At 35.7% G+C, this 65,150-nt stretch overlaps 1 protein-coding gene and 1 pseudogene across 1 annotated transcript; one reads left to right on the top strand and one right to left on the bottom strand.

Moving 5' to 3' along the window:
• Window positions 1-11,122: 11,122 nt before the first annotated feature.
• LOC114082963 (histone H1.10-like) lies at window positions 11,123-11,666 on the bottom strand (annotated as a pseudogene).
• Window positions 11,667-21,901: 10,235 nt separating this feature from the next.
• On the top strand, window positions 21,902-50,887 carry LOC139704214 (zinc finger protein 420-like). Its single transcript, XM_071607265.1, is given in 9 exon segments — window positions 21,902-21,970; window positions 25,545-25,657; window positions 27,492-27,688; window positions 34,223-34,359; window positions 43,552-43,678; window positions 43,935-43,993; window positions 48,546-50,556; window positions 50,559-50,632; window positions 50,792-50,887. Coding segments are annotated over 9 exon segments (2,883 nt in total).
• Window positions 50,888-65,150: the final 14,263 nt, after the last annotated feature.

The raw sequence follows: 65,150 nt of genomic DNA, 5'->3' as shown, positions 1-65,150 counted from the left end.
TTACATTTAAACTGATTGGTCCAGGCCCTGCAATGCCTATGTGCGACCACACAGAGCCCTTATTAAACAATCCAAATAGTCAGGGGAAATATTTACTGGGCGGTTCTAAGCATTGTCTTAACAGCTACAGAAATTTCGGGTTTTGCAGGTAGCATAGAAACCTAACAATACCTCCTTTACATTTTAACTCAGACCTTGCAGCTTAGAAACTTTTACAACACCAGGTCTTTTACCCTTTAACTTTTATGCTTTAACTTCAATTTCTTTTACCCTTACAGAACCTGTTCCTATCTTTTGGTGGTCAGAAGAGAAACAGGAAAGAAGGTGGGTCCATTGGCAGCATCCAAAGCCTGTACCCCAACATTTCTGTCCAAGGCCTGGTGGCCTTGCAATGAATCTGATCTGCCAGTTGAAGCTGGCTGGACAGCCCTACCTGTCTAGAATTCTTCCTAGCCCATCCTGCCATGAAATAAGAAATTCTGCACTCAAAGAGGGGGCTGGGGCAGGCAGGATGTCCTTGGAGGTCCTTAACAGCTCTGGAAGTCTTCACACAGGGTCTCTGGAAAAATGAGAGGTGATGTTCCTGCAGAAGAACCCTTAGAAACTTCTGTGTGATGGTGACGCATACCATTTCTTCTTCCATAATCATCCATGCTATAGCCCTGGCTCAGGTCAGACAGCCTGCCATGCATGCACTTTATTTTAAAATACCTCTTGCTTTATCTATATCTGTATCTATGTATCAATCTCTCTCTATATCTATCTACCTACCTATCTACCTATCTATCTATATATCTATATATCCATACATCTATATATCTATACATCATATCTATCTATATCTATATATCTGTATATCTATATATCATCTATCTATCCCTGTGAATTCCTGAACTCCCAGTCAGAAGAAAGCACTCAATTCTGTCTTTGAGTATGCTGATGGTGATGTGATTTCTCAGACAGAACCCTCTGAGCTCTGCAGCAGAAACAAGCCCCCTCCTGATGTAATTTAAAAGAATAGCCTCCTAATTTTCTCATCTCTTTGCTGGATACACCTTATCCAAGGACAGGATAAGCCAATGTTTGGTTAAATAGTTCAGAGGTTAATTCTCAACAGATGTGAGAACTTTTTTCTTACATTCCTCCACTCTTAGAGGGAATCTGGTCAGCTCTTCTTGCTGGATTCACAAGGCTACCTTTGGCCCACATGTTCCCCACTCTTCAGGCCTTCACACCTACATTCAATCACTGAAAGATAACAGAACAAAGGACAGGAACCCTGACAGAAATGCAGGAAAGCTAAAAGAAAACCTTAGCTATAAAAAGGAGAAGAAGACCCTTCCACGGATACCACCTCTTGGGTCTCCTTCTTCCTCTGAGACGTCTTTTCTGCTGTCCTTTAATAAACTTCTACTTTCCACTCTGACCTTGTCTCAGCGTGCTTCTCTGGTGTTATACTTCAACATTGGGGAACCAAGGACTCGTCACTGGTAAACAACAACAACACTGGTGTCCGAAGAATTGAGGATTTCTGTCCTTTTTTGTATTCTAGGCTTCCTTTGTTCTCATGCCTTTTCTTCTTATTTTTCTCTTTTCTGAATCCTTGACTAGGCCCAGAAATAGGCCAAGAAATTCTTGGTGGGGTGGCCCAAAGGTGGAACACAGGTGGGCTGAAGGAGGAAGAGCAATACAGAGAGCGAAAGACAAATGAACCACCTTAAAGCTTCCTGTAAAGAGGGGGAATTCTTGGGACAGATTACCTTGGTTACAGGTGGAGGGGTGAGGTTCTTCACAGGGGTCAAAGAAGCACTCTGAGAGAGTTAAAATTCTTCCCTTATTGGACAGTCTCCAAATGGTTGGAATCATTCAAAATCGGTCTTCTTGATTTTGCCTGACTCAAGTTATCTATCTGTACTGACTGCCTGTCTAATTCTGGCTTCATGAAAACATTTGCTTTTCAATTTTCAGTATTTTCCCTATAATTTAACATTGCAAAAAACAAAGAAAAAGGAACCATTAAATCATCAAGGAAAACAATTAATGGAATGCACTTGGGCCCCTTCCCTTCAGTCTCTGGACACTCCCTCAGCATTCCTGCTTTTTTTTTCTGCCAGGGTCACAGGAAGCACCTGGGGTAACTGTGTTAAGATGATGAGAGTCACGGCCTCAAGAAAGAGTGCTTTTGTAAAGTGATCCCAAATAAATAGTGAAGGAGAGAGCAGAGTTCAAAACTAGGATCTCCTAAGCCCTCAGGCACAGAATAGGCTCAGTATTCATTTCTAGTTTGTTTTTTTTTTTTTTTTTTTAATCTTCATACAGATTTCCAGATTTGTATTAATTTGCAGATCCACTGAAAGACCCAAGCAACCTCATTCTACTTGGGACCTCATTTTGCTCTGAAACTTAACCTTTGACCTACTATAGTCCTAAAGTCAGGAAAATACCACAGAAAAGCTCTGTGGAAACAGTTCTAAAAAAGCCGCAGATGGTGATCGCTGAAGACAGGCCAAGATATTGTAATATCTGAAATTCCAGATGCTCCCATCTAGGTGTGGTGGCCAATATCTAAACTAGAAGCCCTGCAGCTGGGCTCCTGCCCCCCTTGCCACACCCTCATGGTTTAAACCAATCATTTTACTTGCATTAAACCCTTGAACTAAGAATCCTTTCCATATTCTTAATCCGCTAATCCTGTTTTAGAATTGTTGTTGGATTTTCCGCGGTGTGTGGTGATTTGCTAAGAGATGCTGTGATGGATGTGGGGTGCCTGCCTTCCCCAAAGAGTGTATAAACTGCTGCAGGCCCTGGGCTGGGGCCTCTCAGCGCCCCCAGTTGCTGTGCATGGAGGACTGAGCTAGCTCGCAATAAACACCTCTTTGCTGCTCACCTTGATCTGGGTCTCTGCGGGTCTTTTGGGGGCCGCAAATTAAACATGACAGCACCTGGGTTTTAATCCTTCCAGGTCACGATGGTTGGTGGAGAGGATTCCAGGAAGGGCATATGGATAAAAGGTCCTGATCCTGGGCTAGGGCTCAGTGACGCAGACCAGTCCGCTATCCCTGGGGTGAGGGCGGCGGAGTGCAGAGAGGAGGAAAATCTCGCTAGTACTGGCGGTGGTGGGGCCAACACGTGAGCTGCAGGCAGCAGCAGTGTTCGGTGGGGGCTGAGGAGGTTAAGGGGGGGTATTTGAGGAGGTTGAGAGCGGCAGAGACCAAGGCTGCAAGGGGAGTGGGTCGGGTGGGTGGCCCGCATCTTCGGAGGTAGCCCAACAGGCCCGAGGCTACAGCAGCACTGCCCAGCGCTGCCCAGTCCCTGCCATTTGGGGACCCAGCACAGGGCAAGGCGCCAGGTGCCGTGGGCCAGTCCCCCTGGCCATTCAATCCTTGCACTCGGGTGCAACCCTGGGGCCCGCCTCAGTTTCCCAGGGTGGCGGGGTTGGCACTGCTGGCCATGGCACTACCACTTTGCTGTGTACCAGGCACTTAACTTGTGCGTTTCCATGCTCAGGGTGCACAGAGAGGTGCAGCGCCCTGCCCAAAGTCACACTGCTGGGATGTGGTGGGATGAGCTTCCAATACCCGTGCAGGCCTGCGCCCTTCCTGGCCTCTGGTCCTTCTCCCAGCGGTGCTCACAACTGGTTCCCTCAGGTCCTGGTGGGGCTGCTGAGGGTGTTCTGGGACTTGCTCTGAAATTGGATGCAGCAGAGTGTGTGAGTTCCTTGGGACAGGCTTTTTCCATGCCTTTGTCCAATTACTGGAAGGTATTCCTGTTAGGTGCCCTCTGAATCTGGCTGCAACCAAATAAAACTGTTTCCCCATCTTCAGTGCTATCTTAGGTGCCTTGCCTTGTCCATCACTACAAAAGTATACTTCTATACACTTAAACATTGTTTATGTTTTCATGAAACGGTAAACAGATGAGATTAATTGTGTACTTCAAATAACAAAATATCACTTATTAAAATGGAATAATTTGCCTAAGTTCAGAAATTTACAAGGATTGTTTTAAAGTGTGAATAAAGAAGAAGTTAACAGATGAGAAAGAGAAATTAGAAGGTTCTAAGTATGGATTTAGTAGAAGGAAAATTTGTTTTGGGATAAGAGAGTGTATGTGATTAAGTAAATCAGAGGGTTTAAACAAGTGATAAAGAAGGTCTGTTTATGTTGGCTATATAGGATTCAGTAAGTCATAAAGAAGGTCTGTGTAAGTTGATTATATATGTAAGTTTTTTGAGCAAGTAATCTTGAAGTAATTAAGCATTATACAACTGTGGTTAAACCACAACTGTTATTTTGCAATACTGTAGTATGTTATTTCTTTAAGAGCTAAACTTGATTAATATAAAATCAACTATAGTAATTGTGGTAGTATTACTCTTTTTTGTATATCAAATGTGTTCATGTTTTCCAGGTATATAAGTCTTTAAATTAGAAGCTCGACAACAACAACAACAACAAAAAAAAACTTATATCAAGCTGGTGTTCTCCAAACTAAAGTTGCATGGTAATTTTAGACTTATAAGAATAACATATTGGAGATTTATTTATATCATTTAATTTTCTATAACTGGACCTGTTATCAATAATATAAATATGAAGTCCTATACACTGGGTAGAATTCAAATGTAACATCATATTTTGTTAGCTAGTATTCATGTAACATCAAACAAAAATATATGTAAACTTTATAAAATGATATTTAAGAAACAAAGATCAACTTCAATACTAGAACACTTTACCTAAGATTTATAAAGAGCCTTGCCTTCCCTGAGATAATGTTCTGCCTACCATCTTACTATATATCAGAATGACTCCAAAGTAGCCCTGACTTCAGCTAAAAGCCAGTACTCTTAATTTAAGGTGAAACTGACTTTTCTGGATCTTTAAGATCAAGAATTAAAGTTAAATTAAAAAGGCCAAGAAAACCAATATTTGACTCTTGCCCTCTGAGTCAGTCTGAATCTAGGGAACAGGGAACTTCTCTAAAGAGCTTTGCAACTCTGGACCACATAACCTCCTGATCAGGGAGATTAATGAGACCACTGGAGAATGAAAACCCAATCAGTGAACTTGCCGTGAATAGGAGGGTCATTTGAGACAGGAGATGCCCCTGATTCTTCCAAGGAAAGCCACATGGTCAAGCAAGATCTGGACCCATCATTGTGCAGATAGTACTAGCAGAACTAAGAGGCTGCTTTCAAGTTCTCCCACAAGTGATCCCTATGGGAACTCAGCTGACTCTTAATGATAGAAACAAAGTCAATTTTGACCAGCTTCATCTTAAACACCTACCAAAAACAGTTAAGATAAAACACAGTAATTCCTGGGAGTAATGAAGGACAGGAACAGCTAGAAAAGAGGAGACAGCAACTAGGCCAACAGAACTCCAGGGGTGGTGTTCAGTCAAGTGTGGCCTTGGCTCCTCCACCTCACAGGACCCCTATTAGTCCTCTTTATGTTTCTCCTAATAGAACTCTGTATGTTAAATTGCCTACAGAAGTTCCTGCAAGATCAGATACACAAATTCACCAACCAGCCAGGCAATCAACTACTTCTTTAAGACTACCAGCCCCTGATGCCCAAGACAGAGACCTATGACTCATGACCAACTCTTCTAGTGAAAAACCAGCCTATACCTCAGAGCAAAGCCTGTCCAAGTAAGGGACATGACCATTGTCCTTGGAAAGACCCACAGAGCACTCCTAAGCACATTCCCAACCTGCTAAGTGGTTTATCTACAAATAACAGGAGAGATCTGCTGCACCAGGTGTCCCTGACTCAGGCTAGGTGGAAACCCATAGTAACCCCCTAGCAGCCACCAATCAGCATGAGACAGGGAAATACCTGGGATGCCAGATGACCCTCCCAGTAATTACATGTTGGGAAACCATGTAATTCGCATGAAAAACCGTCTTGGCTTAAACCAATCAGTTCAAATGAATATTTGTAACCAATCACTTCTACCCAACTTGTTCCCACCAGTGAATGTGCTAATCATGTTTTAAAGTTGTTATTTGATTTTCCTGTGGTGTCTGATAATTTGCTAAGAGATGCTATGATGTATGTGGGGGGTCTCTGCCTTCTCCAAAGAATGTATAAAACTGCTGCAAATCCTGGGCTCTGGGCCTCTCAGCATCACCAGTTGCTGTGTGTGCGCAGAGGACCGAGCTAGCTCATAATAAATGCCTCTTTACTGCTTACATTGATCTTGGGTCTCTGGTGGTCTTTTTGGGGGTCCCGAATTCAAGCATAACACTAGCTCTAGAGACTCTTTCCCACCTAACACCATTCATAACCTCTTTTCCAGATATTACAACCTCTCTTTCACTTCCTAGAAATGAGATCTGCTCTCTGGCAGGTCCACTCTACTTGGTCTGTCTGCTCTACAGCATCCCCACCATGAAGCATCAAACCTAAACTCCCCACACATCAGATGAGGAGCCACCAGTCAGATGAACACTGGCAGATCAACTTCACTCACATGCCTAGGCACAAAGAGCTTCACTACCTACTTACTTTGGTTGATACATTCTCAGGTTGGATAGAAGATTTCCCTACATCCAGGGAAACTGCTGACACTGTCACCTCAATCCTCATCAAGCAGACCATTCCCATGTTAAGAATTCCCACCTCCTCCCAGTTAGACAAAGGTCCAGCCCCCACTTCTCAGGAAACAAGCAGACCAGTGCCTTCCTGCAACATTCATTACCTCAGTCCCAGCACAACCACAAACTGAATTGGACCCTCTTCAACTCAGTCTTACTTCAGGAACTACATTCTCAGTTGTTGCAACCTTGCTGGATGGGACCCCATACAGTCATATTTACTACCCCAATGGTGACCAAGCTTTTAGACATTCTCCCTGGTACCATGTCTCCCACCTGAAAAAGGCACCTGTTCCAAATATCCAGTCCTGGACTTCCACCACGCCCACTAAACTCAAAATTTCTCACCAATCCTGTTCTTCTTTTACTAATCATTAAATTTCTTTCAAGTTTCTATCCCAACCACAGATGGTGCTTTAACATCCAAGTGACATGGCATGAGGATTACACCACCCACTCTCAGTTTATGGGTCAATTGCCCTTCCACTGGCTGAAATTGGGCTGTCACCCTTAACATTACTGGATTCAACCAAGCTACCTCTGATACTTCCTAGAGTCCCTACGACAGGACCAAAGGCTGATACCAAGGATCTCCTCTGCCCAGGACTGATTTGAAGCCATCGATCACTTGTGGTTTCAAGGAAATTTTATGGGCTTTACCCCTGCCAAAATAACTGTTTATAGCCACTGGGTGTTATTTCTGGCTGCTTGGTGTTCCCAGACCTGTCCCTGAACATTCCTCCACTTTCTCCCCTAGGTCCTATGCTGCCCACCATTAAGCAGGATGTAGCCAGAGGATTTTATGATTTCCCCATGTCACTTAGAAAAACAAATGGGAGGAATGTTAGGTTCAGGACAGGCTGAACCCAGTTGTATGTAGGGCAGGCTGAACGGATGTTAGCTGCAGGATAACACATGCCCCCCCCCCCCCCCGTTCTTTATCACCTGTTTACATCAAGTCTGAACACTCGACTCCCACCCATCTGGTGCAACAGAAACCCACATCTGACCCCTGCACCATCTGCCTGAAGGCAGAAGAGGATACCCTTAGCAACTACTGTGTAATCCAATCATTGTCCACCAACAAGGCAGCTTGCAGACCAAGAGACCCCATTAGAATTTGGCTTTAAAAACTCCCTCCTGCTGGTGCCTCCATCTCTTGTTCTCTCTTTCTCAATCTCTTTCTTCACTCTCTCTTTCTCTCTCCTCCTCTTTTGCACTGCTGCAATAAAGATCTCTTGGTCACTCCGAGTGTTGTGGTCACTTTCCTTTCGCTTCTACCCCTAAACTATCATTTGGCCCTGTGTGAGAGAGCAGAGGTGGGCTTAGAGTGATCTTTGTACTCCAGAGGTGGTGTCACTCACCCAAGGAAAGTGAAATACTGGAGCCCAAGCCTTGCCTCAGGCAAAGGAACATTTAGATAACCCTTGAAGCATGGGATTCCAGTCTGGAACAGTTGGTTGTCAACCCCAGAACCAAGGTTCCTCTCCTTGGTATTGAATGTTTATCAAGCCCACTTTGCTACTGAGCAGTGAGGTTTGTACACAACAGAACCTGCCTACACACATAAGTGAAAGTCGGTGTGATACATTCACATACATGTAGAAGAGAAATAAAGGGAGGACAATATATGACATGCATTGCAGTCTCACTTATAACCAGAAACTTCAGCTGTAGTGAAAGACAGCATGCATTCGAGTGCTTGCACCTGCTGCTAGTGAAGACGTTTGAGTTGGTTAAAAAAAGAAAGAAAGAAAAAGTACTAGGATCTAGTTCAAACAAGAAAATCCAAGAGGGAGATGAAGATGGAAACTAGTGTTGGGACACTTAGTGTTGGGACAACCTTATTTAAACTAATAAAAAATAGAGGCTAGATTGAACTAGGGATGACACGCCAAGGTCAATTGCAGGCTGCCTCAGTCTACCCACAGGTTGTACTATGACCCTTCCATGGATCCCTTCAGTTGCCACTAATAACAAGTAAAATATTAGCAAGATTGTAATTTTTAGATTCATTGGGGTGATATTTATGTGCCATCTCATACTGTTAGCATATATACTAGTAGTCTATGTTTACTCACTATAATTTTAAATTTATGTTGAGTTAATGTGTAGTGTGAAAAAATGAGCACAATTTTCATAAAGTTTCCTTATTCTCCTGAAGCTCCCCTTACTACTTTGTCTTACATAATTAGAGGCAAGGGGTAGAGTTTCCTATAAAAACTTTTAAATATTGTGTCTTAAAATAATTGTCATTTAAAGTGGGCTTGATTAAACCATTTTAAGATCAAAATTCTTGTGACCAGATGAATCTTGATGATACAGATCCATCCCACCCAAGCATTGTGTGAAGCCTAGATCCTGGCACCCAAACACTAAATTGGTGTCCCTCAATATATTTGATAACTAAAAATTTTCCTTAAGGACTGTTCTGCCTCTTTGAGAATACTATTGAGAACATATCCATTACCTACTTTATTTTAACAAGAAAGTGATGACAAACAACTTCTTTCTGGGAAAATTATTTTTTCTGATGTGTCTGACATATAAAAAGGCTATGATCTTGTTTAGTGACACCTTTGTCAATTATTCTAGAATATTGGAAGGCAAGGTTATGTTTGTCTGTGTTTAATGGGAATTCACATTAGAAATGTTGACATCTAAACACTAATATCATTTTAGCAGTTTGATGTGAGAACAGAGTTGGGAAGTGACAGCCGTGTGTACGATAGTAGTTCTGAGTTGAGTAGAATATACATTCATGTCATCACTTTGGCGGGGTGGGTTACTTACTAGGGGTTGAACCCAGAGCCACTCTACCACTGAGTTCCAGCCCTTTCTCCCCTTCTTGAAATGGCAGTCTCAAACTTGGGATCTTCCAGCTTCAGCCTCCCAAATTCTTGGGATTAACAAGAAAGCAGCACCATGCCCAGCTGTAATCACTTTTAAAATAACCCTTTCTACTTACTGGTGTTCATATTAGCAAATTTGAAAAATGCAGATAGATGTACATACACCAGATCTCATGGTATGACTCATTACAAATTATCTTTTCATTTGAAACACTGCTAGTTATGATAGAGAAAAATTAAAATAGCATTTAGCTCAAGCTAGCTACAATGTAACAAAAATTTCTTCAACTTGTTTAACTTTAAAAAGGATGTTTATTTTGACTTTTTAAAAATCTTGTAAAGTGTTTGTTGCTTATTAGTATTGAAAGGTGCTGTGGAAACATGTAAGTAAAGACTTCTCGGAAGAGAATATATTTTCAATTGTGTAGAGATGTATTGAATCTCTTTGACCTGAGAAGCCAGCCAAATTGAAAATAATTACTTTTTTTTATTTTAAGCAAGAAAAATTTCCCAGAGTAAAAGAGGTCAGTACTGTTAAAAATACTGTTAAAAATCATTACTTTTTTTCATATTCACATATTCCTATGTAAACTAAATAAATAACGAGTTACAAAGATATTGAAAATGTTCCAGTTTCTAAGCATGGAGGAAATGTCATCAAATGGACAAAACATGGATGCCTTTTTGGAGTTTTACATTTGAGAGACATAAGAGTTAATTGGAAGAAAAACAAATAATTTACCATACAATTCTGTGGTTTATAATTAAGGCATTTCATTGATTTTTAAGATGCACATCTGAGATGGATGGAATCTTAAAATTGGCATGTTGTAACCACATGGAAATTTTTCTTCTGAGTTGAACATAGAATAAGAATGTTCTAAGTGTCTTAAAGGTGGTGGCATCTCAGAGAGAATGAAATAGGAAATATATAAAAATGTCAGCACATTGGTTAATTTTTAGCATCCAAAACTATTCAAAGGTGACTTGTAAAAAAAAGTTACAGATTTCTATATCCTTCTTTTTTTTTGGAGGGGGGTGAGTACCAGGGATTGAAATCAGGAGCACTCAGCCACAGAGCCATATCCCCAGCCCTACTTTATATTTTATTTAGAGACAGGGTCTCACTGAGTTGCTTAGTGCCTCACCATCCCTGAGGCTGGCTTTGAATTTGAGAGAGTCTTGTCTCAGCCTCCAGAGCTGCTGAGATTACAGGCATGTGCCACCACGTTTCACTTCTAAATCTTTCAGTCTAAACTTGAATCTTTTTTTTTTTTTTTTTGCAAAGGTCAAGAATGTTTTATTGTGGCTTGGGTGGGGAGGGGAGCGCTGCCCTACCCTGCACCCTGAGCAATTGTTGCGAGCCCAGAGGTGGCAAGAGGGAGGGGGCCAGGCCTGGAGGCTGAATCCAGCTAGCCAACCAGGGCCCTGCCCATTGGCTGCTGGGTGGGGCGGTAACCATGGCGACGGCCATTGCTAAGGGCCAGAGCCAATCAGGGCATCACCCGGGCTGTTTCAAAAATCTCCCTGAAGTGCTTGGGGGAGGGGAGGCCAGAGCTGCGCATGGGGGAGGTGAGGTCAGAGCGGCGCGTGGGGGAGGGGAGGGGAGGTCGTGGCCCAGCAGGGACGGTCCCCCTCCACGTTGTCGCGTGTGGGGCCTGGGCGCTCACTTGCAGCCCTTGGGCACGTTGGGGACACTGGGCTTGGCTGCCTTCTTCAACTTCTTGCTCCCAGCCGCTGCCTTCTTGGCCTTGCTGCTGCTGCTGCTGCTGCTGCCCTTGTCCTCGGTGGCAGCGGCCTTCCGGGGTGCGTGCTTGTTGGCTGTGGCACCCTTGGTGGGTCAGGGGTCCACGTGGCGCCGTGCTGCCTGCTTCTTGGGTTTGTGCACCGTTAGCTGGCCGTCAGCTTTTGGCAACTGAGCTTGAAGGAGCCGGTGGCGCCTGTGCCCTTGACCTGCAGTAGCAAGTCATTCTGCACCAGCGTGCACCAAGTACTTGAGGTAGGTGCAGCTGTTCTGCTGGTTGAACCCCTCCACCTTCCTGGCCTCTGCATAGATGCCCACCAGCGACAAGCTTCTGCTTGCTCAGCCTGCGGACGTCTCCACCACTAGCTGGCTGTACTTGACCGGCTGGTTCTTCTTGCCGCTGCTTCTATGTTTGGGGCCACCACGGCCCTTGTCGCTGCCCCCCCCACCTTGCCGCCCTCCCCATGGCCCCCTTGGCGCCCAGGAGCTGCAGGGCCTCCTCCAGCTCCACCAACGTGGTGGCCAGCGGGTTGGTGGCAGGCAGTGCCAGGAAGAGGAAAGTTGGGGGGGGGGGCGCTCAAGGCGCGGGTCCTGGGGCTGGGCGGCAGGGCTGGGGACAGATGGACGAGCGCCATCGGGGAGCCGGGGTGGTTGTCTGGGGCAGCTCTGGGGCTCAGGGAGGGCTCAAGCTCGGTCCGAATCTCGCGGCTGCTGTGGCGCCGCTGCTCCAAAGCTGCCCGCCTTCTGGATGTGTGTGATGCGCTCTGCTAAGCTACAATGTTTTATTCAGAAGATTCCTGTACAGATCTTTCTCCTTGTGTAAAACAAATGGAAGACCAGTGTTCATCAACATGAGGACAATTTTTTGAAAAGGGTTTGAGGGAAACAAACTTCTTGGTGCTTTTCCATGAAAGCACATGGTGGGCAGTTAATGCATTTGAGGTTAAGTTGTTCACACAACACAGGCAGAATTTATGGAATATGGATTATTTTTGTTTCTTAGCCCAATTTCTGAAAGTTTGTAGGTCCACTTATAAGTTTTTTCAAGTGAGACATCCTTAAGTTGAATTTCAATGATTCATAGTTGTTATTGTTTTTATAAGAATGTATTTGAAAACATTTATTTTCTGTGTACGGTTTATGTAGGAAACTAGCTCCATGATATCTCTTGGCTAGGAAGCCTGTATAAGGACTTTTTCCATCTGATACTGAGGACAGGTTTCATGGGAAACTCAACCATATGAAGGTTACATACCTTTTTCCCCCAGGAGGACTTCAGCTTTGCTTATCCAAGTGTGGTCCTATGTCCTGGAGCTTGTTTGAAATGCAGACTGGTGGCGTATCTGAACCTGTGGGAAGAACCAGACAAGATATGTGACTCTCAGACTTGAGGGTATTACCAGGATTGCTGGACTAGTACAAAGTTTCAGTCTGGGTGGGAGCCTGAGAATTTTAATTTTAACAAGTTATCACATGCTGCTGATGTTGCTGGTACAGGGACCATACTTGGAGAACCATTATATTAGAGTGTCCTCATTGTACATTTTTCTCCCCTTTCCAAATTTCTTACTCATTTAAATAGCTTTTTAAAAACAGATTTTCATATTCTTTAACTTGATTGAAGGGGGAAAAAGCATTTTTTTTTGTAATGACCACACCAAGATTGCTTTTCAGCATCTAATTTCAGAGCAAAAAATCTCTTTAAACCTTAGTTTTAAATCTTATTTATGGGTGTCTCTTTCTCTTCTTTCTGTAATATTCTTTTTAATGTTTAAAAATTCTTTTAATGTAGATAACATGTTCTTATGGTTCAAAAGTTAAAATGACACAGGCATGCTTGGGAAAATGTGATTTCCAACTGCTTTGCCCCCCCCCTTCACCCCTCTTTTTTAGATAACTACCTTTAATTTATTTCCCATAGATGTCAATTGTTTCCTTTTATAGTAGGAGAAATGCCAGTGTACTATATTCTTTTTATATAAAATGTGGTATACTATTTAAGTAATTCTATCCTATTGTTTTTTCTTTATATGCTCTTTAGATTTTTTCCTATTAGTATTTATTTAGAATGAATATAATATTTGTTTATAGAAAACACTTAAAAAAAACAGCTGTGTTTAAACAGTGTCTATTAAGTGCCTTGTTTACTTATCCAGCCCCCCCCCCCCCCCCCCCCCCCCCGTAGTGTTTGGGTTGTTTCTAGGTTTATCACAGACCATACTATGGTGAACCAGCTTGTATACATATCATTTTATACATGTGCAAGTACATCTGTGGGATACATTCCTATAAGTGGGATCACCGTGCCAGTGGGCATTGCATTTATAATTTAGTTAAATGCTTCCTTTCTTAGGTGTTGCACCATTTTAAACTCCCACAAGTACAGTTGCTCCTCATTATTCATAGAGGATTGATTTGAGGACCCCTTTGCGGATGCTGAAATACAAGGATGCTTAAGTCTTTTATATAAAAAGCATAGTATTTGCATATAACCTATGCACTTTCTCCACATACTTTTAAATCATCTTTAGATTTCTTAGAAGACTAATACAATATAAATGCCATATAAATAGTTGTTACACTGTATTGTTTAGGGACTAGTGACAACAAAAAAGTTGGTATGTGTTCAGTATGACAATATTTTTAAAAAATATTTTCACCTATGATTGTTGAATTCAGTCTGAATACCACAGATACGAGAGGGCAGATCTCAGTGTATGAGAGAGTTCCTATTTTTTCTGGGGCCTTTCCAATGTACTGTGTACAACCCTTGAATTTGTTAACAGTTTGATAGATGAGAATTATCAATATAGAGTAATTTAATGTGGATTTCTATCATTTTTAATAAGGCTCTGCATATTATGCTTAAAAACGAATTGTATTTTTTTTCTTGTGAACTCTCTGTTAATGTTTTTTTTTTTTTTTTTTTTCACATTTCTGTTTTGGGTTGCTTTTTTCCCATTATCAATTTCTAGAAATTTGTAAATTGGAGAGATTAGCCCTGTGTGATATCAATTCTAGTTTTCCCCAGATTTTCACTTATTTTTATTTACCTTCACATATTTTGATATACAAAAGTCTTACATTTTTTAAAAATTTTACAGTTTATATTAATCATTATGGTATCTTGATATTTTTTTAAAATATTTCTTTATTTCTATGTGGTGCTGAGGATCAAACCCAATGCCTCACAAGTGCTAGGCAAGCACTCTACCACTGAGCTAAAGCCACAGCCCAGGTATCTGGAGTTTAAGTCACTGAAAGGCCTCCAAGATTTTTAGAATTTGCCCATGGTTTCTTTTAGTACTTTTATGGTATCACATTTACATTTAAATGTTCAAATTAGGATTTATTCTGGTGTTCAGAATGATGCATAGGTTCAACTTTATCTTTTTCTGTGTGCCTGTTATTTTCACCTGTTGCTTTTAGAGCCCTTCTTTGAATCTCTTATGGTGTTGTTAAATTTTGGAGGTATTGGGGTGTCTCTGGGGTTTGTATTCTATTAGTCTTTTTCTTCATATACCAGTATCACATTATTGATTTTATAAAAGTTTTAATATCTTTTAAAACTAGTTTCCCCTTTTTGCTTTTCATATTCCTGGGAATTCTTGCTTGCTTATTTTCCCATGTACTTTTGAACTGTTTTCTCTAGTTCCAGGAAAACAAAAATCTAAAGGAAATAAACATCAGATTAAATGTATACATTTAAAATCTATTTAACTTCCCCAAACTTTTTTTTCAGGTTCTTAATAAAGGTGCTATGAAAGAATGTAAGACAGGAAAATAATTAAATATTTTTACTGTGGTGTTTTATGATTTTACATTTTAAAAATTATATATTATTATTATTATTATTATTATTATTATTATTATTATTATTATTATTATTTTAGTCTGCTTCCTTAATGTGTAAAAGGGATATTGTTTTAGGAGTGTTTGATTTCATACAACCTCTGGGTAGTAAGGTGAATGCCAATAATGTGGGCTGTTTGAATAATGATGTTTGTCTTTCCCTATCTCTATGACTCTAATATTTTAATTTCTATTATTTTGTCATTTTAAAATGTGGTTCTGAGAAGGAGATTCTGTATTACATTTACTTGCAACATTCAATGAATTCTTTCCTCTTAAATAGGAAGATGAAAAGATTTGAAGTAATTTTGGTGATATAGAGGCACTTCTTTCTCTTAAAAGTTTGTTGTGATTTTTTATTATAATAATTAGAAAAATTTTTACCCATATAAAACAACATAATGACAAAAGTAAACCCTCAACTCCTGCACAAAGAAATGGCCACAATTAACTCACTTTTGGAAACTTATTGATGGATATGAAAGTATATATAAGATTTTAAATACACAGCAGTCTCTCTCTATATATGAAGCTATGTGGTCATTTTTATAGTGTTCTATATATATCTCTATTTATGAGTTGAACCTGATGTGCATAATCATGGGTGATCATTTTACTGGCTGCCTAGTTTTTTTTTTTTAATTATTTTTTAGTTGTCAATAGATCTTTATATATGCAGTGTTGAGAATCAAACCCTGTTCTTCACACATGCCAGGCAAGTGCTCTACCATTGAGCTACAACCCAGCCCTGCCTGCCTAGTTTTCTATTATTTAGAAGCATCATACTTTATCTAGCTACTCCTTTCATAACCATTTAGATTGTTACTTGTTTTTCTTTCTTGTTAATAGTGGTATATTGATTATAGTATATTATTCACTTATCTTCTTAGAGGTATAACTGCCAGGTCAAAGATTATATACATTTTAAATATTGATAAATATAGCTAAGCTGTTATCTGTAAAAACTGTCCCCTTCAATGCCCATGAGAATCCTATTTTCAAAACCCTTGCTCACACCAAGTTTTGTTAATCTTTTTAATCTTTGCTAATTCAATAGGGAAAAAAGTACATTTTTGAGATAACATGTGTTTTATTGGTACTGGGGATCAAACCCAGGGGTACTTCACTAGTAAATTAGATCCCCAGCACATTTTATTTAATTTATTTATTTATTTATTTTGAGACAGGGCCTCGCTAAGTTGCTGAGGCTATCCTTGAACTTGTGATCCTCCTGCCTCAGTCTCCTGATTTTCTGGGATTATAGGTGTGTTCCACTGTAAACTATTAAGGAAACCTTGTGTTATTCAAAGATTTCTTTCATTCAACATTTTTATTAACAAAAGAATTCTCTTCCTTAAGAACATACTAGTGATTCTTACATGTCAGATATTCTTAGGCATTTAATGTGATGAAAATATTTAAATATATTGAGTATTTTTTAGGTCTTTTGCCTTGATTTTAACTCATTGTTAATATTTGAAAACTTGAGGGTTGGGGATGTGGCTCAAGTGGTAGTACACTAGCCTGGACTGTATGAGGCACTGGGTTCAATCCTCAGCACCACATAAAAATAAAATAAAAGGATTGTGTCCACCGTGAAAAAAAAAAAAAAAAACTAAAAAGTAAATATTAAAAGCAATATTTGAAAACTTGATCAACCAGCTATAATTGTTTTGAACACAGAATGTTTTCTTCTGCAAAGAGTAGTACTTTTGTGTTTTATTCACCTGAAGGAAAGCCTAAAGTAACTTTCAAAATAAATTTCTTAACAATTTCCAAACATGGATACCAATGGCTGAATAGCATAAAGAATATTATTTCCGTAATTGGGTGATAATATAGTTTTTATGAGTTATGTAAACTATATGATTGTCCAATCATGTCTAAAACTATGTGTATCTCTTCTGTCCAAAGATTTTATCACTTCCTGATGAAATATGATTTTTAATTTTATGTTTGCTTTAGATTTTATTTCAATCAAATAAGAGTTACATATAAAGATGGCCTCACATGAAGCAGATTCACAACTTTATCATTGACCGACTGTTTATTCTTTGAACTGTCTTCTATATATAAAGTACATCTAGATTGCCTTTCCTGAGAGTGCTTTTCTTTTCACTTCAGTTAACATTGCTTACTGAATAACCCAAGGCTGGGACAATATGGATCAACTGGCGATTTATTCACCAGTTTTCATTCAGCACTGAATACCTACCTAAATGCTAGGCATCCACAGACATCAAAATCATTATTTACTTCTTTGTTTAATTTTTTGGTACTGGGAATTGAATCTAGAGGCACTTTACCACTGAAACACATCCCCAGCCCTTTTGTTTATTTTTTAAAAATTTTTAGACAGGATCTTGCTAAGTTGCTTAGGGCCTCACTAAGTTCCTAAGACTGGCCTTGAATGTAGGATCCTTCTGCCTCAGCCTCAACCTCCCAAAGGTTGATGCATATTATCATTATTATTTAAAGATGCAAAAGAGAATAGTATACATTTTAATTTAGAGAAAACTAACATGGTTTCTTTTAAATTTCGATGTGCATAACTGTATGGCACTTGCTGCCATAACATTCAATGGTTACTTTATTTCAAATTTTGATGTGGACTATATTTTATTTAATTTTTATAATCACATGTGTCCTGTATTTTAAATCTTTTTTTAAAGGGCAGAGTAAGTATTTAAACTGAGTATGCTGCTGGTTCCTGTTTAAGATCTGTTTATGTTTCTCAGTATAGACATGGCAATATTTTATAAAATATGTTGTTTAAAAATAATGATAAAGTAAATGCCCCCCAAAATAAAGTAAATATAATTGTATGGTTCACATTTTTTAAAATAAAAGCAGAAAATTAGATTGCCAGACTTTGAGTAGAATTAATAAATTTTTGTCTGAGTCTTGCCTGTGAAGCTTTTCTGACTCCTAAACCAGTTTTTCACAGCCAAAGTAAATAGAAATGGAACAATTAAAGATTTAATAGATTTAAGAAGTATTTTAGTCTCTATTTTATATACTTTATTCTAATATTTCTATTAGAGTACAGGATTCTAAAGAATACATGTAACTTGTTTTAATTATTATTTTTGCAGAAGTCATTTGCATGTGAAATTTTTAAAATCAATTAAATAATACTCTATCCAGTTTTATTTGCACTTTATTTTGCCTAACAATTGTTTCTTTTTTAATATTTATTTTTTAGTTGTATGATTTATATGTGGTGCTGAGTATTTAACCCAGGGCCCTGATGTGCGAGGCAAGCACTCTACTGCTTAGCCATAACCTCAGCCCCTAGCAAATATTTCTTAATACATAGTCTGAAATTAAATCAAGGCAGACTTGAAATTACTGATCTTCATTATTGGGCCAAATTAATGAGGTTTTCCTGGACTTTTCCTTCTGGTATCTTATTGTGGCTAATGATGTAATCTTATTTGTTTTCTAAAATATTGAAGTTTTAGGTTTTTGAAACTTTTCTGTGAAAGTACAGGGATTTGTTTATACAGTGCCTTTCATTTTACTTATGAGTTAATTTCTTTAATTTTGTGCCCTAAAACCTACTAAGAATATTCCTGGAAAGTGAGGGATTAAACAGAATTTGTAATAAAAATGAAGACCTTTTTCTTTATTTCTCCTGTTAGCTGCATTTGTTAAAATTTTTATACTACATTTAAATAAATATTAAGACTTTATTACAGGGCTGGGATTATGGGTCAGTGTAGAGCACCTGCCTGGCATGTGTGAGGCACTGGGTTTGATCATCACCACCACAATAAATAAACAAACAAACAGACAGACAGACAGACAAATAAATAAATAAAGCAATTATGTCCATCAACAACTACCCCCCCAAAGACTTTATTACATATTAAATGGGTGGGATTTTCTGTATTTGAAACAGTTTCTTTCTATATTAGGCATAAAGTTTAATTTAGACTGGCAGAGTAAGTGATCATTTGTTTGGAAAGAGGGGTAGACAATCTTTGGTTAGTTTCATTCTGTAACCTTCCAGCTAATTGTTGAATTGCATGCTTTTTTTGTTCTTTGCTCTGTCTACTTTGGATCTGGTTTTATGGTTGGTTGAAATAGAGATTTATTGGTAGGAACATAGATTATTTTCCCATTTTAACAGATTGTGTGTTTTTCTGACAGCTTATTCTGTCACAGGCAGAGTGATTCAACCAGACCCTTGTGCAGAGGTGTTAGTATATGATTTGGGCAGCCATTTTCAAAAATAACAGCTTTATTGATATATAATTCACATTTCCATCAAGGTCACTCATTAAAAGTGCAATTCACTGAGTTTTAGTATATTCACACAGTTGTGTGCCTATCCAGCTATCTAATATGGAAAGACATTTGTCATACCCAAAGAAGACCCATGCCCTTTAGCAGTCAGTCTCCACTCAATCTTGCTCCATGTAGGCATGAATCTTCTTTCTCTCTTTGTGAATTTACTTGTTCTGGACATGATATATAAATGTAATCATTCAATATATGGCCCTTTGTATTTGTTTTTTTTTTTTTTTTATCCTGTTTTTTAGGTAGCACATATTAGAACTTCATTCCTTTTATTGCTACATAGTGTTCTGTTATATAGATACACTGTAGTTTGTTTATCCATTTATCAGTTGATGGATATTTGGGTGACATTCACTTTGTGGTTCTTATGATCATGCTGCTGTGAATATTTGTGTTTTTGAGTTGACTTCTGTTTTCTTTTGGGTAGATACTTAGGATTGAAATTTATGGGCCATAAGTAACTCTGCCAGACTGTTTTATAAGGTGACTCAACCACTTTATATTCCCATCAGCAATGTTTGAAGATTTCATTTCTCCATATCTTTGCCAACATTGTGACATGGTGTTTTTCCATATTAGTCATCCTAATGGGTATGAAGTGGCATTGCATTGTGGTTTTTATTTGCATTTCCCTGATAAATAATGATATTCAATAACTTTGTGTACTTGTTAGCCATTGTTTATCTTTGTTAGGCAAATTCCTGTTCAGATTCTTTACCCATTTTAAAAACTGAGCTGTCCTTTTCTTGTTTAGTTTTAATAGTTCTTCTGTATTCTGGATATACACAAATGTTCACTTATCAGATATATGAAGTATATATATATTTTTTTCTTATTCTATAGTCTTTTCATTCTTATAAGGCCAATAGGTTTTTTGTTCAAGTCCAATTTACCAGTTTTTTGACTGCTTATGCAGTTTTCTCTGAAATTTTTCCATAAGTTAAAAAAAAAAAAAACAGACCTTATTTCTCAACATCTTCCATTAATTTTTCTTCCTACACAAACAATGATTATTTAGTTAACTACACAATGGGTTACAGATATTAAAAATATTTTTTGTTTTCAAATATTTTCATCACATTTAATGAAAGAAGCCCAAGTTTTCTAACTTGATATCCAGTGCACTTTTTAAAAATCTGCTTAGCTCAGAATGCACACATTATTCTGTAAATATTTACAGGTGTCTAATGTATTCTGAGGACTTGACTGGGCTTGGAGATCCAAGGATGCTTGGAACATGTTCCTGTCCTTAAGGAACCAGAGGTCATGTGCCACGCTACAGATTTCTACAGAGGGTAGTGGCACCAGTGGAGAAAGAGGGGCACTGTCTGGGTGAGAAAGCCTCTCAGGGAGTCTGTGCTGGTGCTCTGTCTGCAGAGATTCATTGGTGATCAGAATCTTTTCTTATAGCCTATGATTCTTCCTTTTAGACATTTGCTGCTGCTGTGTGTTATGTACATTGGCACCAGTTATTTGTAACAGCAATATTTAGGGATATTGATGTAATGAATTGTAGACATCAATGTGATGACTTTGATACCTAGAAGCAAGCCAGAAGAAAGCCACATTTCTTTGATTTCTTCAGGTTTTCAAGAATGGGAACTTCCTACTTACTAATTAATTCAGTGTGGTGTGTGTGTGTGTGTGTGTGTGTATCTGAGCTCCAGACCAAACCCAAGCAATTTTGGGTAGTCAGAGCTAAAATGTGAGTCAAGGAGGAACAGCTGTTTGACTGGAGGGAAGATTGTATATAGATATTTGGGTGAGACCTGTTAAGGAATTTAGATCTTTCTTTAATAATGGAAAGCCATTGATGAGTTTAGTTGTGTGTGGGGAACATGGTCCCTCCTGTTATCTGTTCCACAGAAGCTGTTTGTGTGGACTAGAGACAGGAGATTTGTGGGGCTGTGGGACTAGTCCAGATGAGAGCCAATGAGGACCTGAGCTAGGGCACTGCTGATAGATGTGGACACACAGATTGGAAATGTTTAGAAGGTGCAAGTCAGAATGCTTGGCTGCAATCAACCATCATAAGTTAAAAGGAGGATTATTGAAGAAAGAAGACTTCTGAAGAAAGTTTCAAAGGAATGAAATTCCACAGAAGCCATCATTATTTTAGGCCCTTAGGGACTAAGGGACAGAGCAGGGGCCATACTCAGGCCCTCACACAAGAGGGAGAAAAGAGGGTCTCCTTCCAGCTGTGCTTTTTAAAATCCCAAGAGCACTCTTTTTTTAATTTATATATTTTTTTTAGTTGTTGATGAACTTTATTTTGTTTATATTTATGTGGTGCTGAGAATCAAACCTGGTGCCTCACACAAGCTAGGCCATTGCTTACCACTGAGCCACAACCCCAGCCCCCAAGAGCACTCTTAGCCTTGGGTTTTGTGACCCTGCTCAGGCAGAAGTTTTGCTGGGACCTCTGCACCCTCATCACTAGCATTCCCAAAAGCGGGGAAGGATTCTGGAGCAGAGCCATCTGTTCCTCTTTGGTTATTCAAGTTGGCTTGGGCAGATGTTAAGATCTGAAGGGGAAGGTTAGGAATGCCTCAGAAGTTTGTGGCCTGGGTAGACCATGATGACAGCATTTCTGTGCAAGAACAAGGTTCACAAGTGAGTAGACTAGAATGCAGGAAGTAAACAGAGTTCACTTTTAGACCAGCTTAGTTTGGGATGTGCCTGTCAAGATGTTATGTTTCAGTGACAGTTCACTTGACTTCATTCACTAATAGAAGCCTCTCTAGGGTTTGGTTATTTTTTTTGCTATGACTTTCCAGAGACTAGCATGGATTTTCAGAGGTACCTTTATTAGCTCTTAGATAAAGTAATTAAAATTTATTTTATACAGTGCAGCTTATTCTGTTTTTATGTTTTCTTTTTTTTGTACCATGAATTGAGCTCAGGGTGCTCAATCACTGAGCCACATCCCCAACTATTTTTTTTTTCTTTTTTCTTGAGACAGAGTTCTGTTAAGTTGCTTAAAGCCTCACTAAATTGCTAAGGCTGGGTTTGAACTTGCAATCCTCCTACTTCATGTTTACAAGCCACTGGGATTATAGGTGTGTGTCACCAAGCTGGCTGAGCAATCTTTCTTAATGGACAAAGAACAGTAGATGCTGTTTAACTGTTCTTGCTCCTATGTTAGTGAAGTCTGAATTGAAATTTCTTTCTGCATCTCAAAGAGTACAATATACTGTACAGCAACTCTAAAAGGGTGGAAGTTATATGGTTTCTGAGAACTTCTTTTCTGGATGTAAATCCATGAAACATCAGTGTGTGTAGCAGTTAAATAGGAATTTTGGTCAGAGAACAGTGGAAGGCTGGCCTGGCACTACACTGTTACTCCAACAGCATCATTCAAACACTAGCATTTTGGGCTGGGGATGTAGCTTGCTTCACATGTGTGAGGCCTTGGGTTTGATACTCAGTTCCACAGACAACTCATTGTTCTGTTTTCATTAATGAAATACAAAGTCATTTTTGGAGGAATGAAGGATAAATTACTCATTTATATATCTTATGTGTTATAACATGACACAAATCATTTGCTTATGTGATAAACACTGCTACATATAAGATCAGAATTGTTTTGAATATTTAAAGTCACTTTATACATGGTCAGTATTGAAAATAGCATTGCAGGTAAGGCCATTTCATAGATGTCATTTTACTTAAGAGATCTTGATCTTTCCTAGCTTTGCAAGATATGACAATGAAGGCTAGCTGAATGCTAATACTTGGAAGATAAATTGTTGCCCACACCAGCTCTGCCACTATGTTGTTTCTCCTCCATGCCAAGGCATATGGTCAGATTAAGGTGAATTCGAGAAAAATAAATTTGCTGAGATTAAATGGGAGGTACTCATGGTGGGATGAATCCATATTCTCTGGCAGGTGTGGTCCTATTTGGGGCCCTCTTGATAAAATATTCAAGATATACTCTGTGCTGTTAGTAATGGGAAGTAGCTCAGTGACATTGGACAAGTATATTAAGGTCAGTGACACTCTACCTGTCTATAATATTCTCCATTATAGCATTGTTGTGATGATGAGCAGAGCTGCTGCATATCAACTGGTAAGCACAGTGCCAAGAACATTTCAAATTACAAGTAGATCTTACTCCACACAACAGTGTTTTCTTCAAAGTAAAATGCAAAAGGAGGGCAGTAACTGACATCAGAGGTATCAGAAGTAACCACAAATTGGCTCTTAGCTTCAGTGGAACTCAAGCTGTAGCAGGTGTAATTTCACAATTTTAATTAAAATCAGTATCAGAGGTGAGATGTAAATTTTCATAATTTTAGCTATAAGCAGTTAAATTTTTGTGCTTTTTTTCACAAATTTACCTAAAGCAAGCCATTTTCATTTGTAAAACTCCAAAAATCAATAAATAGAAGATGAAATAACTGAATACTATGGTTTGTTTCATCTTTTGTTTAGTGGACACTGCTTATCAGTGAAGATGAGAATACTTGGATATTGTGCTTGCAGAGCTCATGGTCTAGGTTCCATGGTTACTGAACACTCAGGATTAGTAGTGTTTAATGTAGATATGAATTTGGGTATGATGTGTTTGGAACACGGTCAGAGTAATCATGTCAGTCAAAATTCACTAAAAGCTTATGGTTTAGCAAAATTGTACCTTTTAGAACACAAAACATGACATTTCTGAAGAACCTGAAAAAATTAGAAGAAGAGTAACTTTCTAAGGGAATTCGAAGCACATGCCATCCAGTTATCACTGACAAGTGATTTTTATATATTTTGGTGTACATGGCATGAGTTTGTTGGGTTCTTTAAAAAAAATATTCACTAGTTCTAATCAGTTATACATGAGAGTAGTTATACATTGTACACAAATGTAGCAGGTGTTGGGTTCTTTTAGAGAAACAACCTTAAAGGGTAGTATCATTGCAAGGGAAAAAGATAGTGGATGGTTTTCAAAGGGACATCCTTACTAAGCTGTAAAATGTCTTGAATATTGTGGCAGAGCTATGGATGGTTATATTTATGATGAATAATTAAGGTTGTATCTTCTATAAGATATAGTAATTTCTATTCTTGGTCCAGTTAGCTGAGTTCAGTAATGAAGAATATGCTGTTAGAGTGTTATATTTAATACCCGCTATTAGAATATTTACTTAAAATTTCCAGTTTGTTATTGGTATCTTAAAAAAATCATTTGGGGTCAGTCTTCACATTCTTTTATATTTCTAAGCCAGAATGACCTCTTAGAGCTGGTAGACTCAATACTTGCTGTGTGTGGAATAATTTTTAATCTTTTTTCTGAGTTCACTTAAGATATGAGATATACTTGTCATTTTGGAATTCTAAACTGTTAGGATACAGTTCTCCAGTCTTGTTATCATTGAAATTTAATATTTTAACCTTTAATTAGAAGAGTCACTGTTCTATGCTGTGGTATGTTTCCATTGCTATTTTTTCATCATGTGATTTAAGTGTTGCTAAACTTTACAAATTATTCCAAAAGAAGACATGGAATAACTTTGTAATTTGGTACTGTCTATTCTGCATGAAATCCAGCACTTTCAACAGTGCTATGTGCAGTAAATATTTATTTGAATTAGAGATTTGCTTTAGGGCAGCTTGCAAAAGTAATATTTTCAGTATTCAGTGACTGAGCCTTCAGTACTGATAGTTTAGCTAAACATTCAGACTTCATTTGAAACCAGTAAACAGACAACTGTGCAATCCAGGGAGACCAATTTCTTCACTTTTATATCCACTAGTAATTTTCTTTTACAGTCATGTTTACATAGAGTAAAGGTCAAAGGAAAAGGTGTATTTGGAGCAGTTACATGAGTAAGTTTGCTACAGTGAAAGATTTTCTGTATGCTGATGAGTAACAAGAGGCAGGAATCCATTAGGCAGCTCTTTGGTCAGTCATATTTCTTAGAATGCTGCTGCTTTTTTTTTTTTTTTTTGCATTCAAAGCAAGCTGTGGTTAGGTGCTGAGCAACTTGTTGAGGCAGCTTGTCTTCCCGGCCTCCTCATGATGCACCTGTGGTACTCACTATGCATCCTGCTGACTGACAAGGCATTCTGCCAGCCCCAGCCTCATGTGCTCCTGGTGGTTGCAGGCTCTGCAGGTGACTGGGAATGTGAGAAAGGATGGCCATGCCTGATGCAGGCACTCTATGCTTGTGGACTGCCTTTGTTTCACTAGGCTGCACTTTCAGAGCACAGGTTCAAGGATGAAATTGTTGAGGATTTTAAGATGGTGAGCACAGCACAGCAGAACAACTGGAGGCCCTTCTGGGCATGGGACCTTTGGTACTCGTGAGGCTGGCACTGTCTGCCCAGAGTCAGAAGAAGGAATGCTGTTGGTATTTCATGAAAATATGGCCTTGGACAAAGTTCACTTGGACTGGAGGAAGGCTCTGTTTGGGAACTCAGTGGTCAAAGACCTGCTGAGAGGATCACAAGCCCAGTGCTCTTGCCTGAATTTACCTGGAAAAGATGAAGGAGGCATCTTTGAGGTTCCAAGTATTGTGGATAAGAAGTGTGACTATCAATCTGGATTTGGTCCTTAAACAGTGCTACGTGTGGGAGGAGGGGCCTGACCTCTTGGACTCGTGTTCCATTTCTTTCTGGAGAGAACAAATCTGACTTCACAGCTGCTGCTGAGATCAGGCAGTGGTGGTTGGGAACTGGTGCTTTGTGGTCCTGTGCTTAGGTCGTTAAGCAGTCCAGTTAAGTCCACTCACCACCGGTGGTATCCTGGCTGACCACATGCTTGAGACCCAGGGCCTCAATGCTGAGGAGCCTTGGACCAACTCCATGTGGCAAAACTGCACTCAACTTCACATGAGGATCTGTGTCTCATTGGCACACCTAGGCAGTCATATCCAGCTTTGAACATCTGAACACACAAGGTAATTTTCATGGAAAACCTGTCCTGCCAGTGTCAAGTGCATCATCCTGGCTGATGGATCCTCTTCTCATTTTAAGTTTGAGGAGATTGAGGCATGGACACTAAAACAAAATGCAGAGGCCATGTGAAAAGACAGCTGTGATTTGAGCCATGAATGCTATGGAGCCCACTCTCTTTCTCCTGTGTTACCCTGTTGCCATGTCCCTCCTTGGTTTTGGGAAAGCCTACTTATTGCAGAGTGTATAAGAGGGTGGAGTGCCATATGGCAGTCTCAAAAAGCATTTCATATGATGTCTCTTTCTGCAGAATTGGGTGGTGGGGGGCAAAGCCACCTTCCTAACAGCCAGGGAAAGGATGCACTTCATGCTCACTTGGCAGGGGCCTCTGCCCACTGGAGGCCAAAGAGAAATGGAGGACAGAAACTTAAAAGACAAGGTGATCTTTTCCAAACCACGACCCATTCAGGGGATTCTCCAGGCAGCACCTTTGAGGAGCACCTCTGTTTTGTACAGTGAGGCTAATTCTGTGTTTGGTCCACAGACATCTGATGTCCCATTATTCTTTATCCTGACCATCACTTTGACTCACTACTGGGCATCTCCTCCAAGACAGCTACCTGTGGGGCAATAACTCATCTCCATGAGAAAATATGAGACACCAAAAAGACCAAAGCAAAAACTAGTTAAGAAACTACAAATAATATGTAAAATTGATGGCCCTTGTTAGCTTTAACAAACTGATGGATTTCTTTCCCCATGAAACAATGAAAGTTAGTGTGGATTACCTAGTAAGTTTTGAAATAGAGATGACAGTCATTATTCCAGGATATCAGGTTAAAAACATTCTTAGGAAACATGCAACCTTGTTAATTATGTTTTTCTTCAAACTGGAGTGTATTACAGAATGAAGTTTACTGCCTGACACTAAATTTGTTACTGCTCTACTCTTCACAATCTCACATTTGTATTTTACCCATAATGTGCATTTATCTTCCTCAGGCTGATTGATTTTTGAGTGAGAAAGATACTTGCCTCAGTGGGCACAGTAGGTCACTCTCAGGCTTTATCATGATGTGCTCACCAGGCCCTCATGTGCTCACACATGAACTTCACACCCATCTTTCCTGGATGTACAAAACCACATCATCACTAGATTCTTAGCCATGAAAAGTTCTTGTGCCACCTTTGCTTATGAACTTGATGGAAGGGGCTGACTTTATGAATTGTTGTCTCTCCTCAGAGTTTCTGGTGATGCTGATGATGGCAATGATGATGATGACAATAAATGTGATGGTGATGATGGTGATGATAATGATGGTGGTGATGATAGTAGTGGTGGTGGTGGTGATTATGGTGGTGGTGATGATGATGACGGCAGTGGCAATAATGATGACAATGATTATGATGGTGAAAACAGCAATGGTTATGCCAATGATAGTGACATAATGTTGATGGGAATGATGTCATGAAGAGGATGATGACCATGTGAAAATGATGAATGTTAGCAGCTGACATGAATTAGATTATTTTATCTTTCCCATTGGGCAGAGTCCAGCCTAGATTCTGTTGCCCTCAGACTTGGTCATGTGATCTGTTTCACCAGTGAAAGAGAGTGGACAGTGGATTCTTTGGGAGGCATGATGAGATTCCACTTACACATTACGGTTTCTGTTGGAAACATGGCCTCAAATCTCAGCTCTTCAGAAACAGGTTTAGGTGGAGAAAGGGACTGTGAAATTGGGTGGTGTGTGCTGAGTTCCTGTGGCAGATGTTGATTCAGGATTTGTCTGAGCAAACATTTATTGAGCATCTCTGTTCTAGGCATTGGGGATAGAATGTAATTGGAGCTTATAATTTTGAGAGGGGAGAGAGAAAAAAATATAGAGTAGATCAGGAAAGGTAAAGGCAATGGGCACAATGTGGGGGGCACAGAGATTGTCTGTTGGAGACAGGGATGAGAGGGGGAACCTCCAGACTGTTGAAAAGCTCATGTCCAAGCAAAATCCAGAGGGAGTGAGTGGGTAGTCCATATGATAAGTGGGGACGGGAAAGTTCTAGAGAGAGAAGTGGAATGACAAGGGCCCTGGGGATAACATAGAAAGCTAATCAAGGGGGACAGTCCTGGATGAGGAGGCCAGGAACTCCAGGCAGGGGCTCCATGGGATTACCAGGTCCAGAGACCCTGCCACCCTGGACAGCACTTATCCATATTCAAGAGTCCAAGAAGATGATCAAAATGTCAATCCACAGGGAGCCCTTAAAATTCAGCTAATCCCACTCCACTGTGCATACATAAGTTGCCCCTAGTACCCCTGATTTGCTATGTCCTATTCTGTGGGTGCAGCCCCGTGTGTCCCTGCTGGGCACCTTCTCTCCCTTGAGGCTCTAACTGACATGTCCCAAATGTCCCTGTGGTGTGTCATGTCTTATCATCCAAGGACCCTGGAATCTTGCAAAATAACTGCCAGCATTCGAGCAGGCCTTTGTTACCCTGCTTAGCAGATCTCTTCCTTGTTCTGATTTTCAATTTTTCCTGTTCTTGAGTGGCATCAGATAACTCCATGGTTGCTCCATGTGTTTGCTCCTAAATTACATCTTCACTAAAGACAGAATACCATTAGTTCAAAAGCTCATGAATGCCAAATCCAAACTTATTTAGCCCTAATTATTTTAAAAATATAGATGAAAGTAGAAAAATTCTCACCATTCACATCCCACCTGCTTTGGGCACCTAGCATCTAATGTCCAATTAAAAGAGGGTGTGGTTAAGAGACCCCAAGGTGATACCACCCTTCAGATTTTTATAACCCCTGCCATACTTCTAGCTATATTACCTGGGCAAATAATTTCCAGAGACACTTTCTCTGACTCTCTTTTTCCCCATGAGTTCACTTGAAATTCTCAACTTTTGGATGATGGCTCTTTGTCATAATTCCCTGGACAGTTTCATGCTGTGAAGGGTGTTATTTTTTTCTTTTTCTTTTCTTTTCTTTTCTCTTCTTTCTTTCTTTCTTAACTAGGAATTGAACTCAAGGGCATGCTTAACCTTTAAGCCACATCCCCAGGTTTTTTTTTTTTTTTTTTTTTTACTTGTTTGTTTGTTTTTTTTAACATGGTCCCTCTAGGTTGCTTACAACTTTAAGTTGCTGAGTCTTGTTTCAAATATGTGATTCTCCTGCCTCATTCACCAAAGCTGCTACAATTACAGGCTTGAACCACCATACACAGTGAAACATAGATTTTTTTCCAATGAGACCCTCTCCCATAATTGTATTTTTATGCCTTATAAGCATCCAAAACCCCCAAATTTCTTACAATAGTCAATTTCAACTCCATCACACCAGAAGCAATCACTATTTTTATATTTTCTCAACTGATTATAGTCTGCATTAGAATTTTATATAAAACACAAGAGTTTATGTATTTTTATTTAAATAAACTTTAGTTATCTTGTTTTATTATTAATTCATAGTACATCTAACAGTAAGGCATTGAAGGACTTTACTAAATGCTATTCAATGCATAGGTAAATTGGCCAGAGTGTATTTAATTTTCTATTTGTAGACTCCAAACTACAAATATTATGTATTATGAATAAAATGTTACTAAATGCTACTTTTGTGATGTGTGTCTTCACTTCTCTTGGGTAAAACTTCAGAGTGGAGGTTTGGGGACTCACATTTGGTGTCTATGTTCAATTTCAGAAACAAAAATGGAAAATACAAGTTTGTTTTTCAAAATGTTGGGTCCATTATATATACTCAGAAATATCACAGAGGATTTCCAGTTCCTCTGCAATCTTGCCCACATGAGGGGCTATTAGCCTTTTGTATTTTAACCACTCTAATAAATATGTAACAATATGTCATTCAGATTTTAATTTACATTTATCTTAAGACTGGTTTCTTTTTTGTTCTTACTGATATTTTGTACATCTTCTTTTAAGAACCATTTTCTAATCTTTTGCACACCTCTAGGAAATGGGTTATGCCTCTTTATCATTGAGTTTTAAAAATGTTTTTATATATCATTTACCAGAACTTTGCAAAATATTTGTTTTGTAACATATTGTCTGTAGGTGAGTAAAACAAAGTATGACTGTGAGCTATATATTTCCAGTTCAAAATTCAAATTGTATCTTACTTTTTTGATAATTTTATTGTTTTACCATACAAAACTTCACTTATTTTAGGAAAACAAAAGCAATCACATGAACAAGCAGCTGTAGTCTTATAGAGGTCTGCCTTAAACATTTCACAAGTGCTTCATGCCAAACTCTGCTGGAATATCTAATTGAATCTCGACATTGACCATTTGAAGAAATCAAATTTAACATAATTTCCCTATCAAAGTAAATGTAAGCCTTAACGTTAAAACTAGATAGAAAATATACAACAAATGTTGGTAACATGAACTGTGCTAAAGAACTTTTAAAGAGAAAAAAAAAACAATTTTATATTTATTATTGTATTGGAAATTGTTTTCAATTATTAATCTTTTCACCTGGTGTGGTCACCATTGGTATGAATATTTCAATGACATAATATAAAAAAAAATATTTAAAAGGCCTGGGATTTTAAACCAATCTTTTGACTCTGAACAGTATTAATCATGAACGCAGCCTAATTCCAGTATAAGATTGGGAGACATCTTGTCAAAAAGCTATAAAAAGTTTATTTTTATTTTCTGTAAGAAAACTAAAATTTCTCTTTGGCCTGACAATATTTTGATGTTTTAAACTTGTTTGGAATTTCTACCTGTGCTTTGAATTCACCTATGCCTAGCTATCCCTGACCGGATAACAACCCTCTCTAAAACCTTACTGGTGCCTCATAAATCCTGGCTCCCACTGACCTAATAACAACTCTCTCAAAATCTCAGTGGCAGCTCATAAATTATAATGTCTGGAGTTGAATTTATTCCCTACCTTGAAATGTTGAGACATGTAGATCCTTAACCTGCTATCTGCCTTTGTTTTATGCTTGTCAAAATCTTGTTATCTGTATAGTACCAGAGACACCGACATTCTTTGTAACATTTTGTGCTGTAAAAACTTTTTCCTGAAGATCAGGGGGTGATCTCTAGCATGGAGTTTTGTAAGAGAGAGTTCTGTCCAGGTTTTGTGTACACAATACAATCTTGATTTAATTTGATTTCAAATCGGAGTTGGTAGTCTTTTCTTTGTGTTCTGTTTCAACATTAACCTTTTTTTAAACTTCACTGTAAATAAAACCAAAGAACAAAACAAAACTCCTGTAAATGAACCAGGTGCATAATAATAGCCATTCTTTACTGAAAGCACCATATTGATTATAGAAATGATATAAGCTTAAAAATTAAAAGATAGCTCAAATATCAAGGAAGTTTAGAAGTTAGAATTTTTTTTTTTTCTTTCAGAATATAGGTGGTAAAATAGGTAGATGGAACATGTGCTGGGAGAAATCAAAAGTCTTTGCAGAGGAGGCAGCAGAGAATTGAGTCTTTCTCAGGTCTATGTTTTGCACAGAAGAGAAAATGTGAAGCATAACTATATCAAGTAATGTGCAAAAAATCACAAAAATATTTATTATAAAAAATCATATCTACAGAAATGGTTCAAAAGAAGCAGTTTTTTGTCAGGAATAAACATTTGGACATGAATTTAAGTTTTGGTACTATTTTTAAGTAGTTTTACTCATAGAGAGTAATCTTTATACCTTTTCTCCATTTTACTGGTTGGAACTAATTACAATTTATATATCTGCTAAAAAAGGTACTGAACACAGAAAAATATTAGTTGCTCATGTTTAAATCACCTACATTATTTGATCCTTCCCTTTTTAAACCAAAAATATGCATAAAACCATCTCTTAATAAATATCTCTATCTCTGTATATTAGCAGCAACTCAGTCATAAAATATACTATGATAACTTGTCTCTTCATGTACTTATAGATTATGAATTTGCTGCTTAGCATTTAGATATAATTTTCTATGGTGTTCTCTACTTATTTATGTCTCTATGCCAAGTTTTATACCAAGCTCTTAGTATGTGCCTTAATTACTCTGTGTAGCAATGTAGGATCCATGTCTTATTTGTGATACTTTGTTCCCAGAACTGTGTCTAAAGGGAAATATGTACAAGAAGATTATCCAGGCAAAAAATATCTATCTAACATTATATTTTATTTTATACTTATTTATATATTTATGTATACATATTATTTTTATTATTTAAAAATACATTTTGTTCTGAAACTACAGTGATACTAGTGTATTTTAGCTTGAATTATTTGTGAGAAACAATCAAACTGAAAAAGACATTTCTGTTTGTTGGCTGGTGTTTTTTTTTTTTCAACTGCAGGAGCCTAGTGAAGAATGGCAGATATAGATGTGTAACTCTCTAGTTTGAGGCAGACCCATCAAATTAGATGATGTTTTGCTTCTGCTTTCTATCTTGATCATTAGAAACATACCTTTATATTCACATGGAACATTTTTGGAATTCTGTTTTCTTAGTTCTTCTAAAAAATAAATAAAAGTGAAAAAGAATGCAGGAAAGATAAATAAATAATTTCAAACAATTCATTTTTAAAATATTTTTTCAAATTACCAAAAATTCTGAAAATTTAGAAAAGTTAAAAGCTTTAGAAATAGCCTAAGGCAATTTTCTCTTTTGCTCAGTAGACTATATCTCCAACTCATTCCTCTCTAGAATTGTACTGTGTGCAAATATGAAAAAAAAAAATGTGCTAAGATGCCCCACATGGTTTATAAGTTTTAAAATCCTCACAGGGGATCAAATGTGCCATTTTCCTACTTTACAAATTACAAAATCTGAACTTTGTATACTTAACAAACATTTACAAAACTGTAATTCAAAATGACCTAAAGAATAAAAAAAAAATGTAGAACTGACCCACTGAACATTAATCATAGGGACTTATAATATTGAAGCCATTATATTAAATGTCTTTTTATCATTGTCACAATTTTCCTTGTTTATATCATCAATATATTAATCAAAATTTTTACCCACTTAATAACAAATACCTTCATTTCTATTTTAATTGTTTTTTAATCTGATAGAGTGTGTATCTCTCTCAACAACAACAACAAGAGGGGGGGCAAGGGGGGGCAAAAAGAGGGGAGGGGGGGGTGGGGAGGGGCAAGTGAAAAATCCAGTCTAAATTCCTCTTAAGATTGGGAGCCATCTCATCACACAGCCATGAAAAGTTAATTTCTGCTTCATTATAAATTACTGTGATATCTAAACTTGCTTGAAATGCCTGCCAGTGCCTTGAATTCACCCATGCCTGGTTTTCCCTGATGAGATAACAACCCTCCCTGAAAATTTAGTGATGACTCATAAATTCTGGCTTTCCCTGACCAAATGACAACCCTCTCTGAAGCCTTAGTGGTGCCTCATAATTTCTGATGTTGTGATCTAATTTTACTCCCTAAGTGATGAACAATTTTAAACCATTAACCTTGTACCTGCCTTTGTATTATGCTTGTAAAAATCAGGGTTGTTTTCCCTGATAACAACCCTCCCTGAAACTTTAGTGATGACTCATAAAGGTCTATCTGGTCTCAGATTCAATATACATGATTTGAAGCCCCTTCCAGTCAAGAGCATTTTGTGGGAACTGTCCAATCCTGTGTGTCATCAGGGAGGAGGAGAGTGGGATTTTACTGTTACTTCTTATCTCCTAAGTCCTCCATTTTTGCCATTTGGCTGGCTTTTCCTGACCAATAATAACCCTCTCTGAAACCTTAGTTGTGTCTCATAAATTCTGATGTTGTGATCTAAACTTATTCCCTAAGTGCTGAACCATTTAGACAATTAACCTACTCTTTGCCTTTGTATTGTTTGTCAAAATCCTATAATCCTTTTAAGTTCTCAAGACACCCCCCTTTTGCAACTTTTTGTGGTATAAAACTGCAGTCCAAAAGAGCTGGAGTGCTGTCTTCTATTCCCATGGGTTTCAGGAGAAACTGTTATCCTCAAATTTGGGACCCCCAAAAGACCACCAGAGACCAAGATTTATGTAAGCGGCAAAGATGCATTTATTGTTGTTATGCTTGAATTCTGGACCCCTAAAAGACCACCAGAGACCAAGATCGATGTAAACAGCAAAGAGGTGTTTATTGCAAGCTAGCTCGGTCCTCCGTGTGTGCACACACAACAACTGGTGACGCTGAGAGGCCCTGAGCCCAGGGTTTGCAGCAGTTTTATAGTCTTTGGAGAAGGCAGGGACTTCACATACATCATAGCATCTCTAAGCAAATCATCACACACTGCAGGAAAATCAAATAACAACTCTAAAACATGATTAGCACATTCATTGGCGGGAACAATTTGGGTAAGTGTGATTGGTCAGTACAAAAGGGGTATTCATTTGAACTGATTGGCTTAAGGCAAGAGGGGAGTATGTGCTGAACTACATGGTTTCTCAACACCATAAACTACTGGGAGGGTCATCTGGCATCCCAGGTATTTCCCTGTCTCATGTTGATTGGTGGCTGTTAGGGGGTTTCTATGGATCACCACCTAGCCTGAGTCAGGGAAAGCTGGTGCAGCAGATCTCTCCTGTTATTTGTAGATAAACCATTTAGCAGGGTGGGAATGTGCCTAGGAGTGCTCTGTGGGTCTTTCCAAGGACAAAGGTCATGTCCCTTCCTTGGACAGGCTTTGCTCTGAGATAGAGGCTGGTTTTTCATTGTGAGCTAGCTCAGTCCTCCACGTACACATCAACTGGTGATGCTGAGAGGCCCTGAGCACAGGGTTTGAAGTATTTTTATACACTCTCTGGGGAAGCCAGGGACCCCACATACATCATAGCATCTCTTAGCAAATCATCACACACCGTGGGAAAATCATAAAATGAGTCTAAAACATGATTAGCACATTTACTGGCGGGAACAAGTTGGGTAAGGGTGATTGGTTAGTAGAAGAGGGGGATTCATTTGAACTGATTGTTTAGGCCATGAGGGATGTACCTGCTGAACTATGTGGTCTTCTAACATGTTTCCAACCACCTTAAACTACTGGGAGGGTCATCTGACATCCCAGGTACTTTCCATATCTCATGCTGATTGGTGGTTGCTAGGGGGTTGCTATGGGTCCTCAGCTAGCCTGACTGAGTCAAGGACACCTGGCTCAGCAGATCTCTCCTGTTATTTGTAGATAAACAACTCAGCAGGGTGGGTATATGCCTAGGAGTGTTCTGTGGGTCTTTCCAAGGACAAGGGTCATGCCCCCTTCCTTGGACAGGCTTTTCTCTGAGATAGAGGCTGGTTTCTCACCTTGTATCTTATGTTTTTTATGTATTTTTCTAGCTGTAGCTGGAAACAATACTTTTATTTCACTTATTTATTTTTATGTGGTGCTGAGGATTGAACCCAGGGTCTTGCACATGCGAGGTGAGTGCTCTACCCCTGAGCCAAAATCCCAGCATCTTATGTGTTGTTTTTATTGGGCATTTTTACTTTAGAGGGTTTCTTTCCAGTTCAAAGTTCAATCTGTCACCTAAAAAGAACAGAGATCAAAAGAATTTAAATAAAATTTGATAGTGATTGTCATTGTTTTATATTAATTCCTGAATAATATACAAGCATATATAATTCATAAACTGAAATAAATTTATATGTAAGTTTAAATTAAAATAATCTGTTGGTTGAGCTAGGATCTCACTTCTGGAAAAAAACAAACAAACAAACAAACAAAAAAAAAAAAAAAAAAAAAAAAAAAAAAAACAACAACAACTTGCCTTAAAATAACAGCAGCCTGAGGCTCTGGGTTATATTTCCAAGATTAAAAAAAAAAAGCAGGGCTCAACAACCTGAGATTCTAACCCTTATTCATGTCTAGATTGGATAATATTCCCTGTCACTCAAAAAAAGGGCTCACTGGTCTCAGATTCAATGTGCATGATCTGAAGCCCCTTCTAATCAAGAGCATTTTGTAGGAATTGTCCAATCCTGTGCGTTATCAGGGAGGAGGAGGGTGGGCTTTCACTGTTACTTCTTTTCTTCTAAGTCCTCTTTTTTTTCCCATTTGGCTGGAATTTAATCTCATACTTCAGAGTTGCAGGTTGCTCTGCTGTGCAGAAACTGAGGATCCCAAGCAGGCTCAACTCCGGAGAACCAAGAAATGGTGAGTGTGCATTGGCCTAGTGAGGGAGGCTGGGGGAGAAAGACTATTTATTGGAACCACAAGACTGGCTGTGGTGAAAACAGGTGCTAGCAGATTGGGACTCTGGGCAGTCTCTGCAGGCTTAAGTCCTCCACTGGGCCACTATGTCCTCAGCCCTACTGGCCAACCAGGTGGGGAATATGTCAGTGGAAGAGACTCTTTGCTGTCTTCCTTATGCTTAAAGGGCATCCTCAGTATCTGCCTAAAATACTATGTGTCAGGTGTGTTCCTGCAGCCCAGTGTCTTACCAGATGCTGGAGATTGACAGGTGGAATAATTATCAAAATCAAATCTCCACAGGCCATTTTCTTGAAGGAAAGGACCTGTTGTTTGGGGGCACCTAATTTCCTCTTGAGCCAGCTAATTTTTATTTTGACTTTCTTTTATTTTTACATTTATTATTATTATTATTATTATTATTATTATTATTATTATTATTTAGGTAGTTAGTGTTATTAGGTAAATCAGGTCTCATATCAAGTAAAATGAAGAATGAACATTATATTAGAATGGAGTTCAGGAAAAGGGGAATTGAAAATGTCCCCAAGGCCCAGAGCCTGTCCCAAGGAAATGTTAATGAAGCAGCTCCCAGCAAACAGGGAGATGATAATCCAAAAGCCTTTCCTGCCCAGATTACTGTTTCAGCCCACCTGTCCCCCAGCCTTTGGGCCTTCTCATGTACATTCCATCACTGCAAGATAACAGATCAAAGGACAGAAATGTGGGAAAGATGAAGGAAGAACTTAGTTATAAAACAGATAAGATCTTGCCCTTCCATGGATTCCTCCTCTAGTCTTTTCTACTATCCTTTAATAAAGCTTCAATGTTCCACTCTAAACTTGCCTTGGCATGCTTTTCTGATATTATACTTCAGCATTGCAGAGGCAAGGACTTGTCACCGGTAAACAGCCCTAATAGTAGGTTTAAATTTATTTTGAGAAAGGTCATAGCTAAATTGCTGAGATTATTTTTGTTATGGTTGATTTATCTAGACTTTGCTATCATAATAAAGCATACAGGTTTTACATACAAATGTATTCATATGGGGATTTTATTTATATTGTGATACTTTGATGATTATTGTAATATTATGATTTCTCAATATATATGAATAGTAGGCCATGATAAGTTCTTTTATTTATTTATTTATTTATTTTTTTGCTCTTATAATTGAAAAGGTTTTTGGCTAAAGTTACATATAATTTTGTAGATTAATTTTTAAAATTTGTGATTTGGTTACTTATTTCATTTAAAGTAAGTCTTTTTGATTTTTTTATTATTTCATTATTGTTGTATTTAATAGTCAGGACTATTTTGACATAATCATAACACATGAAATATAATTTGCTACCCATCAGTATCCAGTAGTTCCCCTTTCCCTATTCTTCTACTTTCTTCTATTGTATAATTATTTATAGTTTTTTAAAAATTATTACATTATAGAATACACATAAAAGTAGACTTCACTGTGATATATTTATATTTGTACATAGCAATTTTGGTGAGATGCATTGGGGATTAATTTGGGGGAAAATGATCACCTTTATAATGATGAGTTTTATCATCTATACATGGGATGAATAATTCAGTCTTTGATGTGCTTCTCATAATTTTTATTTTCTTATAAGTTCTACATATTTTGTTTCTAAAAATTTACATATGTAAAATACCACTTTCATAAGGCACCTATGTAAAATTTATACATAGTGTTTTATGCTCTTTTTTAAACTGGATATGTTATGAAATGTGACAGGCCTAGTGACCATTTTTCCTACAAATTATTATTCACCTCTTCCAAGATGTGTATTGTATTGAGCCATGCCCTTGGACTTAAAGTGTTTGGATGAGTACCATTGCATAATTTTATGTTATCATGGTTACATATGCTCTAATTTCACTTAGTCTCTATGATGGGAAGTATCATGTATAATCAATAGCAAAATATTTTCCACAAATAGATACTAATTTAAACTCCTTTTGAGTTAATTATTATTCATTTGTTCTAAAGTTTATCAATATTATTAATTTTTTCCCAAATTGGGTTTTTATTTTGCATTTCTTTAATTTCTAAAAATTTTGAATTTTTAAATCTAATAAACATAACTCATGTATAAATTTGCAGTTCAAATTTTTGGCCTTTATATTTTATATGATTTCTGGCTTAAAAGATGAGAAAATGGATCCAAAAATGCAGCTAGAGTTTGATTTCAACAAAAAGAAAAAAGTTTAAATTATTTTTTAAAATTGCCTTTTTTATCCTCATCATTTATTATAGGTCTCTTTTGTGATTGTAAGTGTAGGTTATTTAAAGTGGATTCTAGGGCTTATCTTTGGAAGTTACTACAGGAAAAATAAATAAGAAATATCTCAACACTATGGCTGCAGGAAAGTGAGTAAATGTCCCCAAAATCATATGGTAATTAAATTGTTAAATGACATATTTACTAAACATCCACTCCTTAAAGAATTTTTTTCATAAATATTTTTGGCAGTGAATCATGAATTCTATTATTTGGATTTTGGTGTTTAATATAAATTCATATGGAATAAAATTTGGCCAATCCTAGAAATATTCATACATAATTTGTTGTTTACTTAATGACATGCTGAGGAGATAGCAACTAATGAGCATATTTATTTTTAGAAATAGTTACTTTTTTGCTTTTCAGTTTCTAATAAGCCTTTTAGATTTATTGCCTTACTGAGTCTCTCAGGGCCACTGATTTTTTTTTTTTTTTTTTTTTTTTTTCATTTTGTAATCTCCAGGCATTTACGCTTCTAAGAAATCTGTCTTGGGAGCTCTGTTTCTGAAGAGTTTCTTAACATGAAAAAAAAGTATTTGTGTTGCCCCTGAAATGTAATGTCAATGCACTCTCTTCAAAATGGAAAGAAAATAATATTTCCCCAGACTGACATCCCTGTGTCAGGAGCTAACAATACATTGATGGTCTTTGAAGAAATTTCATACAGTTCTGTCTCTGGGTAGTGTGATGTGGGCTGCTGAATTGCCATTTAATATACAAATACCCATGGTTTTTTATCTGTACTGTGGGAATAATTTTAGAGGATACAGATGAATAATGCTCTTCATTGAGGCTATGAATACCTGTATGTTCTGTAGTGCACAGCTGACAAAGCCCCTGGAAAACACTGTGCAAATACTAATTGGTTAATGATTATCTGCCACTCACATAAAATTTATTTCAAAAGCTTGTAATAACCTTTTCACTTTAGGCATCCATGTCATCCACATTCCCTAGTATAAAAGTATGAATCTTTCTTTTCTGAATTCCAGGGTCCTTTTCTCTTGTGCTTCAAAGTGGTGCAAATAATTATGGGTTTTTTTGTCTTTCTTTTACACTGTATTTCTAATAAAAATGTTCTCTGCTCCATGTCTCTATTTCCCATGTCCAGCTATGTTTAGAAAATGACATAGAAAATTGTATTTGATAATTTATAAAGGAGAGTTGAAAATACTTCTGGTTCATGTCTTCCTTCCTTAGAAACTGAATAAGAAGTATGCTTGGTCCTGAAAAGGGAGCAGCATAACCTATAAGATATATAGAAAAAAATGTTGATTGATTGTATATTCTCTTCTAAGAATTGTCTGTTCAGATCCTTGGCCCATTTGTTGAATGGGTTGTTGTTGTTGTTGTTATTATTATTTGCTTAGATTATTGAGTTCTTTGTGTACCCTAGAGATTAGTACTCTATCTGATGTGTGAGGGGTAAAAAATTCCTCCTAGGATGTAGGCTCTCTCTTCACCTCACAGATTGTTTCTTTTGCTGAGAATAAACTTTTAGTTTGATTTCATCTCATTTATTGATTATTTGTTTTAATTCTTGTGCTATAGGTGTCTTGTAAAGGAAATTGGGGCCTAATCCTACATAATGAAGATTAGAGCCTGCATTTTATTCTATTAGATGCAAAATCTCTGGTTTAATTCCTTGGTTCTTGATACACTTTGAGTTGAGTTTTGTGCATGGTGAGAGATAGGGTTTGTTGAAGAGGCTATATTTTCTCCAGTGCATGTTTTTGGCACCTTTGTCTAATATATGATAATTGTAATTTTTTGGGTTAGTCTCTGTGTCCTCTATTCTGTACAATTTGTCTATCAGTCTTTTTTGTTGCCAATGCCATGCTGTTTTTGTTACCATTGCTCTGTAGTATAGTTTAAGGTCTGGTATAGTGATGCCACCTGCTTCACTCTTCCTGCTAAGGATTGCCTTAGCTATTCAGGGTCTCTTATTTTTCCAGATAAATTTCGTGGTTGCTTTTCTATTTCTATGGGGAATGCCATTGGGATTTTGATCAGAATTGCAGTAAATTTGTATAGTGCTTTTGATAGCATGGTCATTTTGATAATATTAATTCTGCCTATTCATGAGCAAGGTAGATCTTTCCATCTTCTAAGGTATTTTCTGATTTTTTTCTTTAAGGTTCTGTAGTTTTTTCTTATATAGATCTTTCACCTCTTTCATTAAGTTGATTCACAAGTATCTTATTTTTTTTTGAAGTTATTGTAAATGGAGTAGTTTTCTTCACCACCATATGTACTCTATCTTTTGTATGTAAATTTTTAAGCTTTGTATTTTTTATATATTTCAGTATTATTTATTAATAACTTATATTCAGCATTTAATGTGTCAATATGTTGTTATGTTTTATGAGTCTAGGGATAAAATAGCATTTTATTATCACACTGTTTTCCCAATATCCTAGCATCTTTCTTTGGAATGAATGCCATTTTTCCTCTTCCCTGCACTGCAATCTTCATTATGTATCACTGCCTAAATAACAAGAGGCTTATAAAGAGTTTTGTTTTTGTTGTTGTTTCCTGTAATTCCACCATTTATTTTATTATGAGGTTTACCCTGATTGATTTAACTTCATAGCATCAATCATGTGGCATCATGATATTTTCATCAGCAGTAGACTTTATGTACAACAGTGGATATAGCAAATATCTTAGCCATGAACTAGTCTATACCATCTAGATTCTTGTCATTATACTCAGAGAAATGAAAAATTGCAGAATATTCTTAGGATAAAATTTCCATCAGAGTGTATTTCCATCAAGTGAGAAATCATTATATATGCATATATTTGCAATTATATACTATATAATTAAAATAATTATTATTTGTTGAATTTTCAAATTTGCTACTGCTTTTTTAATTGTATCTGCTTTCTTTATTTGTACTGTAAATTGAACCCAGGGGTGCTTATCCATGAAGCCACATCCTCAGTCCTTTCTGTATTTTATTTTATCAGTCTTGCTGAGTTGCCAAGTGCCTCATTAAGTTGCTCAATACAATATATATATAAGACAATATTATATATAATATTGTCTTCAAATTTATGATCCTTTTTCCTCATCCTCCTCAGTCACTGGAACTACAGTTGTCCATCACTAGACCTTGCTCATTTGCTTTTTAAAAGCACCAACATTGATATTGGTAACTCTTTCTGTGTTATGTTCATCTTTAATATCTTCTAATTTTTCTCATTTGCTTAAGATTTTCTTTACTTTTAGTTTATAAAATTTACTTTTCATTGGGATTGAGGATTTGATAATAAATTCTTAGTCACTTTATGGCTTACTAATTAATTTCTGTATGTTTTATTTTCAACCTCAGGTTTAGTTGAATTTTAATTTTTGCAGCTGTATAGAGGTCTAAGTGAAACATAATAACCTCTATGGATATTGTTTAAAGAAATGGAAAGACAATTTAACCCAGGTTTTTTACTGTACTGTATATACCCGAAGGACATAAAATCAGAATGCTACATTGACTCAGCCACATTAATGTTTATAGCAGTACAATTCACAATAGCTAAGCTATAAAACCAAACATTCAATGAGGAATGGGTCCATTCAATGATGACAAGATAAAAAATTGTTGCTTATGTACACAATAAATTATTAATCTGCCATAAAGAAGAATAACTTTATGATATTTGCCAATAAATGAATGGATCTGGAGATGTTATGCTTAGTAAAACAAACCATTTCTTTAAAACTGAATTTTTTTTTTCTTTCTGATATGTGAAATCTAAAGTTCATAAAGTGGGGAAGGGTAAGAAAACAAGAACAGTAGATTGCACAGTGGTAAATAAATAAATAAATAAAAAGGAAGGAGATAGAAATATTAAAGATATATATAAATCCTACCATCATAGTCACCAACAAGAACAGGATTCTAATTAGGATAAGATATATCCCGTGCTTATTAATACCATAAAAATTGATTCTACTCTCAGGTAGAACTAGAAAGAATCAAAAAATATATATATTTTTTGAAAAGATATATCTATATTCTATTATAAACATCTTACAATATATGCATCAATCTAATTATGCATATATTATTTTGTATGTTAAAATTATAAAACGGAAAATGCAAACAGGATTGTTTTTGTTATTTTTTATATTAATAACATACATAAATACCATAAAATGTTTGAACTTAAATTCACTATTAAATATTTCCATTAAGTGGTCTGTCTACTTTGTTACATTTCAAAATTTTTCTTATACCATTGGTATTGGGATTACTAGAGATCTCACTACATATTCAGAAAATCCAGCTCTATCAGAGAAATAACAAATAAGATTCTACACTTTAGTAAATTTCTGATTAGTGATTGTACAATTAAAATTTGAGGATTCCCTTTTTTAATTACAATAATTTTTTCATCTGAACAATATACATAATTTAGATCATGATATAAAAAATCAAAAAATGTATATTTTTGTGGTAATGCCTGAGATTTATATTGTGTTTAACAAATGTGGAAATATATATATATATATATATATATATATATATATATATATATATATATATATATATATATATATTTAAGTTTATATATATATATATATTTAAGTTTATATATATATATATATATATATATATATATATATATATATATATATATATATATATATATAAACTTAAATCACTTTTTCTGCAGAAGTAGATAATAGTATCATTTTGTTCCAAAACACCACCTACATGATAGTCTACTAATTCTCATTTTAACTTCAATTACCTTACAGACTGTACAAATGTTCATGTTGTCAATGTGTTATTTACTTATCTATTCTTTTTACAGTTACTGTTATCATTCAGGGATATAGCCATTGATTTTACTGAAGAGGAATGGGAATGCCTTCAACCTGCTCAGAAAAACTTATATAGAGATGTGATGTTAGAGAACTATAGAAACTTTGCCTTCCTTGGTAAGTTTAATTTCCCTTTAAAATTTTTAATTAATAGTTATTATTTGATGTACTTCTGTTGTATCTTCTGGGAACTTCTCTGTAAGAATGAGTTTCAGATTTGTGTTTCAAAGAAAAAGGGCATTTTTAATACAGATAATTTACTCTTTAATATATATTATGTTACTCTTTAATCTCTCTCTTTCTTGGTATGTTATACATTCTCCACTTTAGATAAGTAGTTCCTAGCATACTTTAATGATGTAAACTCTTGTAGCCTACACAGAGCAGGGGACACAGCGAGATGTTCAAATGGAGAAAACCAATATAAAAAATGTTGGTAGAGTAGTTATTTAGCAGAAAAAAACATTTCAGAAGCTTAGGTTTATTTCTTTTGATTTTAATCATTGAACACATACTGCCCTACATTTATCACATTTTCAAATTCTTTGTGATCCTCCATTTTCTTCTTTAGTGATATCCCAGTTTATTCAGATTAACTATCAAAACTTACGTTTTATTGTTAGGGCCAGCATGATGTGTTACAAATCTTCTTGTGAGGAAACCTGTAAAGAAGCAAAGAGAAGAGAGAGACTCAATCTCAGTGAAAAGTTAAAAAAACTGACCACTCCTCTTCATGGCTGTACATAGTATACCCCAAAATTACATAGCTTCTGTTGCAATGACTACATTCTAACCTAGTATTATTTTAACACCAAGTGTTAGCTAACCAAGATAACGTACAGTTAATACAAACATAGAGTCTTTTCTCCCAAAGGACATTACCACAGAAACTAGATAGTGCACCTGTAGAGTTGTCTTAATAGCTTCAGAGAGAAACTGCTGGGAATTTCAATTGTGGGACTCAGGGTGCCAGTTTCCATCACCCCCACACTTTCTATTTCCAAGGTCAGAATACCTAAAGCCCCCCCCCCCACTCTTTTTTAAGGCCTTTTGAAAAAATAATATTACTTATCTCATTAATGCTGGTGGGGGCAAAAAATAGGACAGCCATAGACAACAGCAAGTACCAACATCAGTAAACATCCACCTATGAATATTTTTTGATGCAGATGAAATTGAGTAAACATGACGTTAGCCAATCCAACAAGTCAATCATCAATCATCTTGTTGTACCTTTTTAATCATATCTTTAAGGTAATCTAACTCTTTTGAAATCAAATTACTATTATCACTTAAATTGAAGGAACACATGTAATTAAACTTATGATATCCATTATGATATAACAATAACAGATAATCAATTGCAATCATGAATTTTAAGTATGGCTTCACAATGTTGTTTTTGTTCTTCATTAAGCATATTAACAGCCATGGAGGCATGACTAATACTTTTTATGATAGCATAGGTGAGTTTCATAGTAGTTTTGTAAGCCCATAGAGCTAGTCAGGGAAACCCACTAAGGAAAATGTCAGAGCATCAAATTCTGCCTTAGAAAGAAGGTTCACTGAATTATCACAGTTTTTATCAAGAGGAATAGACCTTTTATGAATAATTGTGCAGTATTGTGACCTATTAAATACTATGTGGATGGTAAGGACACAGTTATTCTGCTAACACAACAATGAATACCATGAGATATTTTTTCAGGTATATAACAATTTCATCCAAGTGAGTCAAGATATTGTAATGGGTTGTAGAAGTCCAGGATCTGACAGTACTGAATTTCCCACAAGTGGTGTACAAAAGCAGAGCAAAGCATTAACAGTTTTGTGTGAGTTTAGCAACCAAAGAAGTAACTAAGTTATCCATAGTACATTCTACCATATTTGAGCCAACTCCTTTGGAGCTGAGGTTATTAATGGTTTTATATTCCCCCAAGTATTTGGAATTATAGTATCTTGGCTTCCTCTTTTAATGTTTCTCCTCTTTTGAGGAGAATGATTATTCTCTTGTTTGGAGGGACTCTTCTCTTCCAGGGTTAAATGAATCTTACTAATCAGCTTGTCAAGTACCTGATGTACATTTATAATTGCTATATTTCATGCATCAAAAAGAATATGTTTGCATAATTTTAACAGTCTATGCTTTTCCCCACATGATCAAAGGCATAGTACCTTGCCATGCTGATAAGCTGGAATCTTATATATACAGATAGATAGATAGATAGATAGATAATGGATGTTTGAAAATAAAATGCCTATTCAATGCAGATGACCAATTTTGAGTATTAATTTTATGTTGTATATTGAGCACATTAAGTGTAAATAAAACATTATTTAATGTATATTTTAATATGAGAGAGGCTAGATCTTTTGTTTGTTTCTGTTTGAAAAGGCAAGGATCGGGATATAATTTATTCATTCAACAAAAGCTTGTCCAAAACGATTATGAGAAACTTCATAATTTAAAACTATATCTCATTCATTAAAAATTGTGCAAAAGGATGAGATATAAAGGCAGAGGCATTATCCATCTTTAAACAAATAGGCCCTCTAGGAGCAGATCATGCTTGGTTTCTTTTAATGCTCTCTGCTGGTACTGACTTAGAAGTTTCTTTGTTTAGATTTAATTCTGTTAGTAAATTTTTATTGGGTTTTGTAATAATGCATTAATAATCATAAATATTTTGAAGTGAATAACTCATTATACTTCTGCTTTGTAAGCTTTTTTTCTATATTTCTTATTTTTTCTATTGTGATTAATGATTTAATTTCTAGATCATTGCTTTTCATTGTGGCATGATTGGATTTTTTACAAATATATATATATATATATATATATATATATATTATATCCCCTCAAGTGTAATGTGTGTGTGTGTGTGTGTGTATATCCCACTTATTTTTATATATCCTATAGGTTTTTAATTTTTACAGTATTTTACAAGTTGCTTAGACTAGTCTTAAACTTGGTCCTGCATGATAAGCCTCTCCCATATTGGTAGAATTTCAGATTTGCACACTTAGGAATGCCCCTCTCATTTTTTTCCTTAAAGAATTATTCACATACACAATTTGTGCTTATTTATATTTATATTTTTGTCTCAATTTCACTCTCTAAACTTTCTTTAAATCGTTATTTAGTGTTCTTTGAGTAATTCATAATTGCCAGTATCCTAAATTTCAGTTTTTAGTGTTTTTTTTTTTTTCTTGTCTCTTGGATTAAGCCATGCTTCTCTTTGTTTATATTTGCTGTATTACTTTTTTTTTTTTTTATTAAAGGAGCCAACAGTAGATTATATAGTTCATTTTTGGAAAAAAAGTATAAAAAAAAACTCTTAAATAAATAAAAATAGGCAAGAACAGTGCTGCATCCTTGTAATATTTGCTAATTGGGAGGCCATGAAAAAGTACTTCAAGATTGAGGGAAGTCATAGAAATTTAGAAACAGCATGAGTCAAAAAATTTTAAAAAGACTTGTTTTGTAGTTCAGTGATATAACATTTGGGGGGGGGGGGTTAATCTCAAGCACCACACATGAAAAATTAAAAGTTGGATGACCTAAAGTTCCAGAAATGCCAGTGCTAAATATGTATCCATGAATAATTAAATCAGAAAACTGAAGAGATACCTCTGCTTTTGTATTTAGTGCACACATTGTTCTCAGTATGCAGTACTTTGCATTAAGAGAAATGTGGCATGCAGAGATTAATTTCAGGAACATTTGATTCATATGTGGAATCAGAAATTTAGTGGGTAAAATTTTGCTCACCAGGTACTGTGTTTTGTGTAGGGTTGATATTATACTCAAAGTCACATATTTTTATTTTATTGAGCATAAAAGGGTCAAGAGTTTTGTTTTACCACATGGTGAGTGTATTATATTCTTCATAAATACTAATAGAAGAAATACAATACCTTGTAAGAACAAAACTGATAATTATCTAAAATAATAATTGTGTTAATTCATTCTTTTTTTGTGTTAATTCATTCTATTTAGTCATTTTACCTTGTATATATAGTATAAAATACCATGATATATTTAGGAAATAAACAAAGGTGTATTTGTCAATGAAAGAAATCATCATATCTCACAAATTTAAAAATATAAAAATCAATTTATTATACTTGATTGTTATGCATTGTCTTCATCCAAGTATTATGGCCATAGACTATCCAAGGTTTTTATAGTCATTTAAAATGTTTTAATGGAAAATTTTTTACACATATATGTGTATATTTCTTAGTAATTTTTTGTTCATTTTTCTTTTTAATAGTCCATAGCCTCTTTAATCTTGTTGAATATTTGTGGTATTATCACTCAAAATATAATAGTTATTTTCATGTCTGTATGTCATGGTAGACCAAAGCCAGTTTTTAGACACTCTTTGAAAAAGCCACAAATGTTTGTATGTTTTACATTTCTCTTGTTCTACTGAGAGTGAAGGTAGCTGATAGATATTTCCTAAATACACAATGCTATCTTATAGAGAACAAATGGCTGTGGATGATAAAAGTAACATACTTACCTTCTCTTTATTATATAACTCTTCTTAATAATGTATTCCTCTTGGATGCTGTGGTCTCTACAAAAATTTGAGTAATATTCTCAAGGTATTTTTGTTTGTGCATTTTTATTGAACTGATATATATTTTGATTTATGATGACTTGGACTTACTAATCTGCTACACTCCTTATGTATTTATTCTACCTTAATTTCATGTTATGTATGCAAAATATATTTATCCCTGTCTAGTAGTTATTGTTTATTTTTTTAAATTTTTGTTTATTTCAGCCATGACTCCACATGATACCCAAGAATATTCACCAGAGAAGGGCATAAAACATATATTTCACAAATTGATAAATGGGAAATATAGAAGTTGTGATCTTGACTATTTACAACAAAAGAAAATATGGAAAACCACAAGTGAGAGTGAACACCAGAAATCATATAAAAAATCAGGCCTTGTTCACCACCAGAGAATTTATACTGGAGAGAAGCCCTACAAATATAAAAAATGTGGCAAAGCTTTTAGTAAAATAAATGATCTTATTAACCACAGAGTAACCCACACTGGACAGATGCCCTACCAATGGGCAGAATGTGATAAAGTTTATAAAGGAAAATCAATCTTTGTTAAGCAAAGCAGAATTCTCACTGAAGAGAAGCCCTACAAATGTGAAGAATATGGTAAAGTTTTTAGTCAAAAATTAAACATTATTTACCAAAGAAGAATTCACACTGGAGAAAAGCTCTACAAATGTAGAGAATGTGGCAAAGCTTTTAGTCAAAAAACAGACCTTATTCACCACAGCAGAACTCACACTGGAGAGAAGCCCTACAAATGTAAAGAATGTGGCAAAGATTTCAGTCATATATCACTCCTTATTCGCCACAGAAGAACTCACAGTGGAGAGAAGCCCTACAAATGTAAAGAATGTAGCAATGCTTTTAGTCAAAAATCAGACCTTGTTCACCACAGCAGAACTCACACTGGAGAGAAGCCCTACAAATGTAAAGAATGTGGCAAAGCTTTCAGTAGAAAAGTAGGACTTACTTACCACAGGAGAACTCACACTGGAGAGAAGCCCTACAAATGTAAAGATTGTGGCAAAGCTTTCAGTAGAAAAGAAGGACTTACTTACCACAGGAGAACTCACACTGGAGAGAAGCCCTACATATGTAAAGAATGTGGCAAAGCTTTCAGTAAAAAATCAGACCTTATTTGCCACAGCAGAACTCACACTGGAGAGAAGCCCTACAAATGTAAAGAATGTGGCAAAGCTTTCACTCGAAAATTACAACTTATTCGCCACAGCAGAACTCACACTGAAGAGAAGCCCTACAAATGTAAAGAATGTGGCAAAGCTTTCAGTCACAAAATAGACCTTATTCACCACAGCAGAACTCACAATGGAGAGAAGCCCTACAAATGTAAAGAATGTGGCAAAGCTTTCAGTCGAAAATCACACCTTATTTGCCACAGTAGAACTCACACTGGAGAGAAACCCTACAAATGTAAAGAATGTGGCAAAGCTTTTAGTCAAAAAACAGACCTTATTCACCACAGCAGAACTCACACTGGAGAGAAGCCCTACAAATGTAAAGAATGTGGCAAAGATTTTAGTCATATATCACTCCTTATTCGCCACAGCAGAACTCACACTGGAGAGAAGCCCTACAAATGTAAAGAATGTGGCAAAGCTTTCAGTAGAAAAGTAGGACTTACTTACCACAGCAGAACTCACACTGGAGAGAAGCCCTACAAATGTAAAGATTGTGGCAAAGCTTTCAGTAGAAAAGAAGGACTTACTTACCACAGGAGAACTCACACTGGAGAGAAGCCGTACAAATGTAAAGAATGTGGCAAAGCTTTCAGTAAAAAATCAGACCTTATTTGCCACAGCAGAACTCACACTGGAGAGAAGCCCTACAAATGTAAAGAATGTGGCAAAGCTTTCAGTAAAAAATCAGACCTTATTTGCCACAACAGAACTCACACTGGAGAGAAGCCCTACAAATGTAAAGAATGTGGCAAAGCTTTCACTCAAAAATTACAACTTATTCGCCACAGCAGAACTCACACTGAAGAGAAGCCCTACAAATGTAAAGAATGTGGCAAAGCTTTCAGTCACAAAATAGACCTTATTCACCACAGCAGAACTCACACTGGAGAGAAGCCCTACAAATGTAAAGAATGTGGCAAAGCTTTCAGTCAAAAATCACACCTTATTTGCCACAGTAGAACTCACACTGGAGAGAAGCCCTACAAATGTAAAGAATGTGGCAAAGCTTTCAGTCGAAAATCACACCTTATTTGCCACAGTAGAACTCACACTGGAGAGAAACCCTACAAATGTAAAGAATGTGGCAAAGCTTTCAGTCAAAAATCAAACCTTATTCGCCACAGAAGAATTCACACTGGAGAGAAGCCGTACCAATGCAAAGAATGTGGCAAAGCTTTCAGTCGAAAATCACACCTTATTTGCCACAGAGAATTCACACTCGAGAGAAGCCCTACAAATGTAAGGAATGTGGCAAAGCTTTTAGAATAAAACAGGCATTATTCACCATAGAAGAACTCACTCTGGAGAATAGTCCTAAAAATGTGAATAAAGTGGCAAAACTTTTAATAAAAAATAAAACTTTATTCACCACAGCAGAAGACACAATGGTGAATATGAAAAGTAAATAAAGTGATAATACTTTTAAAGAAAAACTAAACCTCATTAACAACAGAATTTATACAGGAAAGAACCCCTATGAATGAAAACAATGTATCAAAGCTTTTAATAAGAAATCATTTCTTTTTCACCACTAGGCTATTTATTCTGAAAAGAAGACATATAAATATAGAGAATGTAGAAATATTTTAAATTATATGTTGTACATTACTAGAAATCAGATAAAATATGCTGGAGTGAAGCTTTATAAATGAGACCATTGAACCATTCCTCTAAGAAAGGGTAAAAATTTAATCGCCACCACAATAATCTTAGCAGAGAGAAAGTTTTGAAATGTGAAAATTGACAATGTGACAATGCCTCCAAAATGTATTCACCAATACTCAGCACCTGTGGATACATACTGGTAAGAGAGAAAACAAATGGGGGATAAAACATTTCATTGCCACATGTTTCTTAAACACTACTGATTGGTGTAGAATTCACTGTCCCCAGAAACTCTAAAATGTTAAATAATATTTCCAAAACTTAATCAAATTTTAAATTCATTGAACATCTGAAAACTCATACCAGTAGTGAACATTGAAAATATTTTGTACAAAATATATGCCTTATACAACAACTAAACATTTATAGTAAACACCCTGACAAATATGAGAGTAAAATCATTATATATACATTAAACCTTGATATATATGATTATCAGTAAAAGACACAACTCATTTAAATATAGAATATAAGTAGTTGTGTTTAACTTTTGTTTAAATTTATTAAGCATTATCAAGTTATTTGGTAGTAATATCAGTCATAAATATCATACATGCATGGTGCAGAAACCTTATCTTTGAAAGCATATAATTTTCTTCTAAATAAAGTATTACTATTTTCACTTTTAAATATTAGAGAAAACAGTTATAAGAGATCTATCTTTTGATGTTTAACACTGAATTGTAATACTTTACACTTTATTTTTTTTTTTTTTTTGTATTGCAGTTTAAATTTAAGGATTTTTAAACACTGAGCCACATTCCTAAGCCCTCTCCCCACTATTTCAAATTCTGGGACTGGTCTTGCCAAGTTGCTTGAAATCACACTAAGTTTCTGAGGCTGAGTTTAAACTTCTGAAAATACTCAGCTTCCCAATTTGCTTGGATTACAAGCAAGGACCATCATGCTCACTTTACAGTGCATTTTTTTTACCTATATTTACCTTATGTATGCAATATGTCTTTATAACTGAATATTTGTTTATATGTTAACACTCATGTATTGCATCATGTCAAAGTGTTCCACTTGACTAAATTATTTATGCAACATTAAAACATACTGTTGAATAAATAATACTCTAGCATCTCTCAATACTTTTACACATTTTAATAAAACTTAATATGGAATATAATTGCATAAGTCAGATCATTATAATTTTCTCTGTTTGTATTTACAGTGAAATTAAGTGTTCTATGAAGGACATAGATATAAAAAAAGCCCCAGATTTTCATATCTTGAATTACAAATTTTAACATTTTAACAATTCCTATTGATTTGAAGAGACTGAATTTCCACAAATGTAAAGATAGCTCTTGTGGAGAGAAGAGCTTTATCTTTCTTGTGTGTGCATAATGGCCTTCTAGACTTCAGCCTCATTGGGGCCATTTCATTTTTCTGTGAATGAATGTTTTGTTTTCTATGATCAGTGTTTTCATGTACTTTAGTAAATTCTGACATCACTGCTATTCTATGGGTAGTATTGTATCAAGGCAGGAATAATCAATGAGCTATGTTTCATAGTCTTATTTTCTATGGACCAGTTAGTAAGGTAAACTGAGAAGGTTGTATGTAAAGATTAAGTTTCTTATCATAAAATGTTGTCTTACCAGTTACAATAGGATAAAGTCTTCTTATTCATGGAATCCATAAAAAATCATATTGAATATCATTCAAAAATTTATTGATATTACATATAATTCATGAAGAACTGAGTTTACAACAACATATGGTTAAGAATAAGGTCTGGGGACATTTTACACTCTCTAATATAGACATTTATAACAATTTAATTATACATGAAACTACACTAAATGAAAGAAAAATCAATGGGTTCAAGACACAATAGCATACAAATAAAATCTTGTAAAGACATAAGCAAAAGACCAATAGTGGATTAAGTGTGGCTTCCAAATGCTAGGGGGGGAATGGATATATAATCAGAGGTAATTGAAGAAAGATATGTTACTAACTTTGAGCTAGGACAGCATTTGAAAGAAAAAGAGTCCCTACAAAATTAACAATGATTATTGACTTTCATTTGTATGCTTTGTAATATATTCCAAAAGACTTCTACATGTTTTATTTCAGTCAAATTGGGAAACAATACAGAAATTTAAAAAAGACAAATATTGCTCCTCTGGTTTTAAAAGCAAGAAAAAGAATAGAGAGAGATTTACTGAGCTAGAAAAATTTAGTAGTTAGAGGTAAAAAAAAAATAACTGAGATTTCCAGAGTCTCAGTATAATCAGTATTTCAGCCATCCCTGGCTGCACAGGGCATTTTTGCTTAACAAAAAATTTGTTCACTTATGTACTGTTCTGAATATGTAGTAAGATCCCTAGTAATCCAATACCGATGGTGTAAGAGAAATTTTGAAATTTTTGCAACAGCACCCTCAAAACTATGTCAAGACTGACTCCAGAAAATCTCTGTTCACAGTACCATATTTCAGAGTTATGCTTGTCCTCAGTTCAGGAAGATGAAGGACATGACCACTTATTTTTATGCTACAGGTGAAAGATACATTTTTTACCAATATTTCTCCTGAGACATAAAAAAAAAAAAAAAAAAAAAAACTACATAGAAACTGTCCTGAGTGAGGACAGGGAGATTTAACCAGAAAGTGAATTGGGAGATTCCATTATTATAGATGTAATTTTCTCAACATCTTTTCAATGTACCTAACCCAGTATTGATACCAAAATTAATGAACAACCTCTTCTCATGCTGAATGTGCATGAGGCTACTATATAACATGAAAACAATTGCAAATGTGTCAGAGATGCATTTTATAATATTAGTTGAAAATTCAATTGATTGATCATTATCACACTGTGTTTGACCCCAGCAAATACCTTCTCAGTGTGCAAGAAAAATGGGAAAAACTTTAAAAAATCAAGAAAATCCATGTTAAAGAATAACAACTATTTTTTTTTTTTTAATAAGGAAGTGGTCAATGTCTTTTTGAAACAACATGACAATAAACTTTCCCCTATCACATAAAGGAAAGCCACAATTCTGTTAAATTTCTTCATTTTATTCTTTGAATATGCCAAGTATTTGGCAAATTGCCACATATATTGTTTTAATTTCAGTGGTGTAAATTATATCTGGTTTTCTCTAAATTGCTACTTATTTAATGCAAATTTGTTGAGAAATTAATTCTGCATTAGCTGAGTAGTGAAAGGTAGTGAGGAATGGAAGTCATTGAAAGCTCTATGATTTGCAATCTCAGAATGGTGGGAGGAAGCTGTATATAGTCATGAGAAATATTGAGTACTATTAATTTCTTCCAAATATTTATTTACCTTATTATCCACTTTTCACCTAAACTATTGCTTTTAAATGGAGCTGACTATTAAATATCATAGGAAAGGCCATCAGAGCAATCCAAAGAATGATGTTTTTTTAAAAAGCAATCAAATCATAAACATCTGGTTGAAACAAGAACTGGCCCACTGTTGGATCTTAGCTTTTGACTTTAACAAATTTCCTTCTATCTTTCTTTTGATGATGACTAAAAGGTACTTCTATTAAGAGCATGACCAGAACAATTTATGGCAATTTGTTTTTCTAAAACATATATAAAATTGACTTGCTAACTCAGAATAGAACTTAATGAGCATATCATGTTATGGTTAAAAAAGAAAGTATAACTACTCAACATGAAGATTGGTCTTTTGAAAAAAACAATGTGAGGGTGAAGACCAATTTGGAAAGTTAGTATTGAATATTTTATATAAAAGGAAAGGCAGTAATATTTAAAAAACCTTTTGATTATTAGATGCGTGTAAAAATTAAAAGGGAGTGTCCAGGCCTGATGTGGTGGTACATACCTGTATTCTCAAAAATCATAGAGTCTGAGGGAGAATAATCACAACTTCAAGGCCAGCCTTGGAAACTGAGACCAGGTATCAAAGCAAAATATCGAAGAACTGTGAATATATATGAATGAAAATTCACCCCTGGGTTCAATCACCTGGACTGTATAAAACAGTAGTTTCCAAAATTTACACCCAAATCAGCAGCCTCTGCAACTATGTAAAGTTCTAAAAGGAAACTAAATTTAGCCATATCTACTACTAGTTGTATGATATTGACCATAATTTTGAAATATATACATAGAAGACCCTTCACAATGTTTTAGGGTTCCCATTATTTTTCCAATTGCAATGAGAGAGGGAGGAAAAGCAATTTAGCTCATGGGCCCACTTCTTTCTCTTCAGGCCTAATGAGTCAACTATTAAAAGGCTTTAGTGTTTATTGATTATTATTTACATAATCATAATGATATATGTTCTGTGATTTCTTGCTTAATCTACATTGGACACTTTATTATTTCTGAGTATCAGCATCTGTACAGACCACCACACCTCACTCTATTTTTTAATAGTTACAAGTCCCTATGTTCATGCTTCATCAGTTAGTTATTCTCTTTTAAAAATAATTATGTGTTGCATTCTTTGTCTACAGAAAATTTATGAAGGTTAAAAACCAGTAAGCATTTTCACAAATTTGACTTTAAAATAGTTTTCATCACAAAACACACACCAGAAGTAAGAATGATTTCTTTCTCTAATTTATTAGCGTTTCTGACATCTGGTATCAGGACATGAATGCTGCTAATGGAGGGATGTCCTTACCATCAAGAACAATCAATACTACTTTCTTCTATCCCATTAAATGTTACAAAAAGTGCACATTTTACTGTTTTTCATATGCAGAACTTGACTTTCCATTTTTTGTGTTTAGTGGGTTTTTACTTTCTTTTTCATCACTTTGTTTTTCCAGTATTTTCTAATTTTCATTTTTTTGTGTGTGGTGAAAAAAAAAAATAGGTCACTAGAATCTTCTAACTTTTGCTACATTCCATCAATTGATTACTTACTAGCTTAAGCATCATTTTAAAGGTAGGACTGAGGTATGCTAAAAAAAACTATTTTCAAGGTCTACTGCAGAATCAGCATAACTTTCTTGAGCTCTGTAGTTAGAGCCACTATTTCTGTCCACAAACTCTGCTCCCTTTGTTTTATTTTTCTTCTATATTTAGTAACCCTCTTTGTAATGAGGCACAGAAAATTGCTTTTTAGAATTTTATCATTTATGAAGATCTATTTTTATTTATCATTGATGGACAGTCTGCTTCAGTTTAGAATACCAGGTTGAATACAATTTTTCCTTTAAATCTTGAGGTTATTCTGTATGTATCATCTATAGCCCATCATTAATGATAAATACTTGGGTTCTATTCTTGCTTTATTGAAACTGACTATAGATTTTCTTTACAGGATATTCTCTTTGTTTTAAGCATAGCTACTTGAGAAATTCTGTAGATATATTTAGCATGTTTAAATTTTATTTTCTTGATTATATCATTCAAAAAAATAGAATATTTCCAGACCTTATTTTCTTTCTTTCCAGTATATACATGTAGGAAACTGGATAAAATGTGGAAAATAATATGTCTGTTTTTCAGACATCAGAAACAGGCAAGCAGGTGAGTGAAACCATAAATAACAAGTGCAGAATGGTGAGGTGAACTATAACTTTATTTTTAAAATTGTTCTTAATAGTGTAATTTGATAAGCTTCTGTAAAAATTATGGATAAAGGGGAAGTAAGAATAATCAAAGTACACCAGTGTAAGAAAAACTTGAGGTTTGGCAGCTGAGAGCAGACTGTGGGGAAACTTCATGTTATAATAGAGAAGAACTCCCCACTTTCCCTTCACCCTCTCACCCACTTTATCTAACCAGAATCCACCAAGATGCCCAGAATAAAAAGTTTCAAGTTCAATAGTCACACTCTCTCCAAATACAAAAAGCAGTTACAATTCAACTGAACACAGAACCTTGTGAGCAAAGTTATGAGGATCTGAAACATATAAAATATTAGGTTAAAGATGATTCTGTGTTTTTTTTTTTTTTCCTGTATGTGTGTGTTTTGTTTTGTTCTGAGGGTGTGGCTATTCCTTGGTCAGGAGAACTCAACAAAGAAATGGTTATTTTGATCAAGTATCAGTGGCTGACCCACATTAAAAAGAGACAAATGTTAAAAAAATTTTAAAAAGTCTAATTACAAAAAAAATATGTGCTGCTTTCATCCTCCACATTTTGCTTTTTAAAGTGTTTTTTTTTTTAATTTTTCATTTTTTTAGTCCTGAAAAGTTGACAGTAAAGGAGCTTCAGCAAGAATTTACAACCAACTGCATGAGGGTCTGGGAAGCTGAGAGGCTGGAGCAGGGTTGGGAGAAGCAGACAGGAAGAGGTCTTTCCCTTAGTCACTGGAGGCCCACTATAAGTAAAAAGAGACAAAAATCAATAAGTGTTTGTAAACCAGGAAATGACACAGATTATCAAGTTAGTATCAGTTATAAAAAATTCATATAATCAAGAGAATAGAGAAATCATGAACAGAATTAGGAAAAAAATAGGTGTAAATTTTATTTTTAGAAGTTTATTTGTGATACATAAAATTAAAGATGAATTTTATATTTCTATTTTAAATGGAAGGCAGAGAGATATGCAAGTCATATAGTACTTGAAAAACCTTACTTCAGTACAAAAGTATAATCAATTGATATCTTCTACTTATTTTACTCTCTATCTTCCTTTACATTTCACCTGATGTCACACTTGTAGAGTGTGACCAATAACTAAGCAAATAACTAATCAAGAAGATAGTCATGAAGTTACTCTCTTTCTCAGAAAACCCCAATCAATTTTAAAGCAAAGAAGTAATACAACACCTATTCATTTCCTCCTTAGGAAAAGGTCCCTTTGTGAATCAGATAGAAGGGAAATTGGCCAACCTTTATCAAAATGTTACTAGAAATAAATGTGAGTTAGCTTCATTTAGAAGTAAGCTGAAATAAAATAACACCATTGTACAGTATCTTTCAGGGTTATCCTTGAAAAATAAAAAAAAAATCTCTTTCCAAAGATCAGAATACTTGGCAGCACACTTCATCCTTAATTACACGTGGAAAAAGAAGTTACCTCAGGTAAGAAGGTACATAACTAATAGGAAGAAATCAAGACTTGTCTATAAGGAACTTTGTAAGATGATAAAATTTGGGGGGTACAGTAATCAGGATGGATCTCTGAGAGAGACAATGCAGTGTAAATATCATGGGATTTCATGCTATCAAATACCAAAGCACATACATCATGGGCATTGTACAAGACAACCAAGTTGACAACTTGACTTGGCTAGTTGTTTTATCCAGCCTCTGATGATGCACAGGATGATTGAGGACTGAGTAACATAGTGGTTTCCAGTCACTGCAATTTTGTCTATCAAATGCTTCTTCCAAATATCCTGCCAGCTAGGAGGAGAGGTCTGTCTCTAGGTTCTTGTGACAGCATCATTCTTTTCATCATTCTCTCATAATAAATTAACAAGTGGATCTCTTTTAACCCAGAAATAATTATAACAAGAAAAACTCAAGCATTTTTTTTTTTACATTTTGCTTTTACAGACAATAAATCCTAAGCAAGCACCACTAACAAAGTGTCAATAGATCATGCCTAAAATTGAATCAGACCACAGTTAACAAAAATAAAGATATTATATGACCATGGTATTCACTGTATTTTCAACTACAAAATAAAAAGAAAAAGCTACTCGCCTAGTAGAATTATGGAACAGGTGATGGTGTTGCTTACACTTCTTAAATTTCACATCATTATATCAGGTTGTGCTATCAAGAGATAGACTACATAGATCCAGGAGCTAGAGTGTCAAAGTTGAAGAGTATTCCCTCACCATCACTCCCATTAACCAACTTGGCAATTATATTTTCTTACACCATGCCTCTGCATCCTCCAGTTTTATAAATCCTAATTATTTAAGATGACACTTTTCCATCAGAATGTCTAACAAGATTCCAACTAAAATTTAAACTGCACCTGAGGATTCTAAATTTTATGTAATAAATAAACAGAAAGCAAGAGGAAAAATTACAATCCTAGCTAGGTCAATTCACTCTCGTTACCAGAAGGACATTGATTCCATGTTGCAATAGAGATAAAAATCAGATGATTCAATTTGAAAACAGATTATGCAATTCTCTACTTTTTAGTACTCACTTGCCCTACAGGAATTGTAAAAGGACCAATGCAGTAGTTGTGTCTTGAGAAATGTATGGTGAGGAGGCTCAAATGATTTGGGGATGAGTATGAGTTTCACTCCATCTGTTAATTTATAGAGACCAAAAGAAGTCCATTTAGGACATCTAAAATCAACAGCAGAAGATGAACATTAATTTGACATTCAGTCTACACAGTTGTCAAAACAGTAATTAATTGCAATGTTTTCCCTTTTTATAAGTTTTCTTCAGGAATAGAGTCTCACCAGTACCATAAACTAAGTATAGAACTTAGACTGCAAAGTAAATTTTTGTGGTGTCACTATAGGGAACTGTGCTTTATTGCACCATTAGGACTGAAGGATTCATTTCCCAGACAATTGCTGAAAGTGGTCTTTTCAAAATATTTTCATCAGTAGAAAAGATTTTTTTTTGATATGACCATTCAGTCTTCCTACACTCAAGACTGTTTGAGCCTCATGTAAATCACACTCCATGTCTCAAGTAGAAACAACTATGAGAGTGCAAGATAGCTCCACAATTTCACTTGGAGTAAGCAGAAGCCTCCTCTGAGAGTAGACTGCAACCCCATATTCTGTGTGCCCAAACCTGCTTTCTTCTCTATTTCAAATGTGCTGATCTGAACCACACTAATTTATAGATTTCCAATATGCCTAGTCATGGTCTTAATCTACCCCCTGGTAAGCCCTAATTAGAACTCAAATGCATCCTTCATCTGCTTCCAGACTTTCTGTTTTCCAGAAATTCTTTGAAGTCTTTTCTCACTGGAGATTACCTCCTCTTTTCATTATGGATGATTATCTCATTTTATGCTTCTCTTTGTTACTTTAATACATTGTGGGTAAAATAGATGTGTATATTTGAAGATCCAGATCTCTAAGTAAAATAGTTAGCTTAGTTTATGGGCTTATAATACACAATCAAACATGTTCAATACATTTTAATATAAATTAGATGAATAATCAAAATTGGAGAAAAGAAAATATGCTTTATATGGATATAACTCTGCACTTCAAAATTATCATTGTTTTTCACAAAAACTAAGAATTTTGGAAGGTAACATGGCACCAAGAAAAAGAATCACTATTTTTTATATATAGTTGGGCTTAAAAGAGAATAATAATTTCATCATAAATTGATGATATCATATAAAACAAAAAGCTTAATGACCAAGTTCTGTTTATTTTTGAAAAAATATATTTGAGGCAAAAATACCAAATCAATGAATCTCCTCAAAATACTATAAAGATACAGTGAATAGCATTTCTACATAATTCATGTAATTTTTATATTATGTAAATTTTCTGGAAATAGTTGTAGAAGCTAAGTATACTAATATTCTCTCTCAAGGCACATTTATTTTGAAGCATATTTCCATAAATCTTCAAATATAATTAAATTTCACTTATTATACACAGATCAGTACCCCCAAAATGACCAAATTCCTGGAAATAATTCCTTTGGCATATTTCTATTTCCCAGACAATAAAGTCATCTTTAATATAATATATCTTCTACCTTTTCAGTGACAGAAAATTTTTGAATTTTAAGTAAACTTCTCCTGTAGGCTCAAAGTTCACATATAACTATGGTACTAATAAAATTAGTGATGGGTGTTAAGAGAAAATTTTTAGTACTTTTAAGGGAATTGTTTGAAATCATACACTAGATCAACACATGATCCTTCAAACACATTATAATAATGAAAGCACAGCAATAAATTTGGAATAAAGAAAATATAGATATTTATTAGCTAGAGGACTTTGAAAACACATGCTTTGGACCTAAAAGACAAGTATTTTGCTTTGTAATTACAGCACTTTTCATAGCTGTGTGATGAGTTGTAGGTCCATGTTTTTGTTTTCTGATCTCACTTGCTTCATTTATTCAGATGTATTAATGTAATATATGCTTATATGAGTAATTTGCAATTATATGCCTCTTTCTAATACAGAATATTTTTTTTTTAGAAATTCTTGGTAATCACACAGTTTCTAAATTACAGTGCAATTACCATGAAAGTTAGAAAATGCACAGTGGCTTAAAGAACTCCTCATCCCAGAATCTAGCCTTAGAGTTTTCAAATAGTTGATGGTCAGTAAATTTATATGGTTCATAAAGTTAAAATCTGTTGAATCTTACAGTAAAGAAATAGGAAACCAGAGAGGTGCTTCTTCACACATGCCAAGCTATCATTACTGGGAAACCCAAGGAGTCCTACAGGGCAGTCTGTCCCTCTGATGGATGTAGTTATTTAAAATCAAAGTCCTGCTTCCCTTCCCCACAACTTTGGCTTTCCTGTGTCATCTTGTTCTTTGTGTTTCTGTGACCAGAGACGGAGATAGGTTTAAAATTATTTGTTCATGCTAAAGACAAAAAACAAACAAGCAAAAGAAAAAAAAAAACTAAAAATCAACTGAGTTTGTGAAAACATCAGAAATTTAAGTACAGTGATCAGGGTAGGATGACATTCCACTGACATAAATGTTCCTCTAAGAAAAATTAGATTCTGACATTTCCATTGTGACACAAATTGGAAAGGGCATATATGTATATATGTACACACGTGACACTAATACATAAAGAACTAATGAACACAAATATTCCTCCTCTAAACTTTTAAATTATATTCCTGTGTATTTTTAATCCAGGAATGGGAAATTACTAGCATGTTCATTTGATTTTCAAAAATATTCAGTGTGCTTCCAAACCCTTTTATCATGATCCTCTTATTTGTCATCTCCTAACTTAAAGAGTACAGGGTGTGGAAAATTTTTAATTTTTTGAGTTAAATTGGATCCAAAGACTTTATGATAAATATAAGTAGTTTATGGCATTGTGATATTGCGCTCTATGAAATGAAGTTTTTAACATAGAATATCATTTCCTTCTAAAATTTAAAAAACTTATAATTACTCAAAGTATAGAATTCACATCAATAGTAGTTCTATTTTATTTATTAATATTACCGAAGCAAGTTTATAAATAAAAAAATGCTAAATTATAGATGGGGATATGACTCAGTGGTGGAGCACTTGCCTAGCATGTGTGAGGTCCTGGGTTTGATCCTCAGCATCACATGAAAATAAAATAAAATAAAGTTTTATAAAATATCAAGTTAAAACTCATGTCCTCTTTTATAATATGTATACAAAGCTGTGGCATGACTACTGCCCTGTGGTGCCTCCTCTGCTGTCCATCTCTAAATATCTCATAATCTTCCTCATGATTTCACCTTAACCTATGGGTTACTTGGAATGGTTTTTTTAGATAGACAAAATCATTTGACAATCTATATTACTATTGATTTATGACATTATTACATTACACTAAGAGGATGCCATGTATGAAATGATTCTGAGTCATCTGGGAATTGCAAATCAAAGCTGCAATGAGATACTACTTCACATCTATTAAGGTGGCTGTCACCAAAACCAGATAATAAGTACAAGTGAGGATGTAAAGAAAGTTGACCCCATGCACTGCAGATGGGATTGTACAATGTTGCAACCTCTTTGGAAAAGAGTTTGGCAATTCCTCAAAGGATTAAAAATAGAGTTAAAATAGATACCATAGGGATTTATCCCAGAGAAAGGAAAGCCCACTAAATTAAAACTGTTGCACCAACTTTCACAGGAGCATTATCCATAGTAGCAAAAATGTGGCAAAAACTTGAATGTCCATCAACCTATGAATGGATACATAAATGCGGTCTATCCATATAATGGAACATTCTTTTTCTTCCTTTAATTTTTATTGTTGGTTGTTCAAAACATTACATAGTTCTTGATATATCATATTTCACACTTTGATTCAAGTGGGTTATGAACTCCCATTTTTACCCCGTATACAGATTGCAGCATCACATCGGTTACACATCTATTGATTTACATATTGCCATACTAGTGTCTGTTGTGTTCTGCTGCCTTTCCTATCCTCTACTATCCCCCATCCCCTCCCCTCCCCTCCCATCTTCTCTTTCTACGCCATCTACTACAATTCATTTCTACCCCTTGTATTTTTTCCCCTTTTCCCTCACTTCCTCTTGTATGTAATTTTGTATAACCATGAGGGTCTCCTTCCATTTCCATGCAATTTCCCTTCTCTCTCCTTTTCCCTCCCACCTGTCATCCCTGTTTAATGTTAATCTTCTTCTAATGCTCTTCCTCCCAACTCTGTTCTTAGTTACTCTCCTTATACCAAAGAAAACATTTGTCATTTGTTTTTTTAGGGATTGGCTAGCTTCACTTAGCATAATCTGCTCTAATGCCATCCATTTACCTGCAAATTCTATGATTTTGTCATTTTTTAATGCAGAGTAATACTCCATTGTGTATAAATGCCACATTTTTTTTTATCCATTCGTGTATTGAAGGGCATCTAGGTTGGTTCTACAGTCTTGCTATTGTGAATTGTGCTGCTATGAACATTGATGTAGCAGTGTCCCTGTAGCATGCTCTTTTTAGGTCTTTAGGGAATAGACCAAGAAGGGGAATAGCTGGGTCAAATGGTGGTTCCATTCCCAGCTTTCCAAGAAATCTCCATACTGCTTTCCAAATTAGCTGCACCAATTTGCAGTCCCACCAGCAATGTACAAGTGTACACTTTTCCCCACACCCTTGCCAGCACTTGTTGTTTGACTTCATAATGGCTGCCAATCTTACTGGAGTGAGATGGTATCTTAGGGTGGTTTTGATTTGCATTTCTCTGACTGCTAGAGATGGTGAGCATTTTTTCATGTACTTATTGATTGATTGTATGTCCTCCTCTGAGAAATGTCTGTTCAGGTCCTTGGCCCATTTGTTGACTGGGTTATTTGTTTTCTTATTGTTTAATTTTTTGAGTTCTTTGTATACTCTGGATATTAGGGCTCTATCTGAAGTGTGAGGAGTGAAGATTTGTTGCCAGGATATAGGCTCCCTATTTACCTCTCTTATTGTTTCTTCTGCTGAAAAAAAACCTTTTTAGTTTGAGTAAGTCCCATTTGTTGATTCTAGTTATTAACTCTTGTGCTATGGGTGTCCTATAGAGGAATTTGGAGCCCGACCCCACAATATGTAGATCGTAGCCAACTTTTTCTTGTATCAGACGCCGTGTCTCTGATTTGATATCAAGCTCCTTGATCCATTTTGAGTTAACTTTTGTGCATGGCGAGGGAAAGGGATTCAGTTTCATTTTTTGCATCTGGATTTCCAGTTTTCCCAGCCCCATTTGTTGAAGATGCTATCCTTCCTCCATTTCATGCTTTTAGCCTCTTTATCAAATATAAGATAGTTGTAGTTTTGTGGATTGGTTTCTGTGTCCTCTATTCTGTACCATTGGTCCACCCACCTGTTTTGGTACCAGTACCATGCTGTTTTTGTTACTATTGCTCTGTAGTATAGTTTGATGTCTGGTATCGCTATACCGCCTGATTCACACTTCCTGCTTAGAGTTGTTTTTGCTATTCTGGGTCTTTTATTTTTCCATATGAATTTCATGATTGCTTTCTCTATTTCTACAAGAAATGCCGTTGGGATTTTGATTGGCATTGCATTGACCCTATAGAGAACTTTTGGTAATATCACCATTTTGATGATGTTAGTTCTGCCTATCCATGAACAGGGTATATTTTTCCATCTTCTAAGATCTTGTTCTATTTCTCTCTTTAGGGTTCTGTAGTTTTCATTGTATAAGTCTTTCACCTCTTTTGTTAGGTTGATTCCCAAGTATTTTATTTTCTTTGAGGATATTGTGAATGGAGTGGTTGTCCTCATTTCCATTTCAGAGGATTTGTCGCTGATATACAGGAATGACTTTGATTTATGCATGTTGATTTTATATCCTGCTACTTTGCTGAATTCATTTAGTAGCTTTAATAGTTTCTTTGTAGACCCTTTTGGGTCTGCTAGGTATATAATCATGTTATCTGCAAATAGTGATAATTTAAGTTCTTCTTTTCCTATTTTAATGCCTTTAATTTCTTTCGTCTGTCTAATTGCTCTGGCCACTGTTTTGAGAACTATGTTGAACAGAAGTGGTGAG

This window comes from Marmota flaviventris, unplaced genomic scaffold, assembly GCF_047511675.1.
Source record: "Marmota flaviventris isolate mMarFla1 unplaced genomic scaffold, mMarFla1.hap1 Scaffold_45, whole genome shotgun sequence".
In the NCBI taxonomy this organism is placed as follows: domain Eukaryota; kingdom Metazoa; phylum Chordata; class Mammalia; order Rodentia; family Sciuridae; genus Marmota; species Marmota flaviventris.
This window is presented reverse-complemented; position numbering and strand designations above follow the sequence as displayed.